This window comes from Pleurodeles waltl, chromosome 6, assembly GCF_031143425.1.
Source record: "Pleurodeles waltl isolate 20211129_DDA chromosome 6, aPleWal1.hap1.20221129, whole genome shotgun sequence".
In the NCBI taxonomy this organism is placed as follows: domain Eukaryota; kingdom Metazoa; phylum Chordata; class Amphibia; order Caudata; family Salamandridae; genus Pleurodeles; species Pleurodeles waltl.
The window spans coordinates 1,680,765,878-1,680,837,966 of NC_090445.1; positions in this window are offsets into that span (position 1 = coordinate 1,680,765,878).

Here is a 72,089-nt window from a genome sequence, read left to right on the forward strand (position 1 = left end):
AAAGTACCTTGGATTTACAGGGTGTCATGATCCTCACAGTGAGCTCCGGAGAGCTGCGTTGCTGACATTGCAGTGTCGGTTCCAGAGTCGGTGCAGGAGTGGTCGGGCCCTTGAAGTCACAAGTGTTGCAGATCGAACTCCGGGCTGATGAAGTCAGGAGCGCTGGCGTGGATGGCGTCGGGACTGCGGTGCGAAGTGGGATGATGCAACGTGCGTTGCCCACAGGTCACGGTGCAAGCAGCTGTTTGAAGACGACACTGGAGTCGATGGTGCTGGCGTTGGTAGACCGGGACTGCGGTATGGGACAGGACCGTGCTTCGTGCTCCTAACGAGCGGTGTCCACAGGCCATGATGCAGGCAGCGGCGCTGGTGTCAGGTGGAACTGCTTTGTCGGAAAGGCCCAGGCTACGGTGTGAGCAGGCGATGCCAGAGTGCGGGGCCCACAGCTCGCGTGTGACCAGTAGCTCGGTGAAGTCGTCTGATGACAGTGTCGGTGAGACCAGGTCGCGGTGCGAAGTGGGGCAATGTGACTCCATGCGGCGTCAGCAGGTCATGGTGTGGCCACCGGCTTCGTTGGCGGCGTCGCAGTGGTTTCTCCTCTTCAACAGCCCAAAACACACAGTTCCCAGTGCTGCAGGCCGAGGAAACTGAAGTCTTTGGTGTCCCTGAGACTTCCAACAGGAGGCAAGCTCTACTCCAAACCCTTTACACTATTTTCAGGCAAAAGCAGCAACTGCAGGCCAGTCCAGCAAAGCAACACAGCAAGGGAACAGTACTCCTCATTCAGTTCTTCAGCTCTTCTCCTGGGCAGAGGTTCCTCTTGATTCCCGAAAGATTCTAAAAGTCTGGGGGTTTGAGTCTTCTTCTTATACCCTTTTCTGCGTTTGAAGTTGGCAAACTTCAAAGCAAAGTACCAAGTGTTTGCCAGATCCTTCCTTGTCCAGGCCAGGCCCCAGACGCACACCACCGGGTCAGAGACTGCATTGTGTGAGGGCAGGCACAGTCCTTTCAGGTATAAGTGACCACTCCTCCCTCCTCTCTAGCTCAGATGGCTCATCAGGATATGCAGGCTACACTCCCAATCCCTTTTGTGTCCCTGTCTAGAGAGGTGCAAAAGAGCCCAACTGTCAAACTGACCCAGACAGACAATCCACAAACAGGCAGAGTCACAGAATAGTTTGAGCAAGAAAATGCCTACTCTCTAAAACTGGCATTTTCAAACAGACAATTTAAAAACCAACTTCAGTAAAATAGGTATTTTTAAATTCTTAGTTCAGAAACCCTAAACTCCACATTTTTATCTGCTCTCAAAGGGAATCTGCGTTTTAAGGATATTTAAAGGCAGCACCCATGATAACCGATGAGAGAGATAGGCCTTGCACAGTGAAAACTGAATTTGGCAGTATTTCACTGTTAGGACATATAAAACACACTAGGAAATGTCCTACCTCAAACATACACTGCACCCTGCCCCTGGAGCTACCTAGGGCCTACCTTAGGGGTGCCTTAGATGTATAAAAAGGGAAGGTTTAGGCCTGGCAAGTGGGTACACTTTCCAAGTCGAATTGGAAGTTTAAACCTGCACACACAGACACTGCAGTGGCAGGTCTGAGCCATGGTTACAGGGCTGCTAATGTGGGTGGCACAAATCAGTGCTGCAGGCCCACTAGTAGCATTGGATTTACAGGCCCTGGGTGCCTCTAGTGCACTTGACTAGGGACTTAGCAGTAAATCAAATATGCCAATCATGGATAAACCAATCAACAGTACAATTTCTTTCGGTAGGACTTGCACTTTAGCACTGATTAGCAGTGGTAAAGTGCGCAGAGACAATAAACCAGCAAAAATAGACCTAAGAAAATAGGAGGCAGAAGGCAAAAAGTTTGGGGATAACCTTGCAAAAAGGGCCATTTCCAACAAGAGCTGTATTATGGTTTTCACCATCTGCCAATGGTAGCCCTACAATACACTCCCAGGGCAAATTCAACTTGTCCTAATGTGAGTAGGGGATCCCTCATATTTTTAGATCGAGCGCTCTGACATGTAATCTATGGGCTTTTACCCACACCCACCGCATGCCCATCACTTTCACTCGTTTGTGGGCTTGCCTTTCAAAATTCCTTTGTTATCATTGGTAAATGCTTTACATTTGTCCCTCCTTGGGGCAGTTTTGTTACCACCTTGCCATCGACCCTGTTACATGGATAATTGCACGTTTGCCGGTATGTTTGACTGCGAGCGAACTTCTTTTTCTTTTTGTGTCTCTCCTTCGCTCATGGCGGCTATGTCGCTTTGAATTAGCTCACATATGTCCATTGTTTTACTTTTCATTTTCAGTATATGTAACAAGAAAAGGCCAGTTAAGAATTTACAACGCTAATTGCTTTAACTCGAGCAAACGTGAGACCCATTGCATTGCAAATGCTTTTTAATATCTGTAGTGTCTACTGCTTGCCCTCGCTCATACTTCAAAGCAATAGAACGATGTTTAGAGGTTATTGATGAGAACATGGGTTAACGCTGCGATGACACTGTCAGTAGAAGGGTGTGTGATCTCTCTTAAACTTCCTTTGTATTTGGTGGGTCAGTATCCATTATATCAGGCAATACAGATTGTATATTATTGTCTGCAAGGGGGCAAAAATATACAATCAGTACCACAACTGCAATCCATATTATATGTGTTCACTCACAAATACTGAACTCTGCATTTAATCTTCAATGTAGCAAAAAATCGTACAACTACTTACAAATAATCAAGAGCACAATTCCCAAAATACTATGTGTTTATAGGTACAACTTTGGTGTGTAAACATCTGAATAGTTTGGAATAAATCACAAATCCTAATTGAAAGAATTTGGATTTGCACACTTTTGCGCATCAAATTACACTTTTGACTGCACAGGATCCCTTGGAATAGACAATTTCCCGCATCTCCAAAAATAGTGATAATGGTAAAAACAAATGGTGTTTTCACAGAATGAGCAGGAAGAACACAAATGGGAAAATAGACAATGTCTACAAAGTTGTGACTTTGTATACATTAATAAACCAATCCAGTAGTTTGTCATATCCAACATGCATACCTCAACATCAGTTCAAAAAAGGCTTGGCGGCTAAAATTGTATATTTCATTGAAGGATTCCTGAGAAAGGAATAGCTGAAATAGAGGTGGAAATTGAGCGATAATTTAGCAAGAACTGGGTCTACATAACTTCCCAATTTCCATATAAAGCACAGGAAAAAAGTGGCATCTCATCAACATATCCTCAAAACATTCCTGGACTTGAGGAGAAGCATATTAAATAAAGCATACTCAAACAGGATGCTGGAAGAAAGAAGCGTTGAGGGCATTTGATTCCCATTGGCACCCAGGGATTGGAACTGCTGTCCAAATATCACAAAAAAACACAAAAAAGCAGGGGGACTCATGATTCCAGGAAAGACCAGCTGACATTGAACACAGAACCCTGCAGGAGCCCTGGATAGAGAAAGACTGTGTCTTGAAGGCTATTTCTCAAGGCTTGAGTGTTCCTCGAGTGACAGGTAGTATTTTTTTCCAGAACCAAGAAGTGACTGGAACTTTTTCCTCCTGAGGAGGACCAGAGCAAAGTGTTGAGGCTTCCTCAAGGAGGGTGCCCCCTTGTCAATGACTATATCTAGGTTGCTCCAGAACAAGCAGTTTCAGCTGGACCTTGAAGGGAATATATCCAACCTCATGGAGCCCTGTCCAGCAATAGCTTTTAATCTTGTCCAAAAACCAATGAAAGTTGTGAAGTCTGATGATTAAACCTTGGACTAGAGCAAGGTGGCAAAAGTTACCCTAATGGCAAAGCTATTTCTTTGGCTATGAAATACTGCTTGGTCAAGCACAGAGCTTTTGGTGCCAAAACGGAAGGCTTCAATGGGTGCTCAATGACAATGCAATGAGTTTGAAGCACCCTTGTAGATTTCAGCATATTGCCTTGCTCAACGGATTACTTGATGCTTCAGAAAATAGTCTATTCTGCAGAGTAAAAACTTGTACTACTCCATCACAGAAATCATGCCTAGGTCTGGTCAACTGTAATCTGTGACTTTTGATTGGCGCTTTGTGTCTTCTTGGTAATTTTTGCCCTGGTTCTCAGGTTTTACATATCGCTTTTTTCGTTGTTTTGGTATCTTTTTTGTATGATAAAATAGGTTTGGCTATTTTATTGTGTTGTTTCTTAACTTTAAAATTGTAAGGTACTTCTTGCACTTAAGATGCATTTCTCATAGGAATTGCCTGTTGCTGGTGCAATTGATACCAGGGGTTGAACACAGTTTCTGTTAGAAGTGTGTTGTAACCTAACTCAATTGGGTTTATGAAGTTTGTAGGGGACACATCCTTCAAAAACTCATTTTATGACTGTGTGGCAGATTTATCTTTGTAAAGTACTAAAGTACTAACAGGTACACCTGTTGTGAGAGAGGTTCAAGCTGGTCATCTCCACTTAACCACTGAGTTTGGGTTTTGTGAGGGAGGTGGTACAAGCTATCCCTTTTGCAGCCTGCAGTTTGCAATTCTGTTCCACCCAAAATAGTAATTATCATAGCCAAACCACTAGCTATCTGCACTATTGTGTGCTGAAAAGCAATTTGAGCAGTACAATAATCAAAGGATAAATCTAATGTAATTTGGAGAATGTCGTATTATGCTTGTTACGCAAAATTCCCAAAATGACTCCATTATGCCACTATACATATTGACGCGCCATTCACAGTATAAATTTACAGCTAACATGCAATACACACAGGAAAAACAGGACACAAGCAGCTGTTGTTCGCAGTGATTGTTTCATTGTATCCTCATGTCAAAATTGGCGTAAGGGTGCATTTCACATTAAAATATGGTACCAAGGGCATATTTATACTCCGTGTGCGCAGAATGCGCGTCAAAAAGTTTGACGCACATTCAGCGCAAACTATGCCCCGTATTTAAACTTTGACGCCCGAGCCCGCGGATGACAAAATTCCGCCGTGTGAGTCATTTTTTGGATGCGGCAACCCGCCTTGCGTTAATCATATACAAGGTAGGCGTTCCCGTCCAAAAAATTACTTAAACGGCGTGTGTCGTATTTATGCTTTCGGGCAAAAATGACACATGGCCGGGAGGTGGAGCTGGAAAATGACGCACAGCCTGATTTGCGTCAATATTTAACGCCTGGGTCAAGGCAGGGGTTAAAATGGGGCAAACACACCTATATTTAATCAGAACACACAGAAGCGACAGCAGAGCAGCAGAGCAGCAAAAGGGAGACATGGAGGTGTTCTCATCCAGCGTGTACGCAGACGCAGAGCCCAGCAGCAACAACAGCAGCTACCACAACACCAGCAGGGACCCCAAAGGCAGCGCAGAAGGCAGGACAGGATATTCCACCCCAGAACAACCCTTCATGGCCTCAGGGAACATGACATCATCCATAGGTACAGGTTGAAGTGGCAGGCCATTCAGCAGCTGCTGCGAAACATAGAGCCACAGTTGGCACCCACCTTGCTGACACCCCGCACCATCCCAACAGAAACCAAGCTGCTTGCCGTACTTCACATGCTGGCAAGTGGCTCTTTCCAAACAACTGGTGCCCTGGTTGCCGGAATATCACAGCTGTCATTTTTTGCCTTTTTGCCCAAAGTACTGGATGCCATCATTGGACTCACACCCGCCACATCTGCTTCCCTAACACACTGCAGAAGCAGCAGGAAACAAAACAGGGGTTTTACCTCACTAGTGGCTTCCCACACATCCTTGGTGCAATCGACTGCCCACATGTATGCCTTGTGCCACCTGCTGCAACTGAACACCTCTACCGCAACAGGAAGCACACACATTCCATCAATGTGCAGGCCATTGTCGATCACCAAGGATTGATCACCAACATTGTGGCTAAATATCCTGGGAGTGTCCATGACTCATTCATCTTCCATCACAGCACCATCAATGAACACTTCCAGGATGGACGGTATGGCAATGGACTACTTGTTGGTAAGTACAAAAACCTACTTATATACACACTGCACAGCAACCCTCTAGGACACACAACACATACACCACAACAGCAACATGTTGACAGGATCACACTGAGATTGTGACATCGCTAGCCATGTTTCTTAGGTCACCATTGAACCTGTCACACATCTGAAATTAGTGCACAGCCTAATGTTAAGACGTCAATGATCACAACGTTTGGAGTGTGTTGCCTAAATGTCACCTTGCAAATTGTAAGCGTCTCAATTATGTTTACATTAATCCATTGCATAAGTCTAAAGGTACGGGATGTCCAGGGTACATTGATATGAATGTGTTAACAACACTGTCAATTTTAACCTGTGTATGGAACTATCATCTCACCCCCAGTGAAGACACAGGGACACCTGTATCACAAGTCACAATGCTAGGGAGGGCACACTGTACTGCAAATCCCAAAACATACTGCTGGCAACTGGTCAGCAGCCAAACACTCGTCCAGCCAAGGAAACAACACAATGTAGATGGTACATCCCACAAGCCTAGGATGCGACACAATAACACAAAAGAGTCACAGACAACACAAGACAACTACTGCCATGCAAGGTGATTTCAATGGGGCTAGCTACATCAACATGATCCCATTCATTTTCTCTTGCAGCTGATCAGGGGTATGGCATCCAGCCATGGATAATGACACCTATTGGCAACCCGAGTCCTGCAGCAGAGCGTGCCTAAAATGACGCACATAGGAGGACACGCACCATAGTCGAGAGGATCTTCGGCATCCTCAAGTCGAGATTTCGGTGCCTCGACATCACTGGTGGTAGCCTCCTATATTCCCCTGAAATGGTCTGTAAGATCATTCTAACATGTGCCATTCTGCACAACATTTGCATAAGAAGGAACATTCCCCTTCTGGAACCAGAGCCACACGTGCCTGAAGAGGAGGAAGAGGAGGATGGTGGCCTGCAACATGAGGGGGAACAACAAAACACGGCCGCTGGTTTGCGTAGGCGGCAACAGATCGTGAACAATTTCTTTTAAATATAATCACCATCACCACTTTATGAACTAATTTAAATAAACACCTATAATAATCACCATATCATGGTTTGGCTATTCATTTTTGCACACCTTTATCTCTAACTATCAGAATAAGAGTGTTGCCTCATGGAGCATTGCTGATATACCGATTATGACACTGAAAATCCCAGAGCAAATGTGATGTGTATCATACAACAGTCACATACACAAACACTGTAAATTACATACATCCTGTACATTTCACCTTTGAAGGACAGTAGCAGAGGACCACACCTATTTCACACATACATGTTGGAAACATGGTTCATCGCAGCATGTGGCTCACAACTAAGACACCATCACTCAATAAGGGGAAAACAAGCCCCATACATGAGGCAGTTGAAGTGCTTTTGCATCAGTAACAGGAATGTATGACCAGACCCTAGACAGCAGTAAGTCCAACTGCATCCAATCTTTGCAAGGACTATCTGTGACTAGAGTTCCACATAAGCAGAACATAGACAGCACAAGTGCCACACATATGAGCAGCATTGCGCACATGACATTCCATGTACATGTCAGCCCATTTCCTGACTCCTGACACACCCATGCACCTGGTCCCAACCCACCTGTCTGAAGAGGTCCTTGGAATAGTAAGATGTGTACCCCGATATTCCCTCCTCTACACACACAGACTGACAATAGCAATCCAGTGCGCTACACCCTTTCCTATGGTATACCATTGTCATAGTACATCTGACTGCATGGACATCAGGTCAATTAATACACTGGCTTCTAGTTTCTAAGCCCTGTTAGCACCTGTAGATTATTTCCCGTGTGAAAACGTGTTGGCCATTAGAATGCAAATCTCACCTACAGGACTTTTGATAAACTGATGCAGCCCACATCTGGGATCACCTCCATGCACACCACCCATTTGAACATGCACTGCCCCTGCTGATGCCTGGAACAGCATAGGAGTTGTAATTTTGTCAAATACACAGTTAAGCATTGCTAGTAATGAAGCCGTGTAACACAGCCCTTGGGTTCATGTGTCACCTTCAAAAACACAGGACATACACAGTTTTACATGTCAACTGTCTAGTTCGTCCTCCAAACAGTCTTAGTCAGACCACTGATTATGTAACTTGTGAAATTGCTGGATCCTGATTCACCCTGCATCCTGTCAGCCTGACTGGCATCTGTCTGTGCGTCACCCTAAAGTTTCCCTGTGGCTACATATGTACCACACTTGCTTTACCAAACCTCTCATTCCTCAGAGGGTATTTGGTCATGTGCTTCATCAATGCATACCCAAATACATTGTATAGCATCATCTGCCTTTTAATTGTACCATATGAGCTAAATCCTCTGTGAATACAAAAATTCATGGCCCATTCCATGTCTGGGTCTCATTTATGCATGAACGACAAAGTGGTACAGTGTCTCAGGGCCGTATGCAGGGATTGGGTACGGCCCTTCGGCAGAACCAGCAACCTCTGATAATGTCCATGAAAAGTCCACACATGTCAGGACCCTGACAGTTCACACACAGAATTACATTGCTCACAACATATTGATGGGCCGTGTGTGGTGATTAGCTGCGAGAATAATCAGCACAGAGGCTATGATGTTCCCAGATGCAGCGGGAATTGCAGAGGCCAACCTGTGTACAAATGTTGTAATGACTCCTGCCGGAACATGACACCTGAGACATTATCTCACTCAGCACACCAAGGTTGCCCTGTTGACAGTCTCATTACACGTCTTCAGTGACAGGGTGGGACCATCCCCATTTAGGTTCTCATGTCCTCATCCACTTTACTCACATTGATCAACAAAGGATACTCAGTAGATACAGGAATAGCTGCCACTGAATCATGATGAGACCTGGAACTAACTGTGACAACATACACCCCTAAAATATACAGGATCAACACTGGGCCACACACATGAACAAGACACCTCTGTGCAATTGATCACTGGAAATATGTGGACACGTGCTGCCTCGTCTGCTGGTCCACCACAGCCACTGGAGAGTTGTGGCTCAGAAATATGACCTCAACTGTGGCGTCATCATACATTTGTGGTTCACCTTTGCCTGTCTGGGCCAACTACATGGTACCCACTTCCTCAATGCATGTGTCTGACTCACTGTGGGATTCACTAACAAGTGCCTAGGAAGCTGTTACCAAAAATCTAGGACAAAGGATGGTGAAATTGTGGACCATTGACATGAACGAGCGTCTGCCATCTATCTGGTGCATGCTTTGTCATTTGTGGTGTCTATGTTACCCAAAATCTTGGAAGTGCACATAACGGATGTTGCTACAAGTATGACTAACACATGTCCTCTCTCATTTCCACAATGACTTGCATCTAAGGTATGGACACATTAACTTTACATTCATACAAGCATATGTTCAATAATGCATCTTGTGATGCACACACACTCGGTCAACAACTACATTAGTTGCCACTGCACACACATTGAGCCATAGGCATTGAGGAATTGTACTTATGTGCATCACCTTGCTATCCTCTCCTGATGCCAAACATGCCCAAATTGTGCAATACATATGTGTAGGCCACACATATGGCCATCTAGTGCGTCAGCCAACCGTCAAAATCCTGTTAATGAAGTAGAAGGTCATGGTCCGCTGCAGTATGATGTCTCACATGTGAACATACACCATCAACACCATAGTGGGTGCAATCAGCCTATCTCTGATGTATCCCAAATGTAACATAACATAAAAACTGAAAAAATGCCCCAAACAAGTTCATGCACTGAATTTTTTTTGATGTTGCTAGCGTTATGCGTCATTTTTTCCCACCAATACAGATTCTGCGTCATATTTTTTGACGCACAGGAGTGAAAATTAGGCCGCATCCAAATAATTGTGCAGACTATTTACTATTATTTGGATGCGGCCTAATTTTCACTCCTGTGCGTTGAAAAATATGACGCACAAACTGTATGCATGAAAAAATATGACGCATAACGCGAAACACGGCGCCCATTTTATGCAGGAAGTGATGTAATAGGATATCCTGTTTACAGATTATGTACAGTGGGAATACTTTCACTTTCACTTTGCAGTCTGTGAATCCTCTAGACTGTGTGGCTGTTTTCAAAGTGTTGTCCAGTGATTTTGTGCTTTTGTGTCCTGTGTGCTATCTCAATTGCCTTTTTGTGAAATAAATATTGTTGTTGTATAGTGTCCTAGTGTGTTTTGTTTACTTTTGTCCAGTATTCTAGTGTTTTTGTTGTTTGTGGGAGTCTGTTGTGGGTAGTGCTAGTTTGGGGATAGTTGGGCTCTTTTAGTGGTTAAGTTTACTTTTCTTCTATTTTTGTAACCCTACTTTCCCCTTTTCCTCTTTCTACTTCTTTATCCCCTATTCCCCTTTTCATTACTGAGATGTCTGGTAGGCCACGTCTTGGCAGGATGGGTGAGGAGGAGTTGGGGGGCTTTATATGGCTTGTGTGCCATTTCCTACCACTCATGTTCGAGGCAGGGTGATACAGGGGTATCACACTGAGGCGCGCAGAATCCGGTGGGGAAAGGTGCTGCATCACCTGCAGCGTGTGTATGCCAGCCAGAGGAGTGACCACCAGCTGAAGCACCGGTGGGCTGACCTCATCACCAGGGAGCAAGATCTGCTGGACCACCTGGGAATAGTGATTGGTGGCCCTGTTGGTGAGTACTTATCATGTAAATGTGCACAATTAAATGCTCTGTAGTGACATCAGATGAGTTGTACAATATCTGCCAGCTAAGTTGCTGACTGTGTGTAATGCTGGGGAAACATACAGGGTAATTGATGCACTATGTGAAGGATCACAATTGCTAGTTTTCATGAAGCATGTGCTCTGCAAACTTACAGGATACTTTTCCGTTAAGTAAATTGGTGCCTCCTTTATGTCAGACAACCAAACAAAATAGAAGCCAATCATGTCTATATAGGTCACATTTGCCAGAGAAGTAAAGATGTACTAAAATATTGTCTAACTTTGTTGACGCAATAGCTAGACTGACTTTAGAAACACTAGATGATGCAGAAAATGAGTGCTGGCTAAACGTCAATTGATGATGGCAAAGTGGCCCAGACATATGTCTCATGTGAGTCTGGTGAGTGTGGAAGGAAAGTGTTCATGGAAGTTCTATGAATGTTAAGAAATATTGTGGTCCTTCATCTTTTTGGATACATGTCAGATATGGATTTGAAAAAATCGTGAAAAGGTGTGAGGTGCCCTCAGCTAACATCTTAGACTGGTATTTGGAGTTAGTTGTCCCACATTCCAATTAGGGATGGCAGTCCAAAGGTATGCACATGGGTTCACATCTCCATGGTTGGTGCAAATCACCATTGCTGGCCCACATCAAATGAAGAAACTGTAACAACAGGAGGGCTTACAAAAGTTCCTGCCCCTCTGTACATTGTACCTATGTGTAATGGCCACATGGGCTGTTTGACTGGTAATGCAGTCCTCACGTAACCAGGCTTTGTATGTCTCTCTTGGATCAATCAATCAATCAAATTATTTGTAAAGCGGGGTGGGGGAGGGTGCTGCTACTGCTCGAAGAGCGAAGTCTTGAGTAGTTTTCTGAAGGAAAGAAGGTCCTGGGTCTGTCGTAGATCCGTCAGGAGGGTGTTCCAGGTCTTGGCGGCGAGGTACGAGAATGATCTGCCGCTGGAAGATTTGCGTTGGATGCGGGGGACGGAGGCGAGGGCGAGGACGAGGTTAGCAGAGCGGAGATGCCGGTTGGGGGTGTAGAAGCTGAGTTTGTTGTTCAGGTATGATGGTCCGGTGTTGTGGAGTGCCTTGTGTGCGTGGGTGAGGAACTTGAAGGTGATCCTCTTGTTGACGGGGAGCCAGTGAAGGTCTTTTAGGTGGGGGGTGATGTGGCAGTGGCGAGGGATGTTGAGGATGAGTCGGGCGGAGGTGTTTTGGATGCGTTGGAGGAGTTTGGATGAGATACCGGTGTAGAGGGCGTTGCCGTAGTCGAGTCTGCTGCTGATGAGGGCCTGGGTTACTGTTTTTCTTGTTTCTGTTGGGATCCATTTGTAAATTCTGCGAACCATGCGGAGGGTGTTGTAGCAGGAGGAGGAGATGACGCTGACCAACTTTGACATGGAAAGTGAGGCGTCGAGGGTGAAGCCGAGGTTTCGTGCGCTGTCGGTGGGTGTCGGTGGGGGACCAAGCGTGGACGGCCACCATGAGTTGTCCCAGGCGGAGGGGGTGCGCCCAAGGATGAGGACCTCTGTTTTGTCCGAGTTCAGTTTTAGCCGGCTGTCTCTCATCCAGTTGGCAATGGCTTTTAGTCCCTCGTGGAGGTTGATTTTTGGCGGTGTGCGGGTCCTTGGTGAGGGAGAGGATGAGTTGGGTGTCGTCGGCGTAGGAGATGATGTTGAGGTTGTGCTGACGGGCCACTTGTGCGAGGTGGGCCATGTAAATGTTGAACAGCGTCGGGCTGAGGGATGAGCCCTGGGGTACGCCGCAGATGATGTTGAAGGCGTTGGATTGGTACGGGGGGAGGCGGACTCTTTGGGTTCTGCCAGCGAGGAAGGATGCGGTCCATTCGAGGGCCTGGTCCTGGATTCCTGCTGCATGGAGGCGGGATTTTAGGGTGTGGTGACATACGGTGTCAAAGGCGGCTGATAGGTCTAGGAGGATGAGGGCTGATGTTTCTCCATTGTCGAGGTGGCTTCTGATGTCGTCTGTGGCGGCGAGGAGGGCGGTTTCGGTGCTGTGATTGCGTCTGAAGCCGGACTGGGAGGGGTCGAGGATGTTGTTGTCTTCGAGGTACCGAGTGAGCTGAGTGTTGACGACTTTCTCAATGACCTTCGCCGGGAACGGGAGCAGAGAGATGGGCCGGACGTTTTTCAGGTCCTTGGGGTCCGCCTTTGGTTTCTTGAGAAGAGCGTTGATTTCTGTGTGTTTCCAGCTGTCCGGGAATCTTACAGTTTCGAAGAAGATGTTGATGGCTTTCCGTAGGTGTGGTGCGATGGCATTGTCTTCTTTGTTGAAGATGTGGTGTGGGAAGGGGTCTGATGGTGATCCGGAGTGGATGGAGTTCATGGTCTTGCGGGTTTTGTCGTCGCTGATGTTGGTCCAGGAGGACAGTCGGCTGGAGCGGGTGGAGTTCGTGGTAGGTGGGGTAGGAGCGTCTGGAGTGTGAGGGGAGTTGAAGCTGTCGTGGATGCCCATGATTTTTCAGTGGAAGGCGGTTGCTAGGGCGTCGCATAGTTCTTGGGAGGGGGTGATGTAGTTGACGGTGGCGTTTGGGTTGGAGAGTTATTTTACGATGCTGAAAAGTTCTTTGCAGTCGTGGGCGTTGTTTTCTAGGTGGGTTTTGAAGGAGGTTCTTTTTGCTAGCCTGATGAGTTGGTGGTGTTTGCGTGTGGTATCCTTGAGTGCCGTGTGGTTGTCTGGAGTACGTTCGAGTAACCATATTTGCTTGAGTTTTCGGCAGTGGCGTTTGGAGGCTTGGAGGTCATCGGTGAACCAGGTGGTTTTTTTGTTGATGTGGTTGTTGGAGGGTTTTCTGAGTGGAGCAAGGCGGTCGGCGCAGTCGGTGATCCATAGCTTGAGGTTGTGTGCTGCAATGTCAGGGTCGGAGGGGTTGACGGCCGGTTTCTTGGCTAGGGCGTTGGTTAGTTGAATTTCGGTGACTTTGCCCCATCGGCGGTGTGGTGGTTGTTCGGTGAGGTGGTGTTCTGTCTGTTTCTTGAAGGTGAAGTGGATGCAGTGGTGGTCGGTCCAGTAGAGTTCGGTGGTATGGTTGAAGGTGACGTGGTTGCTTGTGGAGAAGATGGGGTCAAGGGTGTGACCGGCTGTGTGGGTGGGTGTGTTGACGAGCTGTGTGAAGCCGAGGTTGGCGAGGTTTTCGGTCAGGGTGACGGAGTTGGTGTCATTGTTGTTTTCGAGGTGAAAGTTCAGGTCCCCGAGGAGGATGTAGTCCATGGAGGTGAGTGCGTGGGTGCGGGCCAGGTCGGTGATGGCGTTGCTGAAAGGTGCCCTGGGTCCTGGGGGTCTATAGATGAGTGTTCCTCTGAGCGTGGTGTTGGGGTCGATGCGGACTTGGAAGTGAAGGAGTTCGGCGGCGCTGAAGGAGTCGTCCAGGTTGGTTTTGACTTCGAGGGTGGCTTTGTGGACGATGGCTATGCCTCCTCCGGTTCTGTTGGTGCGGTCTAGGCGCGCGACTTTGTATCCGTTCGGGATGGCTATGGCGGGTGCTGAGGAGTCGTTCCACCAAGTTTCGGTTAGAAAGGCCACGTCCGGGGAGGTGGAGTCGAGTAGGTCCCAGACTTCGATGGCGTGCTTGCGTGCTGAGCAGGTGTTGAGGAGTATGCACGGACGTGGTTGGTCTTGATCCTAGGAGGTATGTGGGCTCTGTTGCAGGTGAAGCTGCTGTTGTGGCAGGAGAAGGGTCCGTGCGTGCTCTTTGGAGAGGCCTGGAAGCAGGTGGTGTCTCTGCTGGTGTTGAGTGCGCGGAGGGTGTCGGCGTTGAAGTGAATGCTGGCGGGGTTGCTGTTGCTTGGGCTAGGGGTTCTGGCGCTGGGTGCGGTCCAGGCGCGGACGGGCGCAGACGGGTTTGCCTTTGGCGCGCCCGCGCCGTGGCTGCCATAAGAGGAGGGGAGGGTGGGAGTGGCAGCTGGGAGGCAGGAGGTCCTGACGAATGAGAGGGCAGGGGGGTGGGGCCGCAGGGGACGGAGCGGCGGGAAAAAGGAATGTGCCGCAGGGGACGCAGCGGCGGGAAAAAGGAAAAAGGCAGCAGCAAGGAACGGTGAGAAGGAGGGGGGAGGTGTGAGGGGACGCAGGGGACGCAGCGGCGGGAAAAAGGAAAAAAAAAGGCAGCAGCAAGGAAACGGGATGGAGCGCGGAAGGCGAAGCGGGGAGCGACCTGCCTGCAGTAGCAGGGTCAAAGGTTGCTCCCTGTTACCGCGCTACGGCTGCCAGAAGAGGAGGGGAGGGTGGGAGTGGCAGCTGGGAGGCGGGAGGTCCTGGCGAATGAGAGGGCAGGGGGGTGGGGACGCAGGAGACGCAGCGGCGGGAAAAAGGAAAAAGGCAGCAGCAAGGAACGGTGAGAAGGAGGGGGGAGGCAGGAGGGGACGCAGGGGATGCAGCGGTGGGAAAAAGGAAAAAGGCAGCAGCAAGGAACGGTGAGAAGGAGGGGGGAGACGAGAGGGGACGCAGGGGATGCAGCAGCGGGAAAAAGGAAAAAGGCAGCAGCAAGGAACGGTGAGAAGGATGGGGGGAGGTGGGAGGGGCCGCAGGGGACGCAGTGGCGGGAAAAGGGGAGAAAAAAAGGCAGCAGCAAGGAAACGGGATGGGGCACAGAAGGCGGAGCGGGAAGCGATCTGCCTGCAGTCGCAGGGTCAAAGGTTGCTCCCTGTAACCGCGCCGCGGCTGCCATAAGAGGAGGGGAGGGTGGGAGTGGCAGCTGGTAGGCGGGAGGTCCTGGCGAATGAGAGGGCAGGGAGGTGGGGCCGCAGGGGACGAAGCGGCGGGAAAAAGGAAAAAGGCAGCAGCAAGGAACAGTGAGAAGGAGGGGGGAGGCGGGAGGGGCCGCAGGGGACGCAGCGGCGGGAAAAGGGAAAAAAAAAGGCAGCAGCAAGGAAACAGGATGGGGCACAGAAGGCGGAGCGGGGAGCGATCTGCCTGCAGTCGCAGGGTCAAAGGTTGCTCCCTGTAACCGCGCCGCGGCTGCCATAAGAGGAGGGGAGGGTGGGAGTGGCAGCTGGTAGGTGGGAGGTCCTGGCGAATGAGAGGGCAGGGAGGTGGGGCCGCAGGGGACGCAGCGGCGGGAAAAAGGAAAAAGGAAAAAGGCAGCAGCAAGGAACGGTGAGAAGGAGGGGGGAGGCGGGAGGGGCCGCAGGGGACGCAGCGGCGGGAAAAAGGAAAAAGGCTGCAGCAAGTAACGGAGAGAAGGAGAGGGGAGGCAGGAGGGGCCGCAGGGGACGCAGCGGCGGGAAAAAGGAAAAAGGCAGCAGCAAGGAACGGTGAGAAGGAGGGGGGAGACGGGAGGGGCCGCAGGGGATGCAGCGGCGGGAAAAAGGAAAAAGGCATCAGCAAGGAACGGTGAGAAGGAGGGGGAGGTGGGAGGGGCTGCAGGGGACGCAGCGGCGGGAAAAAGGAAAAAAAAGGCAGCAGCAAGGAAACGGGATGGGGCGCAGAAGGCGGAGCGGGGAGCGACCTGCCTGCAGTAGCAGGGTCAAAGGTTGCTCCCTGTTACCGCGCCGCGGCTGCCATAAGAGGAGGGGAGGGTGGGAGTGGCAGCTGGGAGGCGGGAGGTCCTGGCGAATGAGAGGGCAGGGGGGTGGGGCCGCAGGGGATGCAGCGGCGGGAAAAAGGAAAAAGGCAGCAGCAAGGAACGGTGAGAAGGAGGGGGGAGGCGGGAGGGGACGCAGCGGCGGGAAAATTGGAAAAAAGCAGCAGCAAGGAACGGAGAGAAGGAGGGGGGAGGCAGGAGGGGACGCAGGGGATGCAGCGGTGGGAAAAAGGAAAAAAAAGGCAGCAGCAAGGAAACGTGAAGGGGCGCGGAGCGGGGAGAGACCTGCCTGCAGTAGCAGGGTCAAAGCTTGCTCCTTGTTACCGCGCCGCGGCTGCCATAAGATGAGGGGAGGGTGGGTGTGGCAGCTGGGAGGTGGGAGGTCCTGGCGAATGAGAGGGCAGGGGGGTGGGGCCGCAGGGGACGCTGCGGCGGGAAAAAGGAAAAAGGCAGCATCAAGGAACGGTGAGATGGAGGGGGAGGTGGGACAGGCCGCAGGGGACGCAGTGGCGGGAAAAAGGAAAAAAAAGGCAGCAGCAAGTAAACGGGATGGGGCGCAGGAGGCGGAGCGGGGAGCGACCGGCCTGCAGTAGCAGGGTCAAAGGTTGTTCCCTGTTACCACGCCGCGGCTGCCATAAGAGGATGGGAGGGTGGGAGTGGCAGCTGTGAGGCGGGAGGTCCTGGCGAATGAGAGGGCAGGGGGGGGGGGACGCAGGAGACGCAGCGGCGGGAAAAAGGCAGCAGCAAGGAACGGTGAGAAGGAGGGGGGAGGTGGGAGGGGCCGCAGGGGACGCAGCGGCGGGAAAAAGGAAAAAGGCAGCAGCAAGGAACGGAGAGAAGGAGGGGGGAGGCGGGAGGGGACGCAGGGGACGCAGCGGCGGGAAAAAGGAAAAAAAAGGCAGCAGCAAGGAAACGGGATGGGGCGCGGAGCGGGGAGCGACCTGCCTGCAGTAGCAGGGTCAAAGGTTACTCCCTGTTACCGCCGCGGCTGCCATAAGAGGAGGGGAGGGTGGGTGTGGCAGCTGGGAGGCGGGAGGTCCTGGCGAATGAGAGGGCAGGGGGGTGGGGCCGCAGGGGACGCTGCGGCGGGAAAAAGGAAAAAGGCAGCATCAAGGAACGGTGAGATGGAGGGGGAGGTGGGACGGGCCGCAGGGGACGCAGCGGCGGGAAAAAGGAAAAAAAGGCAGCAGCAAGTAAACGGGATGGGGCGCAGGAGGCGGAGCGGGGAGCGACCGGCCTGCAGTAGCAGGGTCAAAGGTTGTTCCCTGTTACCACGCCGCGGCTGCCATAAGAGGATGGGAGGGTGGGAGTGGCAGCTGTGAGGCGGGAGGTCCTGGCGAATGAGAGGGCAGGGGGGTGGGGACGCAGGAGACGCAGCGGCGGGAAAAAGGAAAAAGGCAGCAGCATGGAACGGTGAGAAGGAGGGGGGAGGTGGGAGGGGCCGCAGGGGACGCAGCGGCGGGAAAAAGGAAAAAGGCAGCAGCAAGGAACGGAGAGAAGGAGGGGGGAGGCGGGAGGGGACGCAGGGGACGCAGCGGCGGGAAAAAGGAAAAAAAAGGCAGCAGCAAGGAAACGGGATGGGGCGCGGAGCGGGGAGCGACCTGCCTGCAGTAGCAGGGTCAAAGGTTACTCCCTGTTACCGCCGCGGCTGCCATAAGAGGAGGGGAGGGTGGGTGTGGCAGCTGGGAGGCGGGAGGTCCTGGCGAATGAGAGGGCAGGGGGGTGGGGCCGCAGGGGACGCAGCGGTAGGAAAAAGGAAAAAGGCAGCAGCAAGGAACAGAGAGAAGGAGGGGGAAGGTGGGAGTGGCCGCAGGAGACGCAGCGGCGGGGAAAAAGGGAAAAAAAGGCAGCAGCAAGGAACGTGATGGAGCGCGTAAGGCGGAGTGGGGAGCGACCTGTCATGGATGTACATGTTGAGACAATTACACTCCATTATTATTTCTGATCACTAATGACAGAGCATGTTTGCCAACACATGATAGTTAGGGCCACGGCATGTGTGCAGATATGTGTGTAACTGTCACAGGAGACCCATGTTATGTACATGTTGGCCGTGATATATCAGATGCAGTATCATCATGTCTGAATGGCTGTCATTTCCTTATTCAGCTTACACATTGTATATGTCTTTGAAATTGTTGGGCAGTGCACAGATTTTGAGCACATTTCTTCCTTCCATGACTTACAGGTGGACCGGCACCCTGCACTGTGGGAGAGGTGGCTACATTTGAGGACCCGACCACTCCAGTAAGTGTTGATATGTCTGTTATGTGTTGTGTTTGCTGGTGATGTGTGATGGACTTCTGTGTGTTGAACACATAGCAAGGTGTGATGCGCTGGCCAATCATTTGTCTTGTTCCATGAGTGAGATTTCAGTTTCTCAAAAGTATTGAGTTGGCCAATGCTTATCCGATTGTATTATCTAGGGATTGTAGGTCATTCCTGTAGGCCCCACAATGAGTACTGGGGTGAGTCATGTGGATAACACTTGTATCAACAAGAGTCGCACTGGGACTCAGCTCAGATTTAGTCAGCCTGTCAGACCCACATTCTCCCAGATTGGTACTGCAAATCGTTTTCCAACAGACGTCTGCTTCCCTATTCACCAAAGTACTTATTAAACTGCAGGTAGAACTTCCTAGCAGCATGTACTTCCACATGTAGTGCCACAGGTATGTGGAACTTGAGTGCAATGGCCTAGGTGTGCATGCTAATCATGATCATGGGTGTTCTTGCAACTCTGTGTCTGGTGTAAGTCATGCCTTTCTGGAAGTATATGTTGTGTACCAAGCTGTGCATTTCCTGACATGTGTGGCGCTATGATTGGTCAAGGGTTTGCAGACTCCTAATTGTTGATAGACCTTACCTGTGGTGTGTGTGTAGAGCCAAACACGTGTGGAATTTTCTATACACTCCTGGGTGTCCATGTTGTTTGGAAGTGTTCTTTGTTCCCCCCCCACCTCTAACACAGGCATGGGTTTGGGAATAGGGTACCTTGGACTGATGCTACCAGTATGTCACACATTCATGTGAATAAGTGACTGTTTGGTCGGAACCTAGTATACACACTCAGGTATGGCACATGGGTACTATACTGGCAAGTCCAGTTACAACTTGCAGACCATGTGGCTTTAGTTTTGCATTCCGTACACTGACATCTGTAGCCCAGGTATTGGCGGAGGATATGCAGCATGATTGTTAGCTGAGAACTGGCAGAACTCAGATGGCAAGTCAATGCCAGTTATTACCCATCTCGTAGGTTTTGGATGTGCTATGTGTGATGTGACCTTCGTAGGCTGCCCTGCCATGTACTTCCTCAGGGACATTCAATGATCTGTATGGTGATATGAGCTGTTACAAGTACAGTAGATGTATTGTCTGATTTACTTGTTGTGCCATTTCAGACAATGCAGTTTCTAATGTCAATTATTTGCCTTTGTCTTCACAGCTGCAAACATGACACCCAACCAGGTCTGTGAGTTCCAGCGGCAGGCCATGGGATACCAGCATATCCTGCTGGTAGAGTCGGGGTTCAGGAGGATGGCCCGTCGATACCGCCATGAACGGGCCTCCGGAGCATGGAGGGCTTTCCCACAGGGTGGCCCTACTTTGCCCGCCGCAGCCACTACCAGCACAACCACCAGTTCAACCCAGGTGGCACCACCCACAGCTGGGACTGTTATCCCAACGTCTGCTGTAGTTCCAGGCCCCAGCATGGCAACAGTTTCAGGACAGCCCACTGGCCTTGGCTCTACATGCCCACAAACCTCCTCCGCCGGTACCCGGACTGCCCCAGCTCCAACAGTTGACCCTGCAGCAATCCACGAAATGGAACGTAAGATGGACCGTGTGTTGCGGAAGATCAGTAATCTGAGCCTGGATGTTCGCCATATTAACAGGCTTGTAAAGTCCATAAAGCGGACCCTCCGGAGGGCCAACCTCTAGACTTTGTAGACAATGGACATGATTCCCTCCCCTCCCTCCTCTTTCCTTGTTCTCATACTTAGTGGGCTTAGGGGGCTTAGTGTTAGGTTAGTATAGTCTGTTGGTTTAGTTAGTGTTAGTGGGTGTGGGGTGGGGGTCCTGATTCTTTCTATTTTTTCTTATTAAGTGTGTGGGTGGGTGGGTGGGGCGCTATGTTGGGGTTCTTGTGTGTTTAATAAAAAAAAAAAAATAAAAAAAATAAATAAATATATATATATATATATATATATATATTCTTGTTTAGGATAGTATAGTATGTGTTTAGGTTAGTGTGTGTTGTCCTCCATATGTCCCGTCTCATAAAGGGGGTGGGGGGTTGATGTTTAGAATGTTTCGTTACATGTGATAAGTAAGTTTAGCTTAGGTTAGTTAGGGACAGTTGTGGGTAATGAGTAGTCAGGGTAGATTAGGGTAGGTAAGACTTTTCCCTCAGTTTCCTCTTCTGTGATTACCATTTAATAAATATATAGTTAACCCTTTACAGTATGTGTTAATTGCTACTTGATCATAACCTTGGCATTGGTGTACATGAATTTTGTTCTATTACATTTATGTCCTATGCTACGAACAAATCCCAACATGGGATGTAAGATTGGCAGCTACCCCAGAGCTAACTTGCAAAGATTCCACCATTCGTTGCAACCACTAATCACAGGTAATATGGATCCCAACGTGTTTTTGTCGATAAGTATGTTTTGGTCTGACTGCAGTGTGATGTTCAAGGACACCCTTATAAGATGAGTTGTCGTAAGCACTCTTGGAGTCTTGTCTTCATGACTCACATAGATCATTTGTGACACTGTTCAGCATGATTACCTATTTGGATGTAAACTCAGGCAGCTTCATTCATGCAGTTTTTGTAGTGTTAGCTTAGATTTGTGTGCACTGTTATATGTGTTAGTATTGCATGGTGACAACATTTTGCTGCTACTATTTGATGACTTAGATATCCCTTGAGGAAGCATTATTCTGTCCAACACAGCATGATGGTGTGTGGTTTCTCACTTCATCAGATACTACCCTCAGGAAGGGCAGAGTATGATGCAATCCTGGTCACTGTGCAGATTTATATGACTACATAATTTCAGGACAGTTGTATTTACAAGCTACGTTATTTGACAGTAGGCACATTTCAGTTATCTACTGCACAGTTGATGTGTCACATTACCCAGAGATAGATTTGTTGTGTAAGTGCTATTTATTGAAAAGTGCTGTAGTGCTATCTGTACATTGTCCATGATTGTGAGTCCATTGTGGTGACATCTTACATTGTGATCCTACACAAGGGGTTAAGGAAATGCTTTTGACATGCTGTGGTGATGTTTCAGACAGTGCAGAAGGACAGTATTTGCCAATGAGTAAGAGAGAGACAATCACTGGGCAGGCTGCAAGATATACAGTGGTTAGCAGAACAGTCATTGAGTAGAGTTGTTGTAAGACTGGCATGTTACAAAATGCAGGACCTTGGTAATAGTTGGCCATGTGGCAGGGACTAGTGCTTTCGGGTACTTTTCCGTGTGAATGTGATCTGTTCCATGTCTTCTTCTTCTGATTGGTGTGTTGCCTCCTCTGTCCTTGTTGGTGGTGGTTGTGAAGGGGCAACACACACCTGTAGGAGGCTGGCCTGGCTTGTAGTGGGTACCAAAGGTACTTACACCTTGTGCCAGGTCCAGTTATCCCTTATTAGTAGACTAGAGGTGTTTCTAGCAGCTTAGACTGATAGAAGGTAGCTATGGCAAAGCAGCTTAGGCTGAACTAGGAGACATGCAAAGCTCCTACTATACCATGTATAGCATATGCACAATATCATAAGAAAACACAACACACAGAGTTACTAAAAATAAAAGGTACTTTATTTTTATGACAATATGCCACAAGTATCTCAGTGAGTACCCTCAGTAAGAAGGTAGGTAATATACACAAGTTATATGTACACAAACCAAAATCAGGTAAGTAAGAGTCAGAAAAGTAATGCAAACAGTGTAGAATTACAATAGGTTGCAATAGGCAAACATAGGTCTGGGGGCAACACAAACCATATACTCCAAAAGTGGAATGCGAATCACGAATGGACCCCAGACCTATGGGAGCTTGTAGAGGGTCGCTGGGACTGTAAGAAAACAGTCAGGGTGCCCAAGATACCCCACCCCAAGACCCTGAAAAGTAGGAGTAAAGTGCACCTACTACCCCAAAAGAGCACAATAGTCGTGATGGGGGTATTCTGCAAGAGCCACAAACACCAGCAGTGCACTGAAACTGGATTCCTGGACCTGAGGACCTGCAAAGCCAGGGGACCAAGTCCAATAGTCGCGATAGTGTCCAGGGGGGGCAGGGGCCAAGAAAACCCCGGATGAAGGTGCAAGGAAGCTGCCTCCGGATGGAAGAAGCTTGGAGTTCTGCAAGAAAGAAGAGGATTAGGAACTTCTCCTTTGGACGGAAGATGTCCCACGTTGTGATGAAGCTTGCAGAGGTGTTCCCACGCAGAAATACTGCAAACAAGCCTTGCTAGCTACAAGGGTTGCCGTAGAGGGTTTTGGGTGCTGCTGAGGACCAGGAAGGACCTTGATGTCGCCTTTTGGAGGAGGAGACAGAGGGGGCACTCAGCAACTCAGAGAGCCCTCACAGAAGCAGGCAGCACCCACAGAAGTACCCCAACAGGCACTTAGAAGAAGAGTAAACCGGAATCCATGCGAAGTTACAAAGAAGAGTCCCACGACGTCGGAGGCCAACTCAGAGGGTTGTGCACTGCAGGACGGAGTGCTGGGGACCCAGGCTAGGCTGTGCATGAAGGAAATCCTGGAAGAATGAACAGGAGCAGGAGCTGCTGCAAATCACGCAGTACACAGCTTTGCAGTCTGGCGTGGGGAGGCAAGTACTTACCTCCACCATACTTGGACTGAAGAGTCACTGGACTGTGGGAGTCATTTGGACAGAGTTGCTGTGTTCCAGGGACCACACTCGTCAGGATGATAGGGGACCCAGAGGACCGGTGATGCAGTCTTTTGGTGCCTGCGTTAGCAGGTGGAAGATTCCGTCGACCCACAGGAGATTTCTTCGGAGCTTCTAGTGCAGGGTGAAGGCAGGCTACCCCCAGAGCATGCACCACCTGGAAACAGTTGAGAAAGCCAGCAGGATGAGGTGCTACAATGTTGCTGGTAGTTGCGGTTTTGCAGGAGTCCTGAAGCAGTCAGCGGTCGATCTTTGGTAGAAGTCAAAGAGGGAGATGCAGAGGAACTCTGGTGAGCTCTTGCATTCGTTATCTGAAGAATTCCTCAAAGCAGAGACCCTAAATAGCCAGAAAAGGAGATTTGGCTACCAAGAAAGGAGGATTGGCTACCAAGACAGGTAAGAGCCTATCAGAACGAGTCTCTGACGCCACCTGCTGGCACTGGCCACTCAGAGCAGTCCAGTGTGCCCCCAACACCTCTGTATCCAAGATGGCAGAGGTCTGGAACACACTGGAGTAGCTCTGGGCACATCCCCTGGGAGGTACTGGTCAGGGGAGTGGTCACTCCCCTTTCCTTTGTCCAGTTTCACGCCAGAGCAGGGCTGGGGCATCCCTGAACCGGTGTAGACTGGCTTATGCAGAGATGGGCACCATCTGTGCCCTTCAAACCATTTCCAGAGGCTGGGGGAGGCTACTCCTCCCCAGCCCTTCACACCTATTTCTAAAGGAGGAAATCCTTTGTTCTGCCTTCCTGGGCCAGGGCTGCCTGGACCCCAGGAGGGCAGAATCCTGTCTGAGGGGTTGGCAGAAACAGCTGCAGTGGAAACCCCAGAAAGGCAGTTTGGCAGTACCCAGGTTCTGTGCTAGAGACCCGGGGGATCATGGAATTGTACCCCCAATACCAGAATGGTATTGGGGTGACAATTCCATGATCTTAGACATGTTAGACATGTTACATGGCCATGTTCGGAGTTACCATTGTGACGCTATACATAGGTAGTGACCTATGTACAGTGCACGCGTGTAATGGTGTCCCCGCACTCACAAAGTCTGGGGAATTTGCCCTGAACTTATGTGGGGGCACCTTTGCTAATGCCAGGGTGCCCACACACTAAGTAACTTGGCACCCAACCTTCACCAGGTGAAGGTTAGACATATGGGTGACTTATAAGTTACTTATGTGCAGTGGGAAATGGCTGTGAAATAACGTGGATGTTATTTCACTCAGGCTGCAGTGGCAGGCCTGTGTAAGAATTGTCAGAGCTCCCTATGGGTCGCAAAATAAATGCTGCAGCCCATAGGGATCTCCTGGAATCTCAATACCCTGGGTACCTCAGTACCATATACAAGGGAATTATATGGGTGTACCAGTATGCCAATGTGAATTTGTAAATTTACTCACTAGCCTGCAGTGCCAACTTTGGAAAGCAGAGAGAGCATAAACGCTGAGGTTCTGGTTAGCAGAGCCTCAGTGATACAGTTAGGCACCACACAGGGAACACATACAGGGCACATACTATGAGCAATGGGGCCCTGCCTGGAAGGGTCCCAGTGACACAAGGGCTAAAACAACATTTCATACGGTGAAATATGGGGGTAACATGCCAGGCAAGATGGTACTTTCCTACACAACCTCAGTGTTAGAAGACGTGGAGTCAGCCATCCCGGTTGCTCCTACCTGTGAAGGTCTTAAGGGCAGTACTGCAGCAAGGAGGATCTGCTGATTCTTAAGAATAGCAGCCACATCACGATGGTAGGCAGCCAGGTCGGCCCTGAGGGGTTCAATGTTGCATTCGTGCACGCGTTGACAGGATTGGTGTTATAGGTGTTGGGTCAATTGTATTACAGCTGTGCTGATTTCCTTCAGGCTTTTTTTGCTGTTCCTGCAGGATGGATGTTAGCGTCTGCATGGCTGCTGCCTGATCTGCAGATAACATCATGCACGAATGCACCCCCTCTAGGCTGACTGCCATAGTTTGCATCCCTACCCGCACCTCATTGGCCAGCTCCCGCTGTACCCCAACTACAGTTCTCTCAAAGCTGGTGCCTGTGTCGTCTGAGTCCTCAGCTGTATTGGAGCTGGCAGGTCTTACAATTGGGGTGGTGGGTGGGTCCTCTGTGATGGCTGCTTGTTCTGTGCTCCTCCTTGTGACTGAAGGTGGGGCCTGGAGGGTTCCAAGGACATCTTGGATGGTCTGCTGGGGAATGTTTGTCAGCTCGTCATCCATGTCATCAGGGTATTCTGGGACAAGCATATCCGCAGGAGATCCATCTTCCTCTGCAATGAAATGGGGTACAATTAGTGGGTCTGTGTTGTGGCATTAGTGATGTGACATGCCTGCCTTGTGATGATTTCACATTGTGATCGTGTTTCGTGTTCATTGCTCCAGTCTCAGATGGGCATTCTCCCAGGCCTATGGCCCACCTGCATGTCACATCTATAGTATTAAGTTATTGGACTTCTCAGCATCATCTCCTCTAGTGTAGTTTTAGGCCAAATAGTGAATTGCCACCTTCTTGTCCTACTCAAGCCTCCGTCTACATCCATTCTCATGGTGAGGCCTTTCACTGGCTGTGGGTGCTCTGATGGCACTGGCAGCACACTTGACAATCTGGACCTGCCCCAGTCTCTGATCTTTCACATCCACTTATATGTAGTTGACATGTAGCGTATCCTATGCATAGCATTGTTATGGCACGATATGGATGTTGGCATTGGTAATGTGTACAGCTGATGTTGGGAATGTGTGGTACATTGGATTGCCCTGATAATTGTATTTCCTCCTCTGACTGTGCAGGTGTATTTCAGTGACCAGTTACATGTGTCCTCCCCCTCAACGCTGTTGTCTGAGCAGTATGACATTTGGGATGTTACATTGTGACCCAGGCACAGGATGGACCCTGACATATGCAGCATGGGTATGTCCTTAGTTCTGTGTAGCTCCTATTGTTGATGACATTGGCTGATGTTTGCGATAACTATGGGCATTGACATTTGACAGGACTGGGGCCTTTGTCTTGTTTCAGGGGATTACTGGAGTTGTCATCATCAACCCACTAACTTAGGTGTGTATGATCCATGGGGAAGTTACTGCCATTGGCTACTTGAGCTGCACACAGAGCGGAGGTGGTAGTGGCAACTGTTGTCGCAGTTACATTCCAGTTGTCGGTATGGCTAGAGGTTGTTATTATGGCCCTAGTAAATGTAGGGGGTATGGTGGCTGACATGTGCCGGGATGTCAGTTTGACGTTGTGCCCTTCCCTCCTGCCGTGGCTTTACCTTTGCTCCATCGTTGGCATGGCAGCATGCCCCCATGGGACTGTTGTTGGTGTAGTGTAATGGTGTGCCCCAGCTTCTGTCTGTGCAGGCCATGCCCCCATGCCATCCCCCTTTACACATGCCACTCCATGTATATGATGACTTCCATGCATTTTGTGGTCAGTATCCCCCCCTGCTAACGGTTGACATTAGTGCATTATAATTCCCCATGCGACTTACCCTGCATGTGTGTTGTCTCGTGGTAGTCTGCGCTGTCCTGCCCTTGAATCCCTGTGACGATCTCCTCATGGATGACGGCTGCGACCATCTCCTCCATGTGGTCCAGGGCCGCCTGGTGTGCTGGACTCCCACCTCCAGTCTGCAGTGCTGCCTTCCTGTTCCTGGCCATCTTTTCCTTGGTCCTGCGCTTGCAGTCATGCCAGCGTTTCTTGCACTCGATGACTGTTCTGCGTACTTCTACCACACTGTTAATCTTGTCTACAATTTGTTGCCATATAGCCTGTCTCCTACTGATTGGCAATTTTGAGGTGACAAACAGTTGGTGCTGGTGTTCCGTCCCCTCTTTAACCAGAATTTCCTGTTCCTCTGCACTAAAGTGACACTTTCTTTTCTTCTTAAAAGTGTCCTGGTTCTTGTGTGGGTCCTCCTGACTGGTTCCTGGTCTGTTGTCATCTTCCTGGGGTCTGTAGAGGCATCTGGGATCCATTTTGGCTCTCCTCTGCTGAAATGGCTGTGTTCGTGGGGAATTTTGATGCTATTGCGTCAAAAAACGCTGCATATCTGGTTTGCAGGGTCGTAAATCGACCCACAATCATTTCCGCTGCGTTAACGTCATTTTGCTTTACGACGACGCTGCTGTGTGCATCAAAAATAATGACTCACACCTGTGGTTTGTGCCGCCGTGCGTCAAAGTATAAATTTGACGCCCGCACGGCGCACCAAAATGGCGTTAACCGGCGGTATTAGTTTTGACCCAAAACTGCACCGGTGCAGTTTTGCGTCAAAAAGTATAAATATGGCCCCAAATGTCTGATTTGCACTTCAAGTAATTTCACCTAATGTTGTCATAATTTCACGTTATTAAATGAAAGTATGCAAATTATGCAACTTTGCACTCCCCTAATGAAGATGTTGTCTTACATGGAAGCATTGGAATGCTAATTGACTAACACCTTCCCTTCTAACTTGTAGTGTAAATTATTTTACAAGGCTACATGTGAACTCTCCATGTTATGAAAGTTTTGTCCCTTTTAGTCTGTGTGGACTAATTCTGTTTTGGAACTGGTACTCAGTTTTGATTTTACTTACGTCCATACCCTGAGTCCTGAAGGGGCACTCTTTTTTGTCATTAAGAAACAGCATTCCTGTGTTCAGTGCTACACATATTAGGGTCAATGGAAAAGTGTTTAAAAAGTTCTGTTTAAAACAAGAGACCAAACAGAGATACCCTCTGTCCCCTCTGGTGTTTCTGCTGGTAATTGAGTCATTACCACTTGCTAGTAGAGTGACACTCTATGAATGGGATTCTGTTTAGGTATGGGGTATAAAGAGTAATAGCATATGAACCTCATGTTCAGATTCCTACTCAAAACGCAGAGAAGGTGCTCCAAGAAGTACTTCCTGATATTGACTCTTGATGATGACAATATTAATGATGAGCGAAATTTGTAGAGCGCACAATGACAGATGCTCCTAAGAGTTTCCCGGTGCTAGTCCAGCAGCAATTCAGTAAGTAAAGCGGGAAAAGTCATGCCTTTAACTTATGTTTAGAAAGTAGGCCCTGAGCTCTACTGCTGACGGTGAGGTGGACTTTATTCCATCCTGCATCCCTGTGCAGTGGTCTCAGGCTATTCCAGACATAAAGATAAAATGGAAGTCTTCCACTTGAACAATCTATGTACTTCCTCATAGATGAGGCATTCTGAGTTGGGATGACAATGGGCGTATAAAATATCTGGGGATCTGCCTTTGAAGAGATAATGATACTTAAGGAAATATAATGAGAAGAAACTATTTAAAATTGTGGACCTGCTTAAATTAAGGTCAATTGGTGGGGGACAATTAAATCTGTAACAACTGATGGTGATTAGTATATTCCTTGTAACCTTGTCTGGGGATTTATTTTAAAACTGTTGACAGATATTTCTGACTTCTTATGGGAATAAAAAAAGTCAGGGTTTACAAATTTAAAGAGACAGGGGTAATAGTCTTCCAGATTTGACCACATATGGGACCTTTTATATCATTAGGCAGCATTCTTTTTTGGTTTCGGGACAAAGCAGATGCCACACTCTATGGTTGTGCATTAAAAAACTTTGCTGTCTCCCCTGGATCTGAGGTCAACCCAAGCCATTAACCACATGATGGTTTATCACTCTTAAGGAGTCATTCAGGGCACCATATAGGCTTTGGAGAAGCAAAATAGAAGACCTATTTTCAAAATGAAGAAATCCAGCTACTCCTCACTGTGGCACAATCAAAATATCAGAATAGAAGGGATGGCACTATAGTGGGAAGACTGGGCTAAGATAGGCCTCTTATTAATCCCCAATATAGCTCCCCCCCCAGATAGTCTCCTACCATATGCAGAGCAGCAACACAAACACAAATACAACTTGGACAACATGCATATTTACAATTTGCTTAAATTAAAAGTTTTGCTATCCAATATAGGGAAACCACGTGTTCCAGATTTACCTAAATGACTCACTAGGAGTCAGGTGTGTTAAATAGTTTTTATGGTCACAAGCTGCCTGAATCGCTATGTCAGACAGTGAGAGCATTTCTTACAAAATACTATTAGATCTTAGAAGTGAGTATATTTTTATTGATTACTAAAATGGGTTTCTGACCCCAAACTAAAGGGCTGTGTTACGACTGTCCCTTCTAAGTAGCTATTCAGTATATAGATGTATCTATAAATCTGAACAATAATTCCGGCTGTTAACCATTGAAATGTTACTGATTCCCTAATTGAGGTGCTAGTCCCTTTGAAGCATTTCCCATTTGTGAATGTTGTAAAACGTTTAGCCACAGTCAGTACAACTTTTTTTTTTTTAAACATTTTTTTTAGATGCCAGTCCATTTTCTTTAATAAAAAAAGCTTTCTTTAAGAAAAACATTCTGTTTATTTAAACATAATGACTGACATAGTAGTTTGCTGTTCTTGGTGACAGCCATTATTGTGAATGTGGTCAATCAGAGTGTGTTCCAATTTGCAAACTTACCTCATGAATATTGATGAGGCGGGTCGGATTGTGACCCATACCGATTCAGAAATTTGGGACTCGACCTATTGGAACAGAGGTTGGTTTGCAAAATTCAACCCCTGTTGCAAAAATCCAGGTCACAGATTGTTTTTTTTGTTGAATCTTTTGTATTGCTTTTATGACATAAACAAAAGTGCATACAACTGAATACTTATAAGAGATAGGAACAGAGTGGGAAAAGAGAATAGATAGTAGAGGGGTATGAAGATTATAGTTTGCTTGATAGATGGTCGCGGGTCTGATGTTTGGTAATCCTATGTAGGGGGTAAGGCTACCGTGAATGTTTCCGAGATGATAGTGCCCGTTTTTACCCTTGCTATGGGGTCTGAATATAGAATAGATATCCAGCGTGTGAACGTTTACCAAATCCCATTAACTGCAGTGTTGCCATCAAATATGGCCATCCCAGTGTGTCGAAAGCTTTCTCGACATCTACTGAGACTGCCACTCTGGAGTCGTCTGTATCAGGAGTTTCAGCTATCAAGCGCAATAGGTTCCTGATGTTGATAGAGGTGCTGCGTCCCGGTATGAATCCGGATTGATCTGGGTGTACCAGGGAGGAGATTATTGGGAGAAGTCGGTTTGACAGTACCTTACCTAATATTTTACAGTCCGTGTTTAAAAGTGATAAGGGTCGGTAAGAGCGTACGTCTAGGGGGTCGCAGCCCTTTTTATGAAGGACTACAATTGTTGCTTCATGTTGTGAATCTGAGAGATGACCTGTTTCAAATGCCTCTTGTAAAATAGTCAGATATGGAGTAAGTGTTTGTGATGAGAAAGTCTGGTAGTACTCAATCGGTATTCCGTCTCCCCCTGGGGCTTTATTGTGGGCTAGCTGTTGCAGTGCTTGCTTTATTTCGTCACTTTCGATGGGTTTGTCTAGCTCCAGTGCTTGTGCAGTCGTTAGATGATTTATGTGGGAGGTCCTAAAGAAGCCTTCTAGTTGTGGTGCAAGTGGGGGAGGTTCTGCCTGATATAACCTTGCATAATACTGCTTAAATGCGTCGTTTATTTCTGATTGTGTATTCACTATCACACCAGTATCTAGGCGGATGGCGTTTATGGGAGTATGCCGCTGAGTCCCTTTCGCTAACCAGGCCAGCATGCAGCTTGATCTATCGCCCTCGGCGTGTAGTCGCGCCGCGTGGTGTCGATAGTCGAATTTTCGTAGACGGGTTTCAATATCGCCCCATTGCTTTTTGAGTATGATCGTATTATTGTTAGCAGTACTATTTAAGGCCGCATCACATTCCGCCTTGCGTAATTTCTCTTCGGTGTCATGTAGTTCTGAGAGTAGAGTGTGTCGAATACCTCCTACAGCCCCGATGCACATGCCCCTGACTACCACCTTGTGTCCGTCCCACTCGATTGCGCGTGTTGTGGCTGTTCGACTATTAATTGTGAAAAATGACTTTATGGTATCAGCTAGTTCTTCCCGGAATGGCGGGTCGTGCAACAGGGTGGGTTGTAAGCGCCAAGTAGGTATTCGTGATGGCTGAGTGCCCCATCTCAGTGTACCAATTAGAGGGCAGTGATCTGATAGGGTTTTGGCCAGATAGTTGGCGCTATGTATTGAGTGTGTTAACATGGCCGAACATAATAGTAAATCAATCCGTGTGTGGAGGTTGTGTACCGGTGAGTAGAAGGAGTACTCTCTATCAAAGGGATGAAGGCTTCTCCATGCATCATGCAGTCTACGTTCTATTATCCAGGACCTTAATATCTCAGATACCCGCCTACTAGGGGCACTTATCATTGGCGGGTGCGATCTGTCCATAGAGATGTCCAGTACGCTGTTAAAGTCTCCTCTCCAGATAATTGGTATGGACGGGTCTTGTGAGATCTGTGCGGATGTGGCCCTCAGGAATTCCCCTTGTCCCGAATTTGGGGCATATATACCAGCTATGATTAGCTGTCTACCATCCAACTCTCCAGTGAGGCAGACATATCTGCCATTTGTGTCTATATATGTGTCTTGGACCGCATATGGGACACCTGAAGCGATCCAGATCAGTACTCCCTTGGCATATTTGGATATTTTAGTTCCATAGACAGTGCCCGACCAGCTCTTATTAATTTCCTTTAATTCTTGTGTGGTAGCATGGGTCTCCTGTAGTATAGCTACATGCACCTTGTGGCGTCTGAGATATGTATGCACTCTGCGTCTTTTAGTAGGATTAGCTAGACCCCTTATGTTCCAGGTTACAATTTTGTATGTCATTAAAGCGTTTTGTGTACGTAACGCAAGTGGTGCGCATTATTAAGTAGGATTTGCAACGTCCCCTCACCCATCACCCCTCCACCCCCCCGAGTCAGACCAACCCTCGAGTGTGGCGTGGCTAGTACATACGTTGAAGAATCAGGAGAGAGAGAAGTATAGAAGAAAGGGGGAAAAGAGGAAAAGTGTGGATAACCAGGCACAACAGGTGCAAGAGTGGCTTCGAGCCGATTCGTGTCCATACGGGAACCCATCTGGGTTAGGTGGCTGCTGTAGTATATGGTCCAAGGTGGCCGCGAGAACCGGCCCATTCGGATGTCGTCTTCTCCCATTCAGGCACGTATAGGTCAGAGAGCACGCAGGTCGCGGCACATATTGTTTATGACTTCCGGAGTAGGTTGATCGCTGCATCTGTGTGTTCCCCTTTTAAAGGTCGTCTGCGGTGCGCGGCGTGACCACCGGTCCCAGGATTAGTGGGGATACGGGTAGGCTTTGCGGGGTCTCCATCGAGTCCGAGTCCCTGGTGCAATATTCGCGGTTGTGTTGTATTTGAATGTTCGAGAACCTATTGACGTCCGTTAATGTTTGAGCTTGACAGTCAGCTGCTTGTTTTTCAGTAGGACGTGATCTGGTTCTGGGTTTCAATTTCCTTTTCTTATGCTTTTTTTGTGTCAGCCATTCCTTTTGCTCTGTGTGTTCGTCTGTGGGGTCTGCTAAGCCCTTGGCGTGGATCCAAGTCCATACATCCTCTGGGGACGGGAAGATGTGAGTTTTGTCGCCATCCACTACGCGTAGTCTAGCAGGGTACATGAGGGAGTATGGAATGTTCTTGTCGCGTAGTACCTGTTTTGCTTTAGTAAAAGTGGCACGTCTGCGCTGGACCTCCGCTGTATAGTCCGGGTAGGCCGTGATTTTTGCATTTTCAGTTTCAACGGGTCCCAGCGCACGAAAGCCCTTTAGGATTTGATCTCTGTCACGGTAATTCAACAGGCTGGCTATTAATGGGCGAGGGGGTGCCCCTGGACGTGCGGACCGCCCGGGATCCGGTGTGCCCGCTCCACAGTCAGGAAAGGGGAGGCCTCCTGTTTCAGTATGTGATCTTTTAGCCAGCATTCTAGAAATAACTCTGCGTTAGGGAGCTCGATTCGCTCCGGGAATCCCATGAATCTAATGTTATTTCGGCATGAGCAGCCTTCCGCTTCCTCCGCGCGTCTTTGGAGCTGTATTATCTCAGATTCCTGTTGTTGTATTCAGTTTTCATGTCCTCTATATTTGGTTGAGATGTTTCTAGAGTTCATTCGACAGTGGTTACTCTTTCCGCTAGCTTCCGGTGTTCAGTGCGTAGTATAGTGACTTCCACTGCCATTGCATCTATCTTTCCTTCCAGGGATGTTTTAGTTCCTAATATTGCCTGCAGTACCTTGTTGATTTGCAACAAGTGAGCAGCTAGCGTTTCAGTCACTATGTGCAGTGGATCTGAGCTCTCCATCGTTGACGGGTCCCCAAGTCTGGTCTCTGATTGGCCCCTCGGCGGCTTCGGTTTCACCATAGTGGCGCCTGTTCTGAGCTCACTTCGTATTGCGTTGTGATTGAGGTGGCCTGTTTATGCGGTTACGACATTTGTTATGCCTTGATTGCTATGTTCTTTATATACGATTAGGCGAAATTTGTCGTGTGTTCATCGGTGGGAGCTTGATGCGTTCTGCAAGAGGTATGCACCGGATATGTACAGTTGACGATTGCGCGCTGCAGCACCCGTGTCTGTGCATTTTATGTTAGGAGAGAATCGACTTTGCTCCCTGCAGGAGAGACGTGCCGGATATTTGCAGTTGGTGATTGCGCGCTGCAGCGCTTGTATTTGTGCGTTTTATGTTAGGGAAAGAGAAAAAGAAAAGACGGCATTGCTCCCGGACTGTACGCAAAGCTAGGAAATGTCACTGAATCCAATTTCGTTGGTGGGTGTGGTGGTTAACTCACATAGTGCTTGACTTCTGGGTCCTCCCGAGTCACTCCTTCAAAAGGGCACAGCGTAGTTTGAGTTCCCCTCTGAACTCCGATGTATGTTTCGTGTAAGAAATGTCTAGCGCTCCTCGTTTTTTGCCGGGCTTCGTACCACCGCATCGTCCGGGTCTCTCTTCAGCATGCAGGCGTGTGGTGTAATTGGGCAGCAGTTCCCGAAAAGTTCGGTCTTCATCTATTCCGCGCCGCGGCTCCTTCCACGACCGCGACTGGATCGCAATCGGGCCGTGCCGCCATGCGCGTGCTCAGCGATCGGGCCCAGTTGTCCGTCCGGAGTCTTAAGCTGCCCGTCCGATTGGGCGCCTGTGGCATGCGCCCACACAATGGTCGACTCATGCAAGGGTGCATCCGCAGCTCTCCGCCGTCCCCGCCCGCCGCATTGGCATCCCTCCGTACCTGCGCGCAGGGCACAACTGTTGCGACCGCCGGACCGTTTGGCTCCGCGCTGGGTGTGCGTCCGCGTCTCATCTCCGTACGGGCCTCGGGCGAACCGCAGGGGTCTCGGGATATTATTAAGCATAAAGCATGCGGGTCCGGGGGCTTTTAACGCCTGGGGACAGAGGGATTACAGGATAATTGTGGGCCGCGTGCAGAGCTCTGATTCAAGCGACCGCACTCGCCGTCATCTTGGCCACGCCCCAAGGTCGCAGATTGTTACCTAGTTTTGCGATCATCGGTATAGTGCAAAAGGCTCGCTATTCTCTTTGCAAGAAACAACACATAAACTCCTGTCTCTATGTGCTATTTTTGTCTTTCTTTATTGCTTTTCAAAGGAACGTTAGTGCCACCTGCATCTTGTATCAGTAATATCACAGTATAAGACATACAATATTGTAGCCCAGTGCAGCACATGGTTCATGGATGACTGTTGCGTATGTCAGGTAGGGGTGTTTCAGGACGCGTTTTCGATGAGAGTAATTTGAAAATCAAATAGATACAAACAAATAAATTAAAAACAGTAACTTCCGCCGACCCATCATCTTGCAGTCCTGCATAGGAGTGAGAATCTGATTTTTGGAGCTCACTGTCCAGCACTGCCCGCTACAGTACAATCAAACCCTGGATTGCAACTCAGCAGCAACAGTTTAGTGCTGTTCCCCCACCTCCCAAGTGAGTCAGGCAGCAATAACATTGGGCCTATGTGTCAGCTCCATCAAAGGAGTCCACCAAATCGTTCCAAAGGTCAACTATAGGGGGCTTCCGGAGCCCCCAGCGTTCCCCATCCTGAGGAACCATGCCCTCAGTCCTCGCCTATTTTATCACCTCCTTCGTCCTTCCACAGCAGGAGGGGGCCTCAGAGGGTCTCTAATGCATTGCTACTTTCACCATGTGCTTTAAATCTAAATCATAAAACAAAGAAAAAATTTAACAAAACACACTCTAAAATTAACTTACTTCCACTTTAGCCGTCAACCTGATCTGACATTTTGTAATCTGCTACTTTCTCTAAAATCACTCCTGCTCTCAATGCAGACTTTGGTTTTTCCCTTAGAACATTTTGAACCACAGATATAATACACTCCAAGAGATTACTTAACTCACCCATTGATAGATCTTGCTAGATCTTGACAGAAGCTATGGGTGATATGGTGCTTATGTTCTTTCACTGCAGATATGGTAATTCTTGCTTGAGTGAGATACAAGCATTTCCTGTGCAGACACATGAACTTGAATATTATGATGGTTGCTCTAGGTGTTTGTGCTGCATGCTGTCTACCATCTTTGAGTCTAGTGGATATTCTACTAATAGACCTCTTTGTGGTCTTAGTAGTGAAGTCTGTACTGTCAGACTGAAAGAACATAAAACATCTTTCCATACATGATATGCATGGTTATACTTTAGAAGAAGAGTAAATAAATAATCTATACTAATCAAACCAGACCACACCTAATCAAACAACATAACACAACATACACTCACTGAGAAAACTCTGGGATAAACTTGACGTTTTCCTTCAAAACAACAAGCTCTCTTGAGAATGTTAACTTCATAGCAACCACCTACTTCTCCACCACCCTACGCCTCATACTTACATTTAAACAATGAGGAACGTGCATATACTTCATGATTTACAGCTGCCTACAAGACAACAGTACCTGTTGGTCAACTAAAGGATGCTCTCACCTCAGTCCGGAGTTCTTTCTTTCTCACCTTTTCCCCTCTTTACTCTCTCCTATTTTATTTTAATCTGATCTCAATAATTTAGTGTCTGTCATAACATAAACTCTTAAAACTTGAGGATGGATACCAGGAATTCTTTTATTATGCTTTTATAATTCTACTGATATACACTGAAATATCTCAGGGATTTATAGAAAATGTATTTTGTGACATTCTTACTATATAATAACCACCTAACACTTTTGCACATAGGAAATGGTCTTCGAAAATGGTGTGGGTCCAGATTATTGAGTATGGAATATCATGCTACCTTAATATCATTACCAAAATATCAAGGACAAAACTATTGACAGATAAGCATATGTACTTTGAACATATAATATCTTCAAGGTACTTTAATGGGGTGTTAGGAATAATAAATCTATACCTTCCTCTGTACACTTACCTGCAGCCCCTCGCAATGGCTCCCACTGATCGTGGTTTGAGCTGTTCCTGTTGCAAGAACTAGGCCTAGTTACACAAGTGGCACAGTGTTTTTATCAGCACACATGGGGTGACGCTGGATGATAGGAATTTTGTGGATTCCTGCAGCTTCTGAAGTTTTTATCGTAGAAATGTAAGGAAAATGTGTGATTTCAGGCACAGTTTTAGGTTAGCAGGGCATTGTGGGTAAGAAAACATCATGGGATCCATGCAAGGCACTCCACATTGGACTCTCCCAGATGTATAGTTTTCAAAAATGTGCAGATTTGTTAGGTTTCCTTAGATGCCGGTGGAGGTAGGGCCCAAAATCCACAGCTACCCACCTTCTACAAAAATAGTTTTTCAATGGAAAAATATGATGTATCCAAGCTGCATTTTGGGCTGTTTCCTTTCACGGGCTGTTTACTTTCACGGGCACAACTCTACCCACACAAGTGAGGTACCATTTTTATTGAGAGACTTGGGAGAATGCTGGGTAGAAGGAAATTCATGGACATTTATGGCTCCCCGCAGATTCCATAACTTTCAGTTACAGAAGTGTGAGGAAAATGTGTTTTTTAGTCAAAATTTGAGGTTTGCAAGGGATTCTGGGCAAAAAAAAGAAAAGTCCAGGTGAGAGCCACACAAACCACCCCACAATAAATTCCGCCAGGTGTTTAGTTTTAAAAAAAGTACAGGTTTGGTAGGTTCCCCTAGGTGCTGGCCAAGCTAGGGCCCAAAACCCACAGCTACCTACATTGGAAACAATAGGTGAGATTTGAGTGGAAAAATGTGGTGTGTCCATGTTGTGGTTTGCTCTGTTTCTGTCCACCCACACTAGTGAGGCACCATTTTTTATCAAAAGACGTGACAGCATAGAACGGTTGAACATTTGTTGTTGTTGTTAATACCAATTGCTTTTCACTGCATTTGTGCCATTTTTAAAACCAAACACTTTTATCCAGAACTCTATTCTCCCAATCCATAAACCCTGGGTACCTTCAGAATCCCCTGGCAGGATGCTGGAAAAAAAGATGCAAATTTGGTGTAACACCTTATGAGACAACAGTTATGGAGTCCTAAGTGCAAACTACCTCAAAGTTAAGGTAGCAAGATATTTCCATACTCAATAATCTGTACTACAACCTACAAAAAATGGTGAAATTAAAAGAGAAACGTTCTTGTAGAACAGTACTGTATCTTACATACGTATAACGTAAGGGTGCAACTAGGAGGCACTTTCAGACTCAAGACATCAGAAAGATAAATAACAATCTAGGGATTTTCTGTTTTCTGTGCCCTCTCTTGAAATAACTACTGTTTTGAGAGCAGCGTCTGTGGTGTAATATCTGTTTACACAAATAAAGTAGCAAAACATTTTTATTACAATAGAGAAGATATTATTTATATCTTATTTTAATTGCATTTAAATCTAAGAGCACTTATTTCAAGCTACAAACAAAAGCTCTTGTTCAGTCCACCAACTGCGGATATCAATACTGTCTAGGCAAATGTTGCATTTCACTAGTACCAGTTTAACACTGAAATAAAAAAAAATCATAGCTGAAAGGTAGCCAGTTAACATTTGCAAAGTGTCTACCACTAAATTGCAACAAGTGTGGCAAATCTTTTTAATAGCGCCTAATCCATTTGAGTCAGGAAGTTTAAAACAATTACTGTGTGGAACACAACTCAGCCACACGATTGTGCTTTACCTGTGGCCCTATGTAAATCCTCACTACCACTGGCATCAGGTATTCTCCATACCATCACCCACACCTTCCTATGCAACTACCTGACCTCTCACCAGCTGCACATATACCCCCAGTCTCATTATGTTCATCTTACATCACATCTATGCCCCATGACCTATAAAGCGCCCCATTAACACACTACACCACCACCTTTACTACTGTCTACTTGCTGCACTACCACATGCAGCCTAGACCAAGGTTCTGCAAAGTTGGTCCTGGAGAGCCTGGTCCATGCCAGATTTTTAACATATCCTCATTTAGAAACAAGATGTTTCAGAAATCTACATTTTTCTAAATGTGGATATGCTAAAAATCTGCATGGACCCAACTCTCCAGGACAGACTTTTCAGAGCCCTGGCCTAGACTATCACCTAAATACACAGCAGAGCCCCATATCTTACACTACATACATCTTATACCTACATATTTATTTCTCAAGCACACTTCACAAACTAACTACTCCTCTTACACCCTACCTTACCTACACAATACAACACTCTCTATGTCCTACACCACCAGCACTCTACTCAACTATCCCACCTACACAACCACCTGCAGCCTACATCAACTACATTTCACACCACTTATGTAATATGCCCTACAGGGCACATCCCAAATATACTCTGCACCCCACACTCTGCATCACACTCTACATATTCTGCAAAGCAGGAATCTTAGAAAATCTATAGCCTATGAAAACTATATCCTGTACCTGTTCCGCTAGGCACCACCAACACTGTACACTAGTAGACTACCTACAACTCTACCTGCAACCTACACCATCTACACATGACACCACTTGCATTATACACCCTACAGCACCCCTTATAATCTGCTCTGGCAGCCAGTTACACCATCTTCTCTTTTCCACCATCTGCATCCTACATCATTGCCCTCACCACCCAAACATGCACACAATACCCAGACGCAGCTCCTCCGCTAAGGCAGAGGAGCGTCGCCCTCCTCCCGTCAGCTGCAGCAAAACTTTTACAACAAACAATAATAAACTATGTTTATTATCAGTTTCTTATAAAAGGGCGGGGCCACGGGCGATGACAGGGACTGAAGGGGAGTGAACCGCACTCCTCCTCAGTGCGCATGTATGTTTGGCTGGCTGTCTTGGGCCAGCCAAACACACACGCGCACTAGGCTCTCTCCAACCTGGCACTCTTTTGCCGGATTGGAGAGAGCAGGCACAGCCTCCCAGTCTGCCTGACAGCACCCTGGCATGGCGCTCTGACCAATCCAAATGCTGCAAATCAGCAGTGTTCAGATTGGCCGCAAAGCAGGCTGGGAGCCTGTGCCAGGGGCTGCAGTGAAGGTGAGAGGAGTGGCGCGGTGGTGGTGGCTGCAGCGGTGGCAAGGTGAGTGGTTTTTATTTTATTAAACTATTTTTTTCTCCTGTCCACCAAGCACCACCCTGCCCCCTAAACATGCCATGTGCTGCTACTGACTACACCACAGCTACACCCTACACTACTGCAAAAGCCAAACTGCACCCACCCCTTACACTTACACCACCTACAGTCTTACATTCTACCCACACTACACCACACACTATGAATTATAGCAGCACCTACACTCCCATCATGCCTCTATAGCACATCATTTGCCTTGCCACCTAAATTATCAAAACCTACACCCAGCACCCTACATCCTCTACTTAACCTGTACCCTGCATTATCCACACTCTACACCACCAACCCCTGACACCCTACACCTTGTGTAAACTACAAGATCTACACCCACTACCACCTCTGTCCTACAAAACCTACACCCTACACCACATACTCTTGCACAAACAGTACCATCTACACCACCACTACTCTGTGTTCCATATTCCTACAACCCCTACTCAATTTAATCCACACATCCAATGCTACTCGTTCACCTTACATCCACACAAACACCACACAGACTACAATAACCAGTACACCACATATATACCTTCTGTTCATGCACATGAACTACTACTTACACCACATACATGTACACAACTACTTTCATCTATGTTTTTTAAAATTTGTCAAGAAAATATGTACCCTACTTGATTTACATTTAAACATTTTTAAAGAGAAATCCCAGTTCAGTTCCACCAAAGTTTACTGAAAGTTGCACTTGTTTGCATTCACATTAGGCCTGGTCGAAATTTTGTTTATGCCAGAGTTTCAGAGTAATTTCGGTAATTTGCAATACTCTTTTTATGAAAAATTGCCATTGCTTAATTATAAGTAATTTGGTACAAAAATTCTGACTGCAGGAGCACAGGATCAACAAATTTAGCAATAGCTCTTTTTATCATTTAGTGTTTTTTACTTAGCACAAAATCCACCCTTGTGTGGACACATTGGTACATTTTGGTTTAAGAAAATAGTGCTAAATGCTGGGTTGCACCCCCTGCGTAATTTGTTTAGTCTAGCGTAATTTTCTGTAGTTTTTCAAAATTACACCACACTAAATAAGGCTAGTTATGCTCTCTCCTACTTCTCACCATGATCATTCAAAGACAGACAATAGCACAATTGTGCTAGGGCATGCCTTAATACGAATAAGTGAATGATGAACATTTGGGAGGCAGAGTGAGATGTTGTATTGGTGACCAGCTAAAGTTCAGGGGTAAGCACGAATACAGGGAAGGAGAAGTCTTGAGATGGGTTACGCAAAGACGCAACAATATGTTTCAGAATAGAAATAAATTAATGCCTTGGCTTAGCATGTGACAGTGAACAGTAAATAAGGCATTGCTAGATATCTTCTCTTAACACCCCAAAACAGAGTCACTAATCTTGAACGTCCAGCAATGGGCATCAGTCCAAGCCTTCAATTTCACATTTTTCTGTTTCTACAGCATTGTTGTACCTTTTCTGTGCCACTTGTTGGAGGAGTTCCTGGGATACAGGGGGGGAATGAGGCCCAGAGTCAATGGCCTTCAACATTCCCTTTCAGTGTAAAAGGTCAGGCTTTGGGCTAGACTTTTCAACTGCTCAAAGGAGGTGGGGCATAGAAGGGAGAACACTATACGATTAAACATAACATTTGATAACATAACATAACATAAGGCTCCTAATAAATACACAGTTACTCAGTGAGGTTACTTGCCCATAGGACTAGTTGTAGTTTTTTTTGGAGGATTGGGAACAGCCCTTTGGAACCATTAGTTACCGCCAAAACTTCCTTCTATAATACTTGCTGTTCCAAATCAGGGCCTCTTTCTGAACTACAAATCATTAAAGAAAGATCTGAGAACTTAAAGGAGGCCAGAGCTCTGGTAAGGTCCAGAGCATTGGCAAAGCCAATTGGTCTGGCATTGGCTACCAACCTTTTGGCAATTCTTATTTTGTTTTGTCATGGTTTTTGCAAAACTTGATTGTTTGGGAAGCTGTCAGACCCTCATCAATCTAAACAAAAATTTTGGATAAAGGCAAACATGTTTTTGTCTCAAGAAAGTCCACATTGCCTTAGTACTCCCTGGTGCTTAAGGGGGTACTTTGTGTGAATGGGCTACATGCAGTCACTCAAAGTGAAGTTAGCTAGTGACTAAAATTGGCTAACCCGTTCCTCTATACTGTATGCTTTAGTGAGTGGAAGCACACTGTGAATCATGCAACAACAGCAGCCCAATGCATGAAGAAAGATAGCTGAAACCCCTTTGTGTACACATGTTGTACATATGAGTTTAGTAGAATCAAAAGATTTTGACTAACACCAGACCCAAAAAGTGACCTCACAGTTACAAAGGAGCTCTTGTACAATCTTAAACCTTAAACCTATAACACACCGTGTGTGGGGGATACTGGGAGCAGGCCTCTCTGGCCTCTTCCAAAGGTGAGTAGGTCGCCGGCTAGTAGGTCTACTTCGTGGACATGGAAAATGGTAGTGACGTTCGAGTGTTCAGGGACAAGTGAGGGAGTTCCCTTTACGGGCTAGGTGGTCTCACACACATTATAGTGTCATGCTTCATCATTTGACCACCTAGCCTCACCCAGGTAAGATGATACCACCTGGGTGGACTCAACCTCGTTGTTAAACGAACTCTGAGGGAGTGCTGAAATTTTATCTTTCTTGATAAAACGGGATCCAGTTGAAGAGAAAATAGATACTAAAATGTACCTCACAAATCACCTATATGATACAATAATTGAATAAACGTGTTTGTTGGTAAGATTAAAAACAATATGTGACAATCTTGAACTTAATAGTCTAAGGTGTCTTACAGAATTCTATGACCAACATGTTTCTGCCTTCTCCTTTAGCCAAAAAACTGGTCTGGGTCATCCGTCAGGTCCTAGGATCCCTACTGTATATGCGATTAGCTAACTATGCTAGATCGTGAGCAAATGCATTAAAATGCACACAGGCCCTACCTGTTTGACGTGTCTGAGGAAGGCCTAGAAGGGAGAACAAAGTGAATGAAATATCAAACCGTGGTGTATATGGTGCATGGGAGAACTCACTCCACATCGCTGCACACTAAGGTGGAAAAACCATGCCGTGGGTCACACAAAGGATCATGCAAAGCTATTCTAAATAATGTTACTAGGCTTATGGTAAAGCCCTCAATATGTATATATACTCAACGCAGGAACTCTAACCCTGTGGTATAGAGGCTGTATGCCTCAAGTCTGGGAACGGCGGGTGGGGAGTTGCTAGCCTTAACCTCCAAGCTGACATTTTAAGAAACAGCACCACAAGAAGAAGAAAGGGACGCACACATAAGAACATTCACACATCACTCACACATCGAAGATACTTCACGCCCTATTTCCCCTTCAGACATTCCTACTTCTAAGTCAGTACCAAATCTCATAACACGTTCTCTCTTGTTTTCATTCTGTCGTCATTTTATCTTTCTTTTCTTTTTCTTTTGCACTGTTATTGGTGCTCGCTTGTCATGCCATAGACAGAAGTCTGATTTTGTAATAAAACCCTCCTTTCAACCCTCGTGTGAAATGGCACGAGTGAAACTCCACTGATACAATCAGGACCAAAGCACTACAAACTGGCTGTTCCTGGTTATTGTGAGTTGGAAGCAGAGAAAAGGATGGATGAACTTAGCAGACTAGAGGAGGTGTGAAAGTAATTTTTCCACTAAACTCTGAATGATAAATCCCAAACTTGGTAGAAGTTCTGTCACAGAACAATTCCTTTATATCTGAAATTGACATGTTCATGTGCAAATCAGTGTTCCTTTTGGTGATTTATTATGCTTTTGTCAAAAATGTCATTGGTTTTTAAAAGATTTTTGTTTGACCTGTTTTGTAATTGTAATTGTACGCTTACTACCATTGACATAGTATTGCAATGCTTTTTGCTACTATGACCTAAGGTTAGAGGTAAATCGGTAGTAGATTTGTAATAGATTAGTAATATGTGCATCTTTTTCCTTGCAGGATTAGTGGTGTTAAGTATGTGCTCATGAGATCTCATGCATTCATTTGAGTGATTTGAATAGACATAGATTAATTGAAGTGGATTAGTAAGGGGAAGATGTGAGATGTTATTGGAAGAGGGGGAGATGTGTGCCTGTTAGTGGTATGCATTGGATAGAAAATAGGGAAGAGCACGGACATATACATTAGTTAGACACAAAATACACATGACACTTATTCATATCCCTATACATATACACACATTTCACTGTGCAGGTCGCCACTGTGTAGTTGTAAACTAGAGGGCAGATTTAAGAGCCCCTAGCGCCATCTTAGTGTCGCTAAAGCGTCATTTGTTTTACGCTAAGGCGGCACTAAAGTGGCATTTTCCCCATCCCATATTTACAAAGTGGCGCAATGCATGCATTGCCCACTTTGTAACCCTTTGCGCCACATTATGCCAGTGCCAGGCATAATGTATGCACGGGGGTGTTTCCCCATTAGGGGGGCCAAATAAATGGCGCAAGGAAATCTAAGAGATTTTGCTCAGAGCAGGCATTAAAACAGGGCATGCTATTGATTACAATGGGCCCCTATGTACTCTGCAGGAGTGGCGCCAACATTTTGGCTCTACTCCTGCAGATTACATCTGTAGCATCAAAAGAAATTATGCTATTGCCCCCTACCCTGCGCCATGGTGCACCGTATTTTAAATACGGCGTGCACATGGTGACCGTAGGGGGGGTGCCAAAGGGTGCAAGTAAAGTGGAGCTGCACTTTGTGCACCACCACTTTTCCTAAAAATGACCCTAGGTTTCCATAGGAAACTGATACTTTGGTTTGCTAATACATTTAGCTCCATTTGATGAATCTTAACAAAACTTTCTGAAATAAAAGGTGCATCCATCTCACCTCTTTCCTAGAAAGTTTGGGATTGATCCTACAAGCAGGGGCAGAGAAAAAAGAGGATTACAAAACACATATTTCCAACGCAATTTCCCATAGAAACCTTAAGTTTGGCAGGAACATTTTTAACAGATGGGGTTTAAATAATGAGGCAAAGCATTTAAAGAATTCATCTAGAAAACCATTTAGGCTGAGGGCCCATCTGTACAACTGAGATTGCACTTAGAAGCTCTTCTTCAATAGGCAGGAGCTCATGTTTGGTCCTATCTTTGTCTGATAGCTGCAGAAGCAATAAACCTCATATCAGAGGAGACGGAAGCTCTTGTTCAGGAGAAGGATGATCTTTATTCACTGTGATAATACTGTGCAAACACCTGAGCAAATTTCACTGCGTCTATACTCTACAATTTGGAGCTATCACAAATACTTGGGAACACTCTAGAAACCGTCCCTCTAGAGGAGTTCATCAGATTTATTACAAAACTCATACACTCTATGTTGCAACACCATCCATAGAAGTCTGGAAGCTTGTAGGACAAGAGGTCAGAGGGATTCTTTAGCCACCTCCAAATGTCACAACAGAACACCCCATTTAGTGTATAAATATTCTTCTGCAAATTAAAGTATACTCCCGTCTATGGAATATATCTCTGTTTCTTTTAATTTACTCTTGTGACCAATGTATGCTTTGGTCTTTCCCCTAGTTATTTCTTTCAAGGCTTCCCAAAGTGTACTTGTGGGGGCAATTGAACCCCACAAATATTGACAGAACTGCATTTCTTCTCTGAGATATTTGGTAAACTCATCATCCATTAACCACCAAGCGTTCAAAAACCACATCTATTGCCCAACCCTTCATTCCCACCTCTGTGCAATGTAATGGGTGAGTGTTCCAAGATACCCCTTGCCAATATGCTTGGCCCAAGAGATATCTGCGGTGGGAGGCATTAATGATCAGTTCTGGAAAAGGAACCATGTTATGGTGAATAAATGCAGCATTTATCCACCTAGTACTGTATTCGCCAGTGGTTGATGCCCAATCGGAGAGTGTAATATTTCAGTGAGGTCTTGCAAAATGTGCCCCATATGTATCCAGCACCTTGTCAATTACTGCATTAAAGTCTCTCCCAATGACTCCTAAGAGTGCTCTGCAGCACATCAGTGAGAACCCCCTTAATTTTACGCAGAACACCATGAGTCATTGTTGAGGGTGCATAGACATTTATTAGTGTCCAAGGATACCCTCCACCACATGCACATCACTAACATGAAGCAACCTTGACTGTCTACTGTATCCTGTTCTATCACTAGGGTGGCATATTTCAAAACCAAAATTGCTATCCCATGAGTCCCCACCTAAACCCAGAGTGGAAGACCCTGTGGGAACCAAAGCACCCTATAAAGTTCTACTTAGTGCTTACCAAGTGTATTTCTTGCACCATTGAGACATCAAGTGAGTGAAGTTTTGCATATTGGAAAATTGATCCTCCCACGCCTAGCAGACCATTCAGATTCCAATAGAGGATACCATACCCATGTTTATTACCTAAGTGTACCCTGTGTATAAGTGAGCACCACGAGGCTTCTTTGGAAGCAGATAAACAGTCAGTAGAAGAAAATCAAAATGTACTTCTACAATTTTTACCTGTAACACCTAACCTTGAACAGTCTCCTTCTACACTTCCATCCATGAAGTATCTGTGGTTCCCAAACAGGTTCCATAAACTATTTTAAAAAAACAAGTTGGGGTGTGCCTTCCACATTCAATGACCCCTAGAAATGCAACAAAATGTACTCTTATATCCCCTGTAAATAGAATTCATTGAAAAAAAAGGTAAATGCCCTGTTACCTTTCCATGACCCAATCATCCATCTAGTCAACAATTTTTTACCTTATTACTTGTTCAGTCCTAGAGGCTGCATGGGGTGTTGTTCACTTATTTGTCCTTTCACTTCACCCACTGACTTTTCTGTGTCATCTGGACTTCACTGTTGTCATGTGGAGGGCGGTCTCCAAGATCTCATTTCGAACCTCTGTCTCTTTTTTCCCACACTAATGGAGACCTCTTTGCATGGGTTTCAGTTCCTCTGGCTAAAGATGCACAATCCATTACTGACACAATATCATGGAAAACAATATTGTTGACAAAAATATAATGTCAAAAATATTGTTTACCACAATATAGTGCTACTATACTTATAATGGTAAGAACCAATATATTAGAATAAAAATACCTTTGGCACTAATATTGTCAGAAAATACACAAATATATTGATTTTTTAACATAGAGTTTAATGTTGTAAATGTTAAATATTTTAATATATAAATGTAATGTAATGTAAATTAAATAAATTCCAGTGATATTTAATACTATATCTAAATATATACTTATATAAAACTCACAAACAGATATATATGTAATTGATTAATTTAGGCAAATAAAATAATAAAAATGTAAACCACAAACAACACACTTACTACAAATACTGTAAACATTAAATTAAAAAACAGTATAAAATATTTAAAAAACTACAATTAATGCTATAGAATGTATTTAACCAATATTATGAAAACTATTGGAGTCCAAGAATATTAAATATACTATTCCCACTTTAGTTTGTGCAACAGTAGGGAAAGTGTTGAACTTTACTGGGCCATATTTACGAGGTCCTTTGTGTCACTGGAACCTCACTTTTAGTGACAGTCCGGCAGCTCACACTGCAGAGCCATATTTACAAGGCCACGTAAAGCCACGCTGCATGGCTTTTTATGGCCTTGTAAATATGGACTGAGTCAACGCAGCGCAAGTTACTGTGTTAACTCGCCCTGTGACAGGGAAACGTGCTTTACAGTGCTTTGTGGTTGGTGTTCCCATGTAACATCTATGGCATTTGACATATTCACAGATTTACAAGGTTTTGAACACCTGGGAATGCGTCAGAAGCCTGCAACTAATTTTTCCCCTTTTGTATCAGAGCTGCACTCTGCAACCCGCATAGAAAAAGGAAAACCCCTCTTGTGATTGTTTTTGTGCAGGAAGGTATCCCTAAGACGAGCCACGACCTTCCTCCGAGAACAAGGGGTTCGCTATTGCTGGGGACACCCTTTCTGCCTGGTGTTTGTCTGGAACAAAGAGACAGAAGTCATTCACACTTTGGGCGAAGCCCGCGCCATTCTAGGCTTTGAATCTATATCAGATGACGAGAATCCACAATCCAAGACCCAGTCACTGGCCATTTTTCCTGCCAAGCCAAACTGGCATTTATGTGCTGCCAAGAAATCTACAGCGAAATCCTCGGCATCCAATAGCCACATGGAGCGGGTCCTACGACAACTCCAGCGGCATGGGAGTGCAACTGGCCCTCAGAATGACTGAACACATGGGTGGATCCTTCTGACCCACAGATCGTGCATGCACCCCTTGCTGAGGCGATCCAACCCTTCTCCGACATGACCCTAACGTCGGAACCACAACAAGAGCATCACAACACTGACGTGCGGCGGAGCTCCCTATATTCCCCAGTGTGGCTGCAGAAATGCTAGACTGTAGTGGACATGCTTCCAAGTCGCTTGACACTGTTGGCTCCCAGGAGTGGGATGATTACTTTTTTGTTTACTTTATAACTCTTCCCTACCCCTTCCTCAGCACCTTCACCCTTTGCCTTTCTTGTAGGCCCTAAAACAGATTTAGAGCTTCAGTAGGGACACCTGAATCACACACACCACTAGACTTCCTCGCTCCTCCTTGTAAACTGTGCTCAATCACTCACACGTTACATAATTAAGATACTTAGCCTCAATGCTTGGGGCCTCAATGCCCTGGTAACGCATAAAGCCCTTCTCACCATGCTTACAGACACCAAATGCGATGTCTGCCTTCTTCAGGAAACACCTCTTCTCAGGAGTGATTGGCATTACCTACAATCTCGCTGGTTTGTTTGCCTGTTTTTCTCCTCAGGCCCTCAGACACAATTTCCCGGCTGTGTCCAGAACTGACTGGTAGACCACTTTCCCTTCATATCTCCATCCACACACATACACTCACAGGGGCCACAGTATTTGCTCCCAAGGATCATCAGGAGCCCTTCCTCCTGGACGCTTTGGCAAAGGTCAAGATGTCCCCGGACACTGATGGAGACTTTATTCTAGTCCCAAACACTCTCATGAGCAGGTCGGTTCAGAAGCTCGGACAAACTGGGGCCGTTACTGTGGCAAGTCTCTAGTGGCTGAAAGATATGGGACTCGAAGATACATGTCGAGTAAAACATCCCACAGATAGTGGTATGCTTTTTACTCCGGCAAACCTACACCTGCATAGGCTTCTTCCTTGTGATGCCCTCAGATCACTCACCTATTGTTCTTTTGTTGAGCACCCCACATACCGCGTATCAAGTTGGCAACTGGCGGCTTTACACTACTCTATTGCAATATGATACAATCAACATGGAAATTGTCATTGCAATACACACTTCCCTTGACCTTAATGACACCTCATTTTCTCTCCTCTGGGATACCCTTAAAGTGGTCACTATAGGGCACTTTCATATCCATCTTGGTAAGATGCAATTACGACAGGAAGGATAGAGGCAACAGCTAGGCGAGCAGGTGAGGGACCTTGAGGAGGAGCACAAAAGGACAGGCTCACACCGTGCACACCCTCAGCTCGCAGTGGTACACAAGAAGCTCAAGGCTCTCGATATGGACAACAGAGAATATGCGCTATTAACCATGAAACAGAAATTCTACACCAGGCTTAACAAGGGAGGAAGACTGCTAATACATAGGCTGTGGGCCTAAGCTCTCAAGCGTAGGGTACCTGGAATTGCAACGGTATGAGGGACCTAGTCTGCAGGACTCCCAAATAGCTCCAGAATTTGAACGCTTCAATGCTTCGCTGTATATGGCGGAAACCCTGGACATAGCTGTAGGCACACAACTGCCTTGCTTCCATACCCCTGGATTGCATTCCAGGCCATGACTCCTCGCATCTGGATAGAGATGTCCATACTGCGGCGGTCGTGGTGGGTATAACACGGCTCCCGCCTGGGAAGGTGACAGGACAGCTACCCATCGGACTTTTACAAGGCCTTTGCGTCAATCTTGGCCCCTCTTTTTGCACACTTATATAACTCCTTCAGCACCTCAGGAACTCTTACTGACCAAATGAGAAATTACACCATTACAGTAATCCACAAACCAGGGAAAACCCTGTGCCCTGTGCCTCCTACTTCGAGCGGTGGCTTCGAACCCGCAACACAGACAAGAAGATCATGTCAGACATATTTACCTTTCTCAACTTGCTGACACAAAAGATACCATCCACTGCACAACAAACAAAGGGATTTGGAGTGTGATTGCTCCTTTACTCCTAAGGAACGGAACGACCTCTTACACCGGATGTGCACCTCCGCCATTAGTGCCGGCTGTACCGAAACACTCATGAAAATTGCACACTATTGGTTCTACTCACAAGCAAGGCAGGTGCTATGGAAGCAGAGAGAGAAGGACAGTTGTTGGCAACATTGTGGCCTAGGAGGGACGCTGATACACTTTCTCTGGCAGTGTCCCAAGCGCCAAACATTTTGGCACAAAGTCCTAACAAGATGTATGACACTGACTTACTGACATACAGCACTGTCCTAGCTACATACTACTAGGTCTCCCCAATGTATACAACAATAGCGTCGACAATTGTGGCTGTGTATAGATGGTGCGCACTTCCAAAATTTCTGCTGACATCAATGTGCAAAGTTCATGGCATTAAAGTCTTAGTTGAAAGAGGGAGTGCTCGAGTGGTTAAACACCCAGCCACAGGGTGTGTATGCTGTCACCTTGGAAAAGTCACAGTACATATATGAAAAGAAGAAAAACCACAGCACATCGCAGGATCGTAGTGAAATCCATTTATTCCTCTGTGGTGTCTCAGGAAACAAGTCACCTGATCCAGTAAAACACACTAGACATGATGTCTGAAAGCCAATACAGTTCTCATGAATGAAAGGAAACAGCCGACACGTGTTTCGTCAAAATTGACTTTTTCAAGGCTCCAAGATTATGGAAGTTTTCAGATGTATTGAAAGGCTCCAATTCTCAATGATGTCAAAAAATATATATATCTTAGCATGAGTTATAGGAAAGTCGACGCTCACAGACTGACTAAACGTCAGGCCTCGTGAAGACTTACCATGGTCTTTGGACTTTCCTATAACTCATGCTAAGATATATATATTTTTTGACATCATTGAGGAATAAATGGATTTCACTACAATCCTGCGATGTGCCGTGGTCTCCCCAATGTATTAACTTACCCTCTGTCGTCAGGAAGGGGTAAAGCTATTACGCTTGCACTCTGTACAACAAAGCAAACCATTTGGGCCAAGTGGGGGTCTGATTCTATCCCAACGAAGCAGGACTGGTGTTACAAACTGTGGGGTATCTTGGGAATGGAAGGACTTACTGCAGCAGTCAATCTTAAGTTGGCCAACTTTGATAGGACATGGGGGCCCTGCATACACTTCCTATCTCAGTAATTCTGGGAAGTGACCTTCCCACGATACTTACGAGTACTCCACCTGGCCCAAGAGGCACATGAGCTCCCCTAGAAGAAGTGCAGCTGTCCACTACTTAAACACCTCCTCTACTAGCTCAACTTCCTTGACACATATGGAACTGAAGGCTGGAAAACACACTATCCTTTCACTCCTCACAGGTTTCCCCCTGCATTAACTCATTCCCCCCTTCCCGCCCTTCGGTGCCCTGCCTGTCTCCGCCCTCCTGATCTATTTTTATTTCTCTCACTGGCCAGTGGATGTAGGTGAGAATGTTTTGTATGGTTGTTTCTTTTCAACAAAATTAAATAAAAACCCATTTAAACCCAAAGTGGAATTTAGAAATATAAAGATATTTGGGCCCTTTTGGAGAAACACTAATACATACAATGTCAGTGAGTAGAAACAGATACATGTTTGAAAAATAATGTGCTGTTGAAGACGATACACTTTATGTTGGAGTTGGACTCTGCACCCTTAACAATGTATTTAAAAATAAATAAATTTCACGTGACATTTGTGTGATGCAGATTATGCCTTTGCTACAATTACCCATTACCTCTCCCTACAGATTTGCAGTCTAGACAGAAACCCAGCCTCAGAGCCATCCTGGAGCTGTTTCCAGCATAAACTTGATGCATCAGCTAATAGTGTGGAGCACATGGAGAGATGAACAATGGACAGAGCTCTACCACTCATGGGATTTTGGTCCTCGTATTTAGAGCTTGATATTTGGATATTTTGGATGCAGGATATTTATGTCCTTGATGTTCTGGCAAATAACCATATTTAGTCCAGCATGCAAGGTTCATTACATGCAGTAAAGCCCCAAGAACACGTATTGCCCTCCCTGCCAGCTGAATGTGTTCTTCTTTTGAAGCAATCACCTTCAGCGTTGTACAAAACAGGGTGTGTTTGTGTAATATTCTGCAGAGGACTTTGATGGGTGTCTTTTTTGGGTCTCATTGACTATGTTGTTCTCCAGGCCAATGGATGAGCAATAATGGATGACATCCCTTGCTCAGAGGACTCTGAGTTCCCTATCACGGGCAGCCAGGTGCCACTTGGCAATGCACAATGTGGATCAATCAGTGCACATGACTGTGTCTGAAGGTCACATTTTCACTACTGTCATGCATGTGTGCAACGCCCATTGGTCTAAGACGGCTTCAGCCCCCATCATGTGTCTCGGCCTGGGTTGCTGCAGCCTCCAGGAGATACACACTTCTTTGGTTGATGTGTCTTGGTTTCCTCCGGAGATAGGGCCTTAAAAACAGCTTCCTGCAGACTATTTTACAGATCATCCTTAGGCTAAAGAGCATAAAAAAGTATGGGAACTGTAATCCTGAGTGCAGTGTGCAGAGGACCAGAGATGTGGCTAAAAAACAGAACTGCAGATTGTGCAAAGTGGAAGTTAATTTAATCAGTTAGAAATGCATTTTTTACAATATGAGCACTTTAATATATACATATATATATTATGCCACTAGGTAGTTTTGTTTAGGAACTAGTTTCTATATAAAAAGTTTTTTTTACATGCCTATATGTTTCGCGCCGTTTGACGAATCTTCATAAAACTTTACATAAACATTTGCCCGTCATGTCAGCAGCTGTCTGGAAAGTGTCAGGGTGATACATGCAGGGGGGGCTGAGAAAAAAAGGAGGGTCCCAAAACACGTTTTCCCCATTTATTTTCCCATAGGGACTATGAACAACGATAGCGCCAAAACTACTGGACGGAATGATACCAAATTTGGCAGAAAGGTAGGTCTTGGCCAAGAAAGCGACCTTTTTTTTTGTTTTTTTGTGTAATTCCATTCAGTAGGTTTTGAGAAATTAAGGGGAAAACAAATTGATATATACAGGGAAGTGAAAGATTCGCGACCCCTCACGATCTCGTGCAGAGATCTGATTGGCTGTCAAACAGGAAGTGTTGGACTCGGTAGCCAACTCCGAGAAAAAAAAAAATTAGAAAAAGAAAAGGGACCAGTGTACAGACATCCTGACTTCTGCGCTCTGGAGGTAGAGACCCACAGCCCCCAAGCTAAAAGCATTTTTTTTTAATGTTTACTATGGATGCGTGGCGGATCCGCAGATCTACAGAATTTTTATTTATTTTTTAAACAGAAGAGCGGGCTCCCACGCTTCTGTTTATTATGCCCCCGGGTGGGCCAAGTCCTGAGGGCAATCTATTTTGGAGTGGGGGGGGGGCTTCCCGGCCCCCCGCACCTCAGGGATCACCACCTTCCCAGGACAAAATTGTTTCTTGGCATGGGGGAGGGGACCGTCACCTTGCCAGGGCTTGAAGTATTTAATAAGGGGGAGGGCGGGCATCCACCCTTCTCCTGCCCCGGGGTCACCACCTCTCCAGGGCTATATTAAATATTTAGGGGGGGGGTCTATTTAGTGCGGGGGCACGAGTTATAGTTACCTTAGAACACGAGTTATAGTTACTTGAGGTAAATCTAACTACAGCTGGTGAACTTCTATGGTTTTGTACGTTTAAAATGTGAGCCTAACTATAACGTCCCCCGTGCCTGTGCCCGCTACCAATAAGAAATGCAAATGGGCGCAATTGGTTAACGAGGAAATCTAAAGGCTGCTTGGGAGCCAGTATATGGCTTGAATTGTCTATGCAGGGGACGTACACCTGCACTCACCTTGGGTAAGCAATGCATCACTTTGTCCTTACTCTTTGAACTAGTGAAATTTGGCAACAAAATGCTTGTGAAATATTATTCTTCTGACAAGGTAAGCCAGGGTCTGTCAAAAACAGTACAACTCTGATATTGTGTTTAATAAGTCACCACTGTAAAATAATTGCACATAATTGCACATTGAGTACACTAACTTGGTTATGTGTTAAAATGACCAACTGGTAACGATTTTGTCTGCCTGGTGCAGTCCTTCCATCTCACACGGTGCTGTGTATCACATGATGTGGGCACCTTCACACAGTCACCTGGTGAGGAGATGATATCACACGATGTGGACACAATTAGTTGAAAACCCACGCAGGGAGCAATTTTCCAGATAATTGTTTTGATCAATAGCAGCCTCAGAAGCTTTTTTTTTTTTTTTTTGGTGGGGGGGGGGGGGCAGGGTGGATTCAATGTTCCTGAGGCAGGGCTCGGCACACGTGCATGTCCCCCGTGAGGCCTTGTCCCCTCATCACACGGTGAACATTTTGCACACGTTGGTAAGTCTGCTAGTGTTCGTCTTGTGCCCAGTATGAGGTTGTCTCAAACAAGTATATGTTTTAGTGACTCAATAACAACCTGAAAACTACCCTATGCTCAACAGTCAAAAAGGAGCATCTCTATGAAGATGAAAGTAAAAATGTTTCATCAGCTCATTGTCATTTCATAGAGGGAATTTTCCAAAAATGGTCAAAGTTTGATGGTATTGACCTAAAATTCTAAAAACTACTTCTAATTAGATTTTTTTTGGTCACTAATCACTTATTCCGCTTTTTAAATATCTCTATCAGCAGCCTATAAACACAATGAAATCCACTGAGGTATGTTTTTGTAATAATGCCCGACTTGACCAATATGTTTAAAATGCACAATTTATCACTCTACTTTCCTGCATTGTCTCTAAGGGTAGCTCCGCCCCATTGTTTTCAGTGTTGACCTATTTGACACTCCCCAGCCCGCCCCCACAACCACTTTCCCTCCCCCAAAGTTCAGGTCTAGTTGTGCCCCTGCAGCCATGCAAATCACTTTGCCATGAGGTTTTTATACCATTGGCTCTCATGTGCCACGTGTCACGTATCACACTCTGAATGTTGTGACCTGCACACCGAAGTCTTGCACAGGCATACTCAAGCACACAGCTGTCAGGGCCCCTTGTCTGACCGCTTAGAGGTGGCACAATTCTATGCGGTACATGTTCATTTTCCTAATATTTGAGCCAAGTTTTTGCTACGTTGAATTTGGTTTATTTTCAAATGCTATTCAGTAATTGATGTTTCGGTATACCATTTATTGCACCTATAAACTGCCTTAATGAGAAGGAGCTTTGAGTAGTAAATGAGACGTTCATGTGTCAGAGTTACTCACTTGGAGAGAAGCGAGCAGCATTTACAGCATCCTTAACAAAAAATAGCTAGTGACCCCGCGCGCGCCAGTAGGCCATGCCATGGAGTCAGTATGAAGCCAGCCCAGCACCTCGTCACAATAACAAAGTCCTGTTTTTATAAACGCTCGGCATACCAAAGGCACCGACAGCACAGCCAGTGAACTCGCAGTGCCTCCTAAGAAGTGAATAGCGCCACATCTGCTTGTTCCTCGTCCCTGACATTTTTATTCAGCCTGCCTCCTTCAGATGATTACCGGGGTCTGCAAAGACACATCTCTTTCTGCCCCGGCTTTTGTGCCGGCGGGACAATGCCAGGACCTCCCACTGATTGCAGCTGTGCCCGGCTCTGAATACAACGGACTACCCCGGCTCTACCACTGAGGTCCTGCTCTCGGAAAGCGACCCTGCGATTCAGCTGTCACTCACGGGCGCGCAAGGGCGCGCTGAAAGGCACTGCGCGCCGAGCTGCGCATATTACCCAGACCACTGATGGAGAAAGGGAAACCGTGCCTATTGTGCCCCTCGGCCACTCGAATAGACTGGCCTGGTCTCCTCTCAATGGAGCATGTGCAAACAAAGACCAACCGAGCAAAATGGGCGACATGGCACATATCTGTGGAGTGAGAACACTTCAGAACTCTTTCATTGGCCACTGCAAGAGGACTTGAGGAACACGATGCCCCAGTCAATGCTCATGACAGCTGAAAGGGTTTCCAGGTAAAGACTGGATTCCAGGAAAAAAAGACTTTTCTCAACAATTCTCTCCTATTTTGTTTTTATTGTATGCAGTGCTATACCAGGAAAGTTAGGGAAGCCACTAACTTTGAAACAGGAGTTGGCACAGAGGCAAGGACGGGATATCACAGGCCTTGGTTTTGTGTGGGTGCGCGCGCTGCATGGATTTCTAAGCATCTATGTAAACACATTCGTAATCACAATGTCTCACTTATTCCTCTCTTATGAAAGATGACATCTAATAGACAGTCATATGCACGGGAACTAACACTTTATATTTTAACACTTCAATTAATTTGGATACAATTTATGTTTGTTTTAGACAGTCTTCACTCCATGCACCCCTTGTTTTTTAATCCCAGTAACATCATTGAGTTTGCACATATGTCCTTATGTACTCTATAAATCGCAAACCGAGCTACACATCAGTGTGATCTTACACAGAATGGGGTTTAGTGCACAAGCATCAGGGGGTGTAGAAAAGAGCAGCGATTAAACGGAAAAGGCTGTAGTTTGCAGGTTTGGACAGCGCACAGCTTTTCTGGGAAGGTGTTCTGGCTCTGTAGCAGGAGCTGGCCGTGCCAGGGTCAGGGCTAGATGAAAAGCCCTGACCCTGGCTTTAGGAGTGAAGTAAAAGAAAACATGCCCTCCGGATCCGGTTCTGCGCATGAGTTGGGGTGGGAGTAAGAGTGCTGATGAGTGGAGGTGTCTGGTAGGTATGTGGAAGTTTATGTAGTTGTTGAGTTACATGGGCCACTGTTGCGTAAGGGTGTGTATGTGTGCGTGAGAAGTTTGAAGAGTGCTTGATAGTGGATTGGGATCCAGTGGAGCGTTTTGAGGTACGGGGTGATGTGAGTGTGGGATGTGAGGTTGAGGATGAGTCCAGCTGCTGAGGTTTGTAGGGAATGAAGTCCTCTGGGCAGTTGAGCGTTGATTCCAGCATAGAGAGCTTTGCCACGGTCCAGATTCCTGCTGATGAGGGTTGGGTCACAGAGCTGTGAGTGTTGGTGGGGATCCATGTGAGGATCATCTGGAGCATCTGTGTGTGTGGAAGCAGAAGATAGAGACTGCATTCGCTTGGCTGGTCATGGTGAGTTGGTTGTCAATCACTATTCCAAGGTTCTTTGTGTAGGTTGCCAGGAGGGGTGTGGTTTTGGTTTGGCAGGCCATCAAATGGAGTACCAGAGAGAGGTATGTTTGTCGAGCATTGCTACTTCCATCTTGTCTGTGCTGAGCTTGAGGCCTTGGTTTTAATAAATCTGGTGACTTGTCATGCCGGCAGAGGAATTGGTCCAGGTGTTTTGTTGAAGAGGGAGAGTGTGAGCTGGATGTCACCAGATTAGGATATGATGTTAATCCCATGGGCAGATGATGATGTGAGTTAAGCTATGCAGGCACTGAACAGAGTGAGACTGAGTGAGGATCCTTGTGGAATTCTGCATATGAGGTTGATGGCTTCTGAGGTGAAGCGGCCCAGACAGGCTGACTGGGTATTGACTCTCAGGAAGGAGCACATCCAATGAAGTGAGTGACCGTGGATGCCAGCTTCATGCAGTCGTTGAATAAGGATGAGGTGGAAGATTATGTCAACAGCTGCAGAAAGATCCAATAGAATGAGGGTTGTGGTGTCACCTCTGGCCATGACCATCCGGATGTCATCTGTGGTGGCAATGAGGGCAGTCTCAGTAATGTGCATAAATAGTAGTCAGCACTTATTAGATTTAACCATTATAATCAATGTGTATGATTAACAAGTCAAGCAATGAGGTGAATATTTCATAAGGCGCACAGACTCCTTTGTGTTCATTCTTAGAAAAATAGTTTTTTTTATTCAAACTCTCTAGGCTACGTGGTAACACAATGAAGACGTTATATTGTCCAATTAAATGAGAGTTTGAATGTCAGTACTGCGACTGGGCCTGAATTCGGATTGAGTGGTGTCAAGGAGGTGATTGTCAGTGAGGTGGGTGGCTAGGCATTTATTTAGCATCTCTTCCATTACTTTTGCCTAGGTAGGATAGCAGGGAGCTAGTCTAGTTGCTGTCTAGGGTCTTCAAGCCTGGTGAGGGTTTCTTGAGGAGGGAGAGTGGACATGTTTTCATCAGCATTGAATAACAGATAAACAGACTCATTAGTCAGATATGTGCATTGGCAGTCATGACTTCCGAGGGTTGGATTAAGCTAGACCCCCATGAAACAAATAAGAACTCCAAGGGGAAGACTCTTTTGATTAAATAAACACAAAAATCAAGACAACAAGATCAAACAAAAGGTTCATCCTTCTCATATCACATCACAAAAAGCTTTAAAAAGATGGTTGATACAATATAGTGTAAGAGCCATGATGTACCAGGGCACACCAAAAAGTCCAGAAGGTCCAGTCCTTCGTGTGTTTATACAGGCACGTACAACACTGTCATTTGGTACATCAAGACGATTTTAGTTTGTTCGTTTTCATATGCTTCCATTAAGAACACCAGCTAGTCCAATGAGAATACAGCCGACACGTGTTTCGTCAATAAGACTTCCTCAAGGCCAAGGTTAGAAAATTCAGAGCCCAGTCAATGATTTCTGTAAATGTTTCCTATATTCCAGACAATATATAATGGCAATAGCCATGTATATGCAAAGCATGTAGTATGCTACCACAACAGCTGACCTTGATAAATCTTAGATGTCCAGTTAACAACTTGCTCAGCGAAAACGATCAAGACTTGATGTGTGCCCTGGTACATCATTGCTCTTAAGTTAGGTTGTTTTTCAACCAACACGAATGCACCTGAAGTAGTTGGGTGTGGTACCAGTTGGCACCCGTGATACAATGGAGCACATTATATGATTAATTCTGTTCACAGACATACTAAGGAAGTGCGAACCATTTAGCATAGCCACTATTGTTTATGCAAGATACAATACAGTGTATTGGTACTGACAATGTCCTTTGTTCCATAAGATGCATCTAGTTAAGAAAACCAGTATTGTACTGTCACTGATCCATTCCCATTTTCTCCTGTGGTCTCCAAGGCTAGTAATCTCATCCAAGGACTTTGATATTAGTTTCTTATGGGCACCTCATATTTTTTCCCTGTGAGGGAAAGTGCTCTCACTCTAGAGTCGAGTCTAGCATTCTCGTAACAGCTTCCCAGAAAAGGCATATGGTCAGGCAGTGGCACTTCAGATGGAAAGGGTCTGCATTAGGAAGGTCACATCCTGGATATTTTATCATCAAGGACCCCAGAATCATGTTTAATTTCTTCGGCATCATGTTTGTGTTGAAATTAGGAAATGTAAAAAATTAAGCTGTGTATATTCAGCTTGGCTTTTCTGGATATTTTGTGGGTGTGCTCAAGAGACTTAGTCCATTACCTGTCCTCATGTTCCCTGACAATTTTATTTTTCCACTTCAACCTAAATGATGTTAAAAGGCTTCTAGCTATGATTAAGAGAGATTTATAAAACCAGTCTCCACCAATCCCACCTCAGTACATTTTGCGTTTGTAGCTCATTTGGCATGTTTTCCCATTTAGGGCCTGCTTTAGAGTTTGGCGGGTGGGATACTCCATCACAAATGAGACAGCTATCCCGTCTGCCATAATACAAGTGCAACTGAGTATACTGCACTTGTAGTTCAGTGGAACATTTGCAACAAAGTATCGCATCTGCCGAACTCTAAACCAGGCCCTCAGTCCTGAATCCCTGCACTAGTGTGCTATTTGTCTGGAACTGGGAGGCTGGTAACTCACATGTTTAAATCATAGCCTCAAGGGCAGTTAGTTCTCCCATGTGGAAACAGTCACCTATCATGCTGATAGTTGCTTCATCTTAAAGATCCAGTCGGGTCTTTTCAGACAGTAGCAATGACTTCCACAGTCCAGTCAAGGGAATCGTGGAGGCATATAGTGTATTGCTGAAAGTCTTCTTGACCACTCTCCGGCATTGTAAAGCAGTTGGCACCAATCTAGGGAGCTCTTGTAGTGATCCTGCCTTATTTTGGGTTTGATCACCAGTGTTTGATGTTTGAGCTTTGACCCCAAATTCCCAAGTTAGTGAAAATAACCCCCATTTACCCATCTTGTCATCCACTGTACCTGAACTGCTAAATAATATAGCTTATAGTTTGGGGTTCTCAGGCAACCCTCAAGGACTGACAGCTTCAACATCTTTAAATTCATCCTGTGCTTGTCTGGGACCCACATAGAGTCTCTAAAAAGTTAGTCTAGCTCCCTAAACCTTCTCTGAGGGATCAAGATAGGTAGGTTGAGGAAATATTATAAAAGTCTAAGGAGAATTACCATTTTGGAAAGGGCAATTTTACCTCTAATCTACAATTTTAGGAGCTCCAAAATTGGACATTCCTCGTGTGGCCTTTTGGCCATGTCCCAAATTATCCTCAAAGAAGTAATTTCTCTGTGGTAGAAATTCATCCCCAAGTATCAGAGTCTGTGAAGTTCTCACTTGATATTTCAAACTTGGATCCTAGTCAGTTCCACCACTAGGTCCTGCTTTATAAGGTACTTAGATGACTTCTACCTTAGGCCTGAAACTGCCAAATGCATTAAAGGAACAGACCACCGGACCAATTTCTGTTTGCCAATCCCTCAGGAACAGGAGCATGTTGTTAGTGTAAAGAGATGTTGCATACACTGGGTCCCCTAGTTGTATTCTCCTTTCAATGTCTGTCCTAATTAATTCTGCAAATGGTTTCAAAGTGATAGTGAAAAGCATTGGATACAGGTTCGAAATCATCCTGACGGTTCACACTCTGGCAGAAGGGTCATTTTGCAGCAATCCAAACAACCATGATCCAATGTTCTCTCATAGCCATTCGACTAAGAATTGCTGTGAGAAACCCCCAGTCCAAAGTATTGAATGCTTTCTCTATATCAACAGCCAATATTATGGCCCCTGATCTAAAGTGTGCTTGAATCTCTTTTAAAACTCTAAAAATGTTTAAAGAGGTATTCTTGGTTCAGTTAACATATTCTGTTCCACATGCACGAGGTCTGGGAGCTATGAGTAGTGTGTTGTGGCCAAAAGTTTGGTCAGTATTTTATAACCCAGAAGTAGCTTTGACCAGGGTCTCCAAGATGCCCTATCCACAGGCTCCCTATGGGGCTTGAGCAAAGAAACTAGTAGAGCATCTCAAGTGGATTCCAGGAGCCTACCTGATTTTATTGTGTTCTCATGGACAGTGGCCAACAAGGAGCTAACAAGTTAGTTTAGACCTGATAAAATGTGGGTGGCAACCCACCCTTTTCTGGAGTTTTTACCCTAACCATTAGTTTTATGGACTCCTTAATTTTCAACCTTCTGTTTTTAGGGCTCCCAGAGAGTTCTGGGCCTCAACCTGGCACCTTCTTAAGGTAATTCTGTCAAGATAGAAATCTATTGCCTCATCACAGGTTTATCTGAGTAGTTTCCGTTTTCAGTAAAAGTGTATTTTAAAGCTTAGTGAGGGATCTCATACCTCTAATGTTCCATGTAAACAATGCATTTCCCTTCAAGGAAGGGTGGATTGCCTAATCCAGTACTTTCTAAAATCTTTGTTCTTCTACTCACAGCCACCTTAACCTGTTTCCTATGAATTACAGCCATTTAAGTGTAAATAAAAATAAACAGGCAAACCCTAACTCCTTAGGCCCATGACAAAGCATTTTCTGCACTCCGTCCAGCAAAGCTCAACCATAGCTTCTCAGCATTTTGCCCAATGATATTTTAGAAGCATTACAAACGTTTATAAGAAACTTTATAGTCTTGAGCAAAACCATTCAGAAGGACAAATGAATGATTTTTTAGACTCTATTAAAAAACCTAATTTAGAAGATATTGAGGATAACACCAGGAGCAGATGGGTTTTCTGTTGACATTTTCCACAGTTTTATAACATCTTACTTTCTGAAATTTCCAAATGAGATCACTTTTTTGCAGAATCCAAATTGGCCTTTGGTAGGTTTCAGGAGGCAATGATCTGTCCTACTCCTAAAAAATCAGGTTTTGCAGTCTTGTAAAACTTACAGACTACTATGTTTAGTTAATGTAGAAATTAACTTATATTCAAGGATATTAGCCTCACAAATAGAGAAGAGAGAATATTTTACCTAAAATAATTACATTGAAACAGATTGGATTTGTTAAAGGAAATCTTTCCTTTGATAATATTAGATATCTTTTTGATATCATTATTAAAGTTTAGGACACTGGGTTACTAGTTTAGAGGATGAAACCCTACTGAAGCAACAACCACAATTATTGTCAGGGTAAACCACAAGCAAACTCCAAATTAACCTATGCTTAATCTTCTGGTAGCTTGGCATAAAAGCAGTCAGGCTTAACTTAGTGTACAAAAAAGCATTAACTCTACTAGGATAGATGCACATGATTAATTTGGCAATAACATGCAAATTATTATTGGATCATTTAGGCAGTTCTTGATAAACTATTCAAACTAACTAAACTATCCCAACACTTCTTACAAAGTTGCTACACATCAACTAGTTTATTAGTGTATGTTTTTTGTAAATTAACTGACAACAAAGATTTTAAAATCAACAACACACTATCCCAGTGTACCTGCATCAGTCAATGGACGGCCCAAAATGTCATTTCTAGTAAGATCTGTCTTGAGGTAGTTGTCTTTCCATTTTAAATCCCTGTCACCTAGTCAGTATATGCTGGATATCCAATATAAATAGGCCGGTAATTCTAGGATCAGTCTTCTTTGCAAAAATCAACATGGAGTCCTCTAGAACAATAATCGACATGTTTCGGCCATACAATTTCAACCTCCTTTGAACTATACATGGTAGCGTGGTCCCACTTCCATAAAAATAGATAGCTTAACATCAGTACGGGTCATTACGATCTATACCATACACATACATACTTTTAGAAGACGCTACATTAAAAATGAAAATTGGAGCATGCATTGAAACACAACGGTTCGTGGTTCTTGTTCTCTGTCAGAGACAGAGTTCGCGAACCAAGCAATCTAGGTCAGGCTAAAACCACTGACTCGGGGTGTGTGCAACCAAGGCACAAACAAGAGATGCTGTACAGACCACTCTGTCATACTCCTAATACCAGCATCACCAAAGTGCCCACGTGTAAAAAATGATTTAGGTCTACAAGATTATAGGGGCCACCTCCACAAACCATCTGTCTCGAGTCCATGGCAGTGCACATGTATTAATCCCTCACTTCAGAAGTGCCCGTTTCTTGTGGAAGAAAGCCATGCTGCATTACCTGTCATGGCACCCAGCTAATAACAGTCGGGCACCTCATGTGGTAGAAGAGTATGCTTCTGTCATACACTCACATCAAAAGTGGGATGCCAGGGTACTAAGCTAGTGATTTAATCACCTGGAGACAGTAAAAATTATGTTATGCATTGCCTTGAGAGAGAACATACATCAGTAAACCTCACTGGTGCCCTAAATCCAGCCCAGCGAGGGTGCTGGGTACTTGCTTGTTTGCAGAGTTCTCAAAAGATTGGTCTGACACTCACCGAGTGCTCCCCAAAGGTTGTACCTTCCTTATGGCCGGCCTTTGTCTCCACTCTAAAAAAAACACATCATTATACCCTGAAGTGACCTTAGTCCTATCTGTCTCTTGCCTAGCATGGCTCAAGTGCTGCCATCTTTAAAGGGAGCCCAAAGCAAGTATTTGTAGGAACTACTTCCACCAGCAGTTATTTAACTACATACAATTTTTTGATTTTTTTTTTTATCAAGTCAGAAATGGCCTATCTTGACCACACCTATTCCCCCTTTGTGTCACTGTCTGGGAGCAATACACAAAGGCCAACTAGCAGCTATACCTAGTCATGCGACCCAGGATACAAGCTGCAGGCACCAAATAGTTAGGACATGAAATTGCAAATGTTCTAAAAGTGGTATTTTCAGAATTTAAACAAACCCAACATTACCATTAAAGGTGGTTTTAATTACAATTCTTTAGATACCAAAATTGAGCTCTCTAGCTGTTCCCAATTAGAAGTTACAGCTTATTAAATGTAATAAGGTAACTCCAGTATTATCCTATGAGAGAGGTAGGCCACACATTAGTAAAACACAAATTTAGCAGTTTTTCACTACCAGGACATGTAAAACTTAAAAGTGTATGTCCAATGTTCTAAATACACTGCACCCTGACATATGTACTGTTTAAGGCCTCCCCTAGGGCTGAGCTATATATATCACAAACTGAGGTTTAGGCCTGGCAAAAAGTTTATTTTGCTAGGTCGATATGGCAGTTTAAAACTGCATACAGAAGCTGCAATGGCAGACCTGAGAAAGTTTTATAAGGACTACTTAAGTGGGAGGCACAATAAGTGCTGCAGGAGTGCTAGTAACATTTATTTTACAGGCCCTGATTACATGTAGCGCCACTTTACTAGGGACGTATAAGTAAACTAAATGTGTCAATTTGGTGTAAGCCAAGGGTTCAGAAAAGAAGAGAGTGAAGGCAAAAAATGTAAGATGACCCTGCAGAAAGGGACAAGTGCAACACAAAGCATCAACACAACTTTATTCTACAGCTGCTATTGAATTAGATGCTGAGAATGCTTTTGATTGCATTGGGTGGCAATTTACGTTTGATATGTTGAAACAGTTGGGCTTTGGTGATAAAATATTAGATTTTATTTCATTACTATATTAATCACTTGAGGCGGTGCTGAGTTCAGTACCACGATGGCTGATTGCAAGCCTGACCGCCGTCATGCCAACAGTAACCATGTTTCCAGCGGGGCTGGTAATCCTTTGGTGGTTCGGCCATCAAAGTTGTAATTTGGCGGTCGGCCCGCCAAAGCCATGGCAGTCCAATCTCCACTGTGAGTTTGGTGGTTTAATGATCGCTAAAATCGTAATGAGGACATTTGCTTTATAAAAATGATGCTTTCTGTAGTACCTTTAATGTAACTATACATAAACCCTTGTAGTTTAATATAGAACACTCTTATATTTCTCCTTTCTCATTTGAAACATTCTTATAATTCTCGGCTGCAACAGCCTACCTTATTTTGCCTCTAATTTTAGATACATACAAACTATTCCAGACATTTTTATTTTCCCAGGGATTAAATAAAAAACATTTTATATTTTTGTCTTGTGATATAATCAAATTATTAGGTTTAAGAATTAAATGGTATTTTGGAAAATGTGGAGAGATAAGGGACTCAAATGTGTTAAAATATTACATCTTCTGAGCCCTATTAAAGTTAGACATAAATCTAACACCAAATTGAAATGGGAAGTGGATTTGCAATTTACCTGTTCTACAAATTGTTGGAATAAAGTGTGGGACAAAATCCATTAAACTTCCAGAGCAGCTAATAAAATGCAACAACATATTTTATATATAATGGACAACATAAATGATGGTCGTGTAATACGCTAAAAAGTGATTTAAAGCATGTATTATTTAAATGTTCACATATATCTAACTTTTGGGAATGAGTTTAGAAACAAATTAATATTATTTTTAAAGACAGTATTCTGTAAAGAATATCAAATATTTTCCTGGGAAGCTTTTTAGCTGATTGGCATGCTCAATGTTATACCTGTAAGCCAGTGCATCTTTTACCAGCTGTATCAATTCACCAGATCACTTCTAATTGGAACAATGCTACAAATGATTCCTTTGCTTTAGTTACAGGTTAGAAAGAGCATATGTTCATCCTGTCACCTTGGCTAAAAAAACTTTTTGGTTGCCTTTCTTAACAAATCTACTATTATCAGTAAAACTAATGATATATCTGCCAAAGAGTTGCCTAAACCTACATGATATTTCTCATTTGTACTGTTGTACCTAATTTTAGTATAGACTATTTATTTTAGAAAGTTTAGAAATCACAAGTTGATTTAGTTCTACTTACAATGTGTTTTATACATTCATATATCACTGCATTGTACATATGACTGACTTGATATATGTATTTATTAGTCCTGCATATTCCTTTTCATAATTCCTTCCTATTTCTCCCTGCATTGCAATTTCCCTTTCCATGCTTTATCATATTTAATTATATTATATTTGATGTTGTAACACTTTTATACAGGTTTATTTTAAAAATTTGTTCATTGAATTCAAAATGCTTGATACGTTTGTTTCAATATCATGGAATGTATTATTAAGAATATTGTATATTTAAATGTAACATTTCTATAGATCTTCTTTAAAACTAAAACACCTCTGTGTCTTGTGGCAGGCATTTATTTAGGACAAAACCCACGCTGATGTCTTTGATAATTCAGTGATGTGTTCTACCTGGTTGGTCACACACAGTATAAAAAGGATAAATTTACATACATGGTAGACTTAATGCAATATATGAAACGGTGTCACTTTTTGTTGTTAGCTCGTATCTAGAGCAAAATGGCTTACTTAAGTCCTGCAGATTAAACGTGATGTTTTGTGGGCAGCAAAATGTTACAGGATCATAGACGGAAGTGTCGCCATAGCCACTTTTAAAAATTGAGATTTTTTAAGGCACTCCTTTGAGCAGGCAACAATCTCCTCAAATTGGAATCTCTATGATTGCCTGAACTCTACTTCACATAGTTGCAGTATTGAAGGGCCTCATTATGAGTTTGGCAGTCAGACGAGTCGACCGTCAAACTTGTGCGGAGGATGCCACTTTCATATTTGTGGCATCCCCCCTAAGCATATCACAATGTTTCCGCCGTGCTGACTGGTGTGAACATTGTATTATGAGTTCCCACCAGGCTCACCAGCGTGAACAGTGCTAGAATACTTGTCTTGGCTCCCTTAAGGGAGCCAAGGCCTATGCCATAGCACGATGGTGCTGGGTAGGGTGGCACCTGCACTGCCCACACCATGGACATGGGCAGCGCATGGGCCCCCCTGTAGCCAGTGGCACTGTCTTTCCTCCACTTTCCATGGAAAGGCTGTAAGCCTGGACTTTCAATAGGCGTTCTGTTAGGTTTCAACGTTAGTGATGAAAACATTTCTCTCACTATTTTCTATGAAGAAATATCTTGTGATGCTCAAGGAACTACTCCTGGATGCACTGTATCACAAGCAGAATTTCACATGTCTGTTAATAATCTCACATCTGCTTTGCCATATGGCAGAAATATGGCCCTTTGGTGGATTGCCTGTGCCAAAACACCATACACATGAATGCTTTCATTAGGTCCTTAAGGTCCAGTTCTTGACAAAAGAAGGGTAGTTTCTATCAGCCAGAGTGTTGCACTGTTTCAGGAAAGTACACTCTGTTCCTATGAAGTCTGCAAGAGCAGTCCCTTTTCATCCATGAAAGCAGAATAGAAGGTAGATGTGCCAATGTAGTTTGGAATGGGTGTCTAAATAAATCCAAAACAAATAGCACGATCCTTGGTCCCTGTCTTCTTTGTGGAAAGATGTTGAGGAGTTTGTGTCACTTCAGGGGACAGAAGTTCATACCGGGGAGAAGGAGGTTTTGCCCTGTTGCTAAGAGCAAGACCACTAGCCCTTTTATTGTCTGTCTTTTTGTGAAGTTTCCTGCCTGGTGTTTATGGTCTTGCTTTGATCGCTGGGCATGTATTGGTGGACTGGATGTTTTTCAGTGGATGAATGAGGTCCCATCTATAATCATTTATGTATTTGCTATTCTTTGTTGTTAGGTGGAGATGTGGCTCTAACTGTTTCTTAACAATTGCTTAAATTACAAAGGAAACAAATCTCTGCTATCTGGTGTGAAATGTATGATTCTATGGCCTCTTCAAGCTCCACAAACTGCATGGAACAAACATGCACTGAAGGTACAGGGCCTGTCATGAGATGATACTATCACCCTTTTAGTTTTAGTGTAGAGGAACTTACATTAGCACCATTAGCACGAAAATAATGAACTGTTAATACAAGAACGGAACAAAAGATCAGGAAGTGACAATCACATCTCACATTCTTCCCCTCACTTCATTCCTTCTGCTAAAGACTGCTTCCTTGCTTAGTCCCATGCCACAGTTGACATGGGTGAAGAGATCCTACATTAAGAAAATCAGTATTGCCTTGTTTGAACTGGAAAAATGTTCCTTGCAGAAGGAGCGAAAGCAATATATTGATCCCTAAAGAAAAAATAGTGCTAAACATAACTATTGAGGCCCTGTGAGAGCTGCCAAGGATAATGCTCCTAGGCGGCTACCTCATAACTTCTGCAATCCATAAGGCCCATTCCGCATGCTTGTGGTGTGGCATAAGCCACTGTTGTAATCTAGTGAAGTCTACTTTACTTGATGCTTTGTAGGTGCTTTTACAGAATGTTGAACAGCACCCATAGGTAGAAAGACACTGGTGTGCAAGGCTAGTGTGTGGATGGACTGGCAAATGCCAAAGCATGACAGTCCTTTAGGCCCTGCAGCATAGCGGCCATAAGGAACGGGGCCTGGAGGCTACCATCCATGATGAGGCAGAGTCATGTGAGGCTCCGATTGACCCCTCGGTGCTGGCCCATTTCCAGGGACAATTCAGTGCAGGAGTTGTACACTCTGTCTCATGAATCCATGCTTTCAAAATTTGAGTATAAACTAGGCAGTTTCCAGCCTTTGCCATTGTGATTTTGTTGTATTCTCACACAGTATGGCCACAGAGCTCAAGAGGGGGATCGCACAGCGGTGTTGTGCCCTCTCCCTTTTGTTGACTAAGGTATTGGTATTTAAATAGCACTTACTATTCCAGATGAGGCACTTACAAGCTTTGGGGATGGTAGCATGCTACTCTGTACGGTGTTTACAACATTTCTGACTTGCCATGTTGATTATCACACAGTTGTCATCGGGTTTGTAAATAATCTATTGTGCAACTTGGTGTGCATTCTTTTAATAAACCAAATTGTATTGATTTTACAGCATTAAACATAAACAGCTCAGTGCATATATTAATAACCAACCTGGGAAGGACAAACCCCTCCCAGTACATCACAGCGGTCTTGCAAGTCCATAATAGGACCACAATTCACCTTATATTCTGAGGGTTTTTCCGGACAGATTCTCATCTTGTAGATCACCTCTTCATGCTGGGCAAACCAGTCCATGCCCAAGCACCAAACCTCTAATGCAGGTGTTGTGGTGACTGTCCACATGTGGGCTATGTCAGGCTTTGCATACTGTGCCACTAAAGCTCGCTCATCCCTAGGACCTTGCACATTTTCTAGTATCCCTTGCCAAAGAGGTGTCTCCAGAGTGAGTTTGTGGTCCCAGTTCATCCTTCCCATGCAGCGCTACTCTCGAGGATGATCACCCGAGAGAGCTCTGGGATGGAGCTGTAAATAGAGTCCAAATAGAGCATCCTAGGGAGAGCATCACATCCCCTACAGGAAATCTTGATCTGGAAAGCCAGAACATGCCACCCTCCACTGAACCAAATATTGATCACCACCAACTGCATTGCCCAGTAATACAATAGTAGATCTTCTGGCCCCATCTCCCATCGCACACTAATTGCACACATTAGCCGAATGTAAAACGGGACAGCAGGTTCGTCCACAAAAACACCTGCATTTTCCCTGTACTTTCACCTGCACATCAGTGAACCAAGTCTGAGGGATCAGCAACATATAGGAACCTCCGGAGGGTCAGCATCTGCAAGTGTTGTTTTCCCCAAGAGATTAAGTGGCAGTGACTGAGGTCCTGACGCATGCCTGTGAGAAGCGGTACAAGGTTAAGGCTCCAAGTGAGACTGGCGAGCAGAGAGATCAGGATTTCCAGGTAGGGGAAGCTGAGTGGGCGAATCAGGATGTCTGTCTGCCAGCTCACCGCTTTCTTGCCAGCTGTAAGCAGGACCAGAAGCAATTTCGCCCAATTCACATGTAGGCCAGATGCCTACTCATGGTGAGGAGTGTGGACCCCTTTGCAGAAGGATGAGAGAGAAATAGCAGCATGTCGCCAGTGTAGAGGGTGATATGGTCTTCCAGGCCTTCCCACCATGGAAATCCCATAGAAAACCCCAAACATGAGCATCACACTGGACACAGCACAGAGGAGATGCCCCTTCTTATGGAGCACCACAATACTGGCAATGTCCAAGTGCTGGCTGAAGCAGCCTTTGTTAATGGCTTCCAAATACATCTGTAGTAGAGAGGCAAGAGAAGTTTAGGGAATTGAAATGAAGGGGAAGTTCATCAGGGCCCTGAGTTTTGCTTGGTTTCATGTCTTTAAGGGCTTCTTTCAGTTCTGTCAACCTGATAAGTTAGTCTAATTACACTCGTTCTGAGGTGGATAGGTAAGGGACGGGCAAGTCTGCCATAAAAGGTGACATAGATTACCCAGAGGTCTTTCCCTCTTCACATACAAAGTTTGGCAACAGTCCACAAAGGCGGCCAGATAGCTGGAGAGTCCGGGACACCTGCACCCTAAAAGTCATTGATCTGTGGGATAATGCTGTTGATTGATTCATTTATGGCCAGCCAGTGCAGCAATTTTCCATGACTTGTCCCACCATTCGTGCACTCCTCTTAGAAGAAGCAATCCAGCACTGTCTGGCTTCCTCCAGACACAGTTGCCTCTGGGTCGTCCTGGGATGTGATAGCCAGCATTGTGTTTGCTTGTCTGCCTCATTCTGGGCCCCTCTTTCAAAGGTCTGTCTGTCTGTCTGTCTCAAGCAAAAGTATCTACCCCGTTCTCTCTGCCTTTCAAGCTTTCAAACACGCCTTGACGATTCCCTGCAGACATGCCATCCCTGCAGAGTTCCAGGGGAGTCCACGGAACCTTTGTTAAGGTCCAGGCAGCTTTGCAGTTCCTGTTGCAAAAAACTTTGGCATCCCCTGGCTGTCAGATTCCAGGAGTTCAGACGCCACATGGGCCAGAGACCATTGTTTTGCAGACCCCAAAACGGCCATAACAGGGGACTAGTCAAAGGTTCCTTTTGGGAGAACGTTGACCGCTGAAATCTCTTAATAGGTCCAAAGCAGGTAAGAAGGAAAAATAAATCCGGTACCTCATTCCTTGTGCAGCCAAGTAGTGAGTATACTATCGGAGCACCAGATGCCAAACACTCCATGCATTGCAGAGGCCTATTCTCCCCGGCCATGCAAATAAGGCAGTATTCCCAGCTCTACCTGCCCACCTACCGGCTATGGAGTCCAGGGAGAGACCTCACCATGTTAAAGTCACCACCAAAAAAAGCACATACCTGATCCATTACCAGTTCCAGAGTGGATTTGGCTTGAAGTGGGGGAACATAGGCACTGAGTAAGTTGTATGGTTGACCCTCTAGCTTGCCCTCAAGTGCCACATATCAGTTCTGTCCATCTACTGAGACACTCAAGACCTCCATCGGGAAGGTTTCATAAATTGGAATCACTACGCCCCTGGATCCTCTGGAGAAACCGGCGTGGAACACCCTATCACACCTGTATCTAGCTAAGAACGGGCAACTGTTACATGTATGTAAGTTTCCTACAGCATCAGGACCTCAAGGTTGTGCCTGTGCACAAAGCTAAGGTCTGCTCCTCTCTTGATTCGGTCAAGCAGATTGTTCATATTCCAGGTCATGACAGGAATTGTCAGGGGAAATCATGCTTTTAGCAGAGTGAAACAGTAAGGTTTCTATGGTTCGTGCGTCTCTATCCTGAAAATTCAGGATCTTGGCAATCATAGGATGTGGGGGTGGACCCCAGTAGTGGACTAGCATCAGTGACTTGTGCGCCCTTTTAATGATAAAGCAGGACGAAGTGTATTCAGCGGAATCCGGGATTTGATCCAATGGTACAAAAAGCTTTCTGGAGATGAGCCTTCCGATCCTTTAGTAAATCGCATAAAGCTGAGATTACACCTCGGGGCATGATTCTCCCTGTCTTGCACTCGCATTTTCAGAGTCTATGATGTGGTAGTCAAGTGTGCTGCTTTAGATTTAGGGTCGCGGACTGTGTCTTTCAGCTCTGAGATCTCTGTCCCGGCCACTCTGTCTGCCACATTCTGCAGATCTTGTTGAAGAAGGGACACATCCATGCCCTTCTCACCTATTGTAGTCCCCAGTGCTGTGAATAACATTTCAATGGTCTTCAGTATCGCACCACTGTCCTATAGTCGGCAGTGGGAAGCATTTCTGGAGTAATTCTGCTTGGGGGTCTCAAAAGTCGGGCTGTGAGTTTGTCAATTTTTG